The sequence below is a fragment of the Trichechus manatus genome, unplaced genomic scaffold, assembly GCF_000243295.1.
Source record: "Trichechus manatus latirostris isolate Lorelei unplaced genomic scaffold, TriManLat1.0 scaffold00008, whole genome shotgun sequence".
In the NCBI taxonomy this organism is placed as follows: Eukaryota; Metazoa; Chordata; class Mammalia; order Sirenia; family Trichechidae; genus Trichechus; species Trichechus manatus.
The window spans coordinates 32,237,988-32,309,335 of NW_004443944.1; the positions used below are offsets into that span (position 1 = coordinate 32,237,988).

Sequence of the window (71,348 nt, forward strand, 5' to 3'; positions counted from 1 at the left end):
TAGCTTTCCCACCTACTGCTACAATGCACATGCCCAACCGACACCCACCTTACACGAGTTCAAAGACCCTCTCCTGCCTCCCACCACCCCCAAAGTCTTTTTAGATGTAGACAACCCTCCTCCCCCCTCCAACACACACACACACAGTTCAGAACCCTGCATAAGTGCCAGAGACACACAACCACACCCACCTAGAACCTCTCACACCCACTGACAGGGGCGGGGCCCTGCCCAGGGCACAAGTGTGGGAGCTGCTCTGACCCGGCTGCCTGAGAACATGGTGCTGGGAGCTGGGAGTGCCCTGAGGTCAGCCGGCTGCACCCTTGGCCAAGCTTGACCAAGCCCCAGCTGCAAGGCCTGTGTAGGACCCCTGAGGTGGGGCAAGGGAGACTGGGGCAAGAGGCTTCCAGGCAGGGAGCTTCAGTTTCTCCATAGCTGACTAGGAGATGGATGGGAGTTCCAGAGGCCCCCTCTCCCAGAAGCAGCCCTCCCTCACCCTGCAGCACCCAGCCCAGCCTCTTCAGCTTGCCTGACTCACCGCCTCCCACACACCTGGCTACTCCCCTCTGCCCCAGGGGCCTGGAACCCGGGGAACCGGCTGTGGGCTCTTCTTTCAGGGCTCTGCCCAGCTCTCCACCCACCCCTGGAGCCCGGGGCGGTCCCCACCCTCTGCGCTCACCTCAACCTAGAGTATCCTGTCACCAGGGGGCGGCACCTCCAGCTGCGCCCTTACCTCAGGCCGCAGGTGGGTCCACACTCCTCAAATCCTGTGACTCATGAAATTCTCTTCTTAAATCATTTTTTTTTTAAGTATTATTATTTTTTGCTCATGCAAAAGCCGTGGTGATGTGCTAGTTAAAAGGAAGGTTAGATATCCCAGAAACACTTAAGGAAGAAAGAGACTCTTCCTGGAGAGACAGCAGTGAGCACTTGCAGAGAGCCTGAGAGCCCTGGGCTAGCATACTGGCGCCACTGTTCAGCGCTGTGTGAATGTGAGGCACTTCGTTTCCTCATGTCTCAGTTTCCCCATTTGTTATAGCGGGGATGGTAAGAGTCCCCATCTCTATGAAGATTAAACGGGTTAAATCACATAAAGCGCTTCGAATAATGCTAGTTGCTATTATTACTATTCCACCTCTCCTAGAAGTTCCAATTCCAGTTGCCGTTGAGTTGATTGCAACCATGACGACCCCATGTGTGTCAGAGTAAAACTGTGTTCCATAGGGTTCTCAGTGGCTGCTTTTTCAGAAGTCGATCTCTAGGCTTTTCTTCCAAGGCCAGACCTTTTTTCCAAGGCACCTCTGGTTGGACTGGAACCTCGAGGCTTTTGTTAGCAGCTGAGCACATTAACCATTTACACCACCCAGGGACTCCCTCCTAGAGGCTATTGTTGCTGTCAGTTCATTCTGACTCATAGTAACCCTACAGGACAGAGTAGAACTGCCCCATAGGGTTCTCTAGGCTGTAATCTTTATGGGAGCAGATCACCAGGTCTTTTCTCCCATGAAGGCTGGTGATTTTGAACCACTGACCTTTTGGTTAGCAGTGAAGTGCTTAACCATTGTGCCACCAGGGTTCCCTGTTAAATAGTTGAGTGTATGTCCCACCACTGAATTACAGAACTTCAGAATGATTAAATGCTAACCATTCATCCCATAAACAAGTAATGCCCACCTACTTTGTGCTAAGCACAGCAGGGAAAGAACAAGAAGCAGTTTTGGGCTTTCAGGGAGTCTCAGCTGGGGTATAACCAGATGGGAATAAGCACACCAACCATGCAGCTCATGGCCATGTGTCTGCATGCTGGGGACCCAGAGATGCAGGGGCGGATTAGCCAGGAAACAAGGTACCCATGGGCTTAATTGTGTTTACTTACTAATCTATAGTGCACAATTTCACATGGTGAAACACGTGAAATGGTGCACTACAGATTGGTAAGGAGACACAAGTAAGCCCATGCATACCTTGCTTATTGGGTGATCGATCTCTGCAGAGATGCCACCAACATGCAGGCGGCTGCCAGCCCAAGAGGCACTTTGTAGGACTTAGAATTGGAGCCCCTAACTCCGGGTGGATGCAGCCCTTTATGACACTGTATGTAACATTTTTGTGCTCCATACAACCTGTTTGGTGGTCCTGCAAATGTGGTCTGAGTCTGGGCAGCTCAGTCTGGTGGGGGAGACAGACTGAAATCAGGCAGTCACCTCTGAGTACCAGTACTGTGATGGGGGAAGCACAGGAGCTGTGAGAGACATGGCCCTGGGGCGAAACTACAGTCGGCTAAGGGAGATCAGGGAGGTCTTCCCGCAGGAAGAGGCAATATGCCAGCTGAGATGAAAAAAGACAAGGAGGGGCAAGGCAGATGCTCCCTGAGCCCCAGTATTTGCACATCTGATGTACGCAAGAGACAATGCCACTTCAACCTGCAAAAATCTTTAAAGTCTGATAATATAAAATGTTGGTGAGGATGTGGGAAAACAGAAACTCCCATCCACTGCTGATGGGTGTGTAAACTGGTATGATCACTTGGGAGCTCAGTTTGGCAATACTGAGTAAAAGTGAACATTTGAACACCCTATGACCCAGCAATTTACCCCCACGGCCATACCCTGAAAGTCCTGCACACAAGATGTGGAAGACGTGAGTAAGAATGTGGCAGCTTGTGCCTCTTAGCTCAAGTAGATACAAGAGACTAAACGGGCAGCTTCTGTCAGGAGGTGGGATGGGAAGGCAGAGAGGGTTAGGAACTGGTTGCAGGTTGAATGGACATGGGGAATCAGGGGTGGAAAGGAGGAGTGTGCTGTCACAGTAAGGGGTGAGCAATTAGATTCACATAGCAATGTATGCATAAATTTTCATATGGGAAAAAATAAATAAATTTAAAAAAACGTGGCAGCTGTGTCTACAATAGCAACAAATTGAAACTACCTACGTGTCCAACAACAGGAGGACGAGAAATAAAATGACCATGGAACAGTATACAACTGTTAATAGGAATAAACTAAACCTACACATATTCTGCTAGATGCGTGCAAAAATGCAGAATGATGATTAAAAACAGTGTAAATTTTACAACATGCACACAACTGATACTATATATTGTTCATGAATACATTCATTTGTAGTAAAAAACTTGTGGCCGACAAGTTGATTCCGACTCATAGTGACTGTATAGGACAGAGTCCCATAGGGTTTCCAAGGAGTGGCTGGTGGATTTGAACTGCCAACCTTTTGTTTAGCAGCTGAGCTATTAACCGTTTCACCACCAGGGCTCCATTTGTAGTAAAGGTATTAAAAGCAAACAAACAAACAAAAAACATGGCCTGAGAGAAAACATGCCCAAATCGTGATGTTAATAGGGTTGGTGGGTGGTGAATCATTCTGGAGAAAAAGAAATGGGATCTGGTTAAAAGAAAGGCTAGCACTATCCTTAAAGTTTTATTCTTTTTTTTTTTTGTCATTGTTGTAGTAGTTTAAGTGAAAGTTTACAATTCAAGTTAGTCTCTCATACAAAAATTTATACATACATTGTTATGTGACCCTAGTTGCTCTCCCGGATGTTGTGACAGCACACTCCTCCCTTCCACCCCTGATTTCTCCTGTCCATTCAACCAGTTCCTGACCCTCTCTGCCTTCTCACATCATCTCTGGACAGAAGCTGCCCATTTAGTCTCATATATCTACTTGAGCTAAGCGGCACACTCTTCACGAGTATCATTTTATGTCCCATAGTCCAGTCTTAAAGTTTTATTCTTTAAAAAAGGGGTGAGAGAGAGCAAATACAGCAAACCGTCCACAGTTGTTAGCTATGGGTGGCCAGAATATGGTGTTTGTAACACAAATCGCTATATTTCTCTGTAATTTTTTAAGTTTCACGAAGTAAAAAGTTAGGCAAGCGCCAAGGGGCCTTCCAGGCAGAAGGGCCATCACAAAGGTCTGCGGGGTAGAGATGGAGGAGGTGCGCAGGAGAGCCCCCGAAGCGTCCCAAATTGGAGGAAGGGGTGGGAGGTGGTAGGTTCGCAAATTGGTCCTTGGGAGGAGCAGGGTGGGAAGAGCGCCGTGGCCGTCCTTTGCCCCAGCAGCCTCGGGCTGTGACTTTGGGCGGAGCCGGGTGGGAAAGGCCCCGAACCCCGGGCTTTGTTCGGGGTCCTCACTCGCCTGAAAGGCATTCCTGTGCACGGTGCCCCCGCTCCTTGGGGGGACGCCTTCGGCTGGACTCGCCGCGCGGCGCCGCCGCCCGCGGCAGATGGGCCGCCCCTGCTTCTCGCGCTCGACCGGTGGGAACCAAGCCCGGCTGGCGGGGGCGGGGGCGCCGGGAGCCGCGCCGACAGATGGGGCGGGGGCCGGGGGCGGGGGCAGATGGGTGCGAGGCCGGCCTAGGGCCGGTAGACAAAGGCCGCAGGCAGATGTTCGCGGCCAGATGTTCGCGGGAGGGGGGCCTGGGAAAAACCAGCCCTCTTTACCGCCGCCCTCCCCCTGCGGCTGCTCAGGGCTGGCTGTGAGAAAGGTGAGGCTGGTGTGGCCACTAGCAGGGCCAACTAGGAAGGGGGGACCCTGAAGTCAGGGTCTAGGGGCTTCTCTGGTGGGAGCATTTTTCGTCCTGCCGCCCCTCCCCCAACCTCCACCTTCTGCAGTCATCATCATCATCGCAGCAGCAATGCTAGCTGACATTTATTAAGCTTTTACCAAGGCTTTAAATCATTATCTTATTGAATTCTCACAGTCACCTTGTGCAGACGGTGTTCTAAGTTATCACCTCCAACTGCGGGACTGTGAAGGTGGAGGTCCTGAGCCGGAAGTGACCTGCTCAAAGTCACACAGCAAGTATGTATGTGGAGACCTGGCGTCGGAGCCCAGGATTTTCTCAAAGGCTGTAGGTTCCTATACACCATTCCTTCTTTAGCCTCCTGTGTGCTAAATCCTTTACACACCTTCTTCCTTCATTCAGTCAGCAATTACCGAACATCTACTGTGGGCCTGGCTCTGGACCAGCGCTGAGAAATTAGAGTGAACAGAACGGATGGAAGTCCCTGTCCTGCAGTTGCCATCCTGGGGGGCAGGCGGGCACACAATGAACAGGGTAAGTGCAGTATGTGTTATCTCATGTGGTCGTCAATATTATAGAGAAAAATAAGTCATGAATGGGGGTAGAGGAGGCTGGGGTTATGGTTGCAACCATAAATGAAGAGGAGGTCTGAGGAGAAGGTCAGCAGAGGCCTCCCTGAGAGGGTGTTATTTCAGTAAAGAAACTCATTCCCTCACCTCTTTCAGCTGTTGGGGAAGGAACATTCCAGGCAGAAGGCACAGCCTGTGCAAAGGTACTGAGGCAGTGGTGTGGGTGTGCTTGATGTGTTGTTCAGTGAGGCCTGTATGACAGCAGCCAGGTGAGCAAGGATGAGGGGATAGGAAGTGAGGTCAGGGAGATGTTGGGAGGTGGGGGCTGGATTATGTAGGGCTGCGTAGGCCAAGGTGAAGTCCTTGGCTTTTTCTCTGGATGAGACAGGAACCATGGGAAGGTTTTGAGCAGAGGACGGTTGTGACCTGATGTGTCACACTGCATCTTGACAACCCTGACCCAGCTGAGGCAAGGTTATTATCCCTGCTGTGTGTGGGGCACGGCCCTTCCCATCTCAGATCTTGTGTTTCTCCATTTGCACAATGACTGCAGTTGGTTTAGATCATAGTTTCTTAACTGTGAGTCTCCTGGGTGGGTTCCAAAGTTGGGTGAACATGATGCATTTTTCTGGGGAAAGAATCCACATCGTCTAACTGATTGCCAAAGGGATCTGGGAGGGATGTCCAAGGGTGTTCATAGCAGCCGTGTTTGTAAGAGCAAACGATTAGAAACTACCTAAATATCCTCCAACAGGAAAATGGCTAAATAAACTATGAGAAGTACCATGTGGTCCTGGGAAATCATGAGACAGCAATTCCACTTTCAGGAATGTAGCCTAAGGATATACTCTAACACGTGTGAAATGATGTATGTACAGGAACAGCAGCCGATGAGAAGCAACCTGTAAGTCCATCACTAGGGGATTGGTTGGATAAAGGATGTTCTATCCCCACAAGGAAGTACTAAGCAGCTGTAAAAGCTAACAAGGAAGCTACCTGGATCCATATATCAATCACATACCAGTGCTAAGATCTCCAAGGCTTATTGTTAAGTGCAAAAAGAGAAATTGCAGAGTCCTGACTATAGGCTGCTACCACTTATATTTAAAAAAGAAAAAGATGCTGTACACATTTGCTTGTATCTGCCCATTCTCTCTAGGAAACTGGTCACAATGGCTGCTTCTGAGGGGGAAGAAGGGAGATTTTAGTACCTTTTGAATTTTGTACTATGAGCATGTATTATCTATTCAAAAAATGAAATGAAATTAGAATGTAAAGGGGAGAGGTCTGGACCCAGAAGAGCCGACGGGAGAGTGCTATGTCCCTGGGGATTTCTCCCACTCTGAGATTCCGTACTTTGGACACATCTGCAGACAATAAGTGGACGAAACTCACCTGGATGCATGATTGGGGCTGAGAATTGCTCACCTGGAAGTAGGACCGGTGGGCTTCAAGGTCCTGTCACTGGGCTGTGGGGATCAGAGATGGGAGTATTTCTAGAATTTACTTTTTTTTCTTTAATAGTTTATTGAGATATAATTCACCTAACCATTCAGTGTACAATTCAGTGGTTTTTACTATCTTCACAGAGTTGTACAACCATCATCACAAACAACTTTAGAACATTTCCATCACCCCCAGCAGAAACCCCATACCCATCAGCAGACACTCCCCATTTCCCTCCAGTCTCCCCCCACCCAACCCCTGGCAACCACTAATCTACTTTCTGTCTTCTGTAGATTTGCTTGTTCTGGAAATTTCATATAAATGGTATCATACAATACATTGTCTTTTGTGATTGGCTTCTTTCACTTAGCATAATGTTTTCAAGATTCATCTAGAACTTACATTTAAATGCACAGAGACCCCAGCAAGCTGTAGTAGTGAGTAACTCTGGGGTTGGGGTGTGGGATCACATGGGGGAGGCAGACCTTCCTTTTGTTGTTTGACCTTCTGTATCATTTGCCTTTTCATAATATTGTGTTCCTTGTATTAAAGCTGATTAAAATGGTAATGCAAATTCATTATAGATAATTTGGAAATACACATCGGCCCCAAACAAAATAAAAATCATCCTTAATCCCATAATATGCATAGAGGAAAACCCCTGTTTGAATATTTAAATGCAGAAAGTGGGGGGCTGGGTTTGGGCAAGGGTGCAGGGGAAGCAGTGTGTGCACTGGGAGCAGGAGTGGGCGATTCAGTGATTTCCAGGATTCCATTTGGGAGGCAATGATTCCTTGTCATTTTCTGTAATTGGTAAATGTTCCCTCATCCCAGAGGTAGGCTGTGAATGCCCTCCCCTCTCTATCCTCGTAGTATCTGTCACTTATCACAAGGTAAAGGTCATTATTTATGTATTTATTTGGGGAATCATTTAGTTCATGGGCCTATTGGTTCCTGGGGTATATACCAAATAGCAATAACAATTCCAGCATCAGTCAGTTAAGAGCAAGCAATGGGGGAAAATGAAACCAGCCAGGGCACAGTGCCTGACACACAGTAGGTGCTTAACAGAATGCAATAAATAACTAAGCAAACTCCATAACCCAAAGAATAAAGATGTGTGCTTAAAATAATGGGTGCTTCATTCATTAATTCATTCCTAAGTTATTTCATTCATTCAATCCATTATTAAGCAACTACTGTGTGCCAGGCTCTGGCCAAGTCCTGGGGCGACAGAGATGAGTAACATTTTCATCTCTTTCCCTTCCTAGCTTCCTGAGCTAGAATCATTATCAAATTCAATAACTGTAATAATGATGATATAATGTAGTAGTTAAGATTTCAGGCTCTGGGGTGAGGCAAAACTGGATTCAAATCCTGGGTTTGCTGCTTTTGGGGCTGTGGTGGTCTGTGCAGACAGCTGCTCCTTAGGCCTCAGTGTCCTTGTGAGAATGGGATCCTAACAGTGCACCCCGAACAGTTGTGGTAGGGATGCCCTGGACGAGACAACATGCTCCATCCTGCCTGGTCCAGTGTAAGCCAGAATCGGCGGTGTCCCCGAGAGTTTGTTAAGAATTCCACTCTCCGCTTGTCCAGTAGCCCACGGTTCACCGAGCCAGTTGCGACATTCCCATGGGAATCCTCCCAGCCACACTGTGACTCAGGTACCATCACCTCCATTGTGCAGATGAAGAAACTGAGGGTGCAGACTGCCAAGGAGGAACAGGGACTCTGAGGGGGTGGGTGCGATAGCTGTCTCACTCCCAGGACCAGGATGCAAATGGAGTGGGGGGCTGGGAGGAGAGGCTCTTCTTCTCCCCTGGCCCTTCTCTGGGAAAATCCAACAGGTGGTGGGGCCAGAGCGCTAGGGGCCATTGTGCGGGGGCTGGGAGGGTCGGGAGGGCCCAGTGTGTGTGTGGGAGAAGACGGATGCCTTCATTACCATGTGAATCCTGGGAAGCCGGCGCCCGGGCTGGGTGGTGGGTGGGCGTGGGCGGGAGGTTGGGGGCGGTATGTAGGGCTCAGTGTTCTCAGGCCAGGACCACACAGCGGCTGGGAAGGGGGTCCCCATGGAATCCCGAGGGACCCATTTTTTTTTTTTAAACAACAGATAATGGGATTTCCCCTCTTGTTTAATTTTTTTATTTTAGGGCATCTCCATCCTGTGGGGCTTGAAGAGACACAGATTGAAAGCAGTGTTTTTTTTCCCTTCTCAGTTGCAGCTTTCCCACTGATTCTGCTGCAGATTCCGCCTGAACAGTTGAGTCTGGGCTTTTCACAGCACAGCACGAAACTCAGCATCTCGGGGGGTCATTTTTCAGACTCCCAGAATGGCTCTTCCATTCCCATAAAGTATTCCCTAAGTAAATCTAGGGTGATGAGTGAATAAGTAGCTAAGCAAAGCGGGAGAAAAAGGTTTTAGGCTTAAAAAACAAAGGTGCATCAATTTGGCTGGAGCAGAGAGGACTGACAGGTGTTTGGGAAAGCGATCCCACGATAGAGAGAATAATAGTAATCAGAGTAACAACCACCACCACCAGTGAGTATGAGCGCTTCCTGCGTGCCAAGCATTGTTCTACATGTTTTATCTCCCATTGGCCCAGTGAAGTGGGGTGCTGTTATTATCCCATTTTCCAGATGAGGAAACTGAGGCTCCGAATAAGTTGGCTAAGGCCATACAGCAAGACAATGACAGAGTCAGAAGTCCAAATCCTGTTGCCTGTAACTCCAGAGTCTCTTTCTGGAGCTTCTCCATGATGCCAGGGAGGCTAGTGGAGACATCAAGACTCCGGGGAGACCCAGGCAGAGGGCACAAACCACCTAACAAGGCCTGGAACACACAGACACACAGACAGAAAGGTCGACAAGTGATTTAGGAAATAATATTGGAGTTATTATTCCCTTTCCTTGAGCATAGAGAATGTGACCCATCTGGAGCTGGGCTCACAAGGACTCCAAAGGACACATCAACTGAGCCCTGAGGTATAAAGACAGTAGCTAAGATACTCTTGGAAAATATCTTTTAGGGAAACTTTCACATAAAGCCAATCAAACAGAACACAAAAGACTTTCTACTCTTACCTTTTTCTATTAGCATTTAGTGAATAGAAATTTGTTGGACCAGTGAAGACCCTCCTGACTGTCTTTACTGAAACCTGTACCAATGATTGTTAAGAAAGACAATTCAAAATGTAGGATCACAGTTTCTAGCCAATCTGAAAAGGCTAAGCTTTCAATGGTTTTGCCCATTTGTAATGTTAATATATACTGATGACCCTGTAATGGTCTTTGGACAGGGCTGTGGCAGCATGCTTGTCTACTTTCTCATTCTTGCCTATTCTGTAATGTTCTCTGGACTCGGGCAGACATGGCTGTGGCAGCATGCTTGTCCGTTTTCCCACTTTTGTCTGTTCTGTAATATTCTTTGGACTCGGGCAAACATGGCTCTGGCAGCATGGTTGTCCATTTCCCACTTTGCTTTACTAAACTTTGTGATGTTTTTTCCCCTACAACACAAGCAAAGCCTTTGTAAAAACCCTTTGTAAACACAAACACGACCTCTCTGTCTTCCCCACATACGTACACATTCATAATTGCACAGATAGAAACTGCTGAAGAGACACGACAGGAGTTGGGCAGAAAGGAGCTCAGTCCCATCTCCCCTTCTGAACATCACACTTTACAAATGCATGCACTGTGCGCAGAACACACACGTCGTGGGCACACTTCCATACTCACACCTCCAGCAACCCACGATCCTAAACACATCATCACCTCACACCCCAACACACGTGTTCCTTCTCTCTCACATACACCCATTGCAGGCACTCGCTCACAAATGTTCTCACGAACACACACTCTTAAACACACCAAGATAGACACAAATTCATAAGCATGTGTTCACAAACACAACCAGGTGGACACACATCTACAACACTGTCAGACATAAGATTTCAACACCCTCACACCCACATGCTTGTATGAACCCAAACACTTCGAAAGATTCTTACAAGAACACACTCTCTCAAACAATAATCACAATCACACAGAGAACCTGTCAAGCAGAAAGGGTCCAGGTGAGACCAAAAGGGGCTCAGCCCCAGCCCAACTCCACACCTGAGCACCTGGATTCCAGCCTTGGCCCCTGGGTTTTCTCTACCCACCCCACCATCTGGGACGTGTGTGTTCTGTGCCTCTGTCTCCCCTCCCCTGGGCCTGGCAGCAAGGGAGGGCACCTGCCTAAGGTGGACAAGCAGGTGGAGACCTTGAATACCAGAACCTCAGCTGGGTCCCCTCCCCTTGCCACCAGGGCAGGTCCCAGGGACGCCCAGGGACCTCAACCAGCCACTCCACAGCTTTGGGGAGGGCTGGGGGGAGGCGGGGAGGAAGAGCCCATCACAGACCTCATCACAGAGCCTTATCCGCCACAGTGGGGGTCTGCTTTCACATGCAGATGCCTTCTTGTCTCACCTGTTCTGTCTTAAAATGACAAAGAGGTAGGATGCTGTCTGGGTCTTGGATGGGATGATTACTGACCAAAATGGGAAGAAGGTTGTTAACTGTGGCAACGGTTTAAAATAGTACACACGGTAAATCTTATTTGGGTTTAAAAAAGCACATAACATACATATAAAAAATCTGAACATGTGTATGTTAAGGTGTTAACAACAGTAATTCTAGGTAGTGAGAGTATGCTGTGTTAATCACCCATTTTTTTGCATATATTCTATTCTATAAGTGGAAGAGGCTGCATAGGTCTGGCTCACTATTATTACTCCCCACTGCTAACCCCCACATTGTCTCATGATCTTTTTTTCCTCTCCGGTTCCAGTCTCTAAAAAGTTTAAGATTAACCGATGATCCTCCTTGGAGGGTGGAAAAACAAGTGATAATGATCTAGGGATGAAAAACTGAAAAAAGCACCCGTCTTGTGACAAGAAAACCAGGATGGCGCGAGATAACCCTCAAGAATACCAGTAAAAGGTTAACGCATCTGGGACATGACCACCATGACCACCTCAAGGAGGAACTAACATTCTACAAATTTCTAAGACTCATAATCCTGTCCCTATGAAGCCTTCAACCAGTCTCCAGTTCGAGGAGACAGGTTTTTGGTGGCATCTTTTCCCATCTGTCTCGTATATATCGATATATAATAAAACTTTTGCTGCTCACCTCACCCCTGTCTCAGAATTGGCTATCGTGGCAGGCGGCTCCAATCTGCGCTATTGCAGTAACATAAGGTTTCTATGCAGCTTCTGTAATAATAAAAGGTTTTTATAAGTGAACATTTAATGACATGAAAAATGACAAGGGATTTGAATGCTCTTACAAGTTGGCCCCTCCCCACGGGGCACTAGGCTAGGCAGGTGGGTGGGTGGAGAGCGGCCCAGACAGGCTGGGACTGGCGTGGTGGTGCCAGGTGAGCCAGGACTTGGGAAGGCTCTTGATTGCTGTGTGAACTTGGGCAGGTCCCTTCTCTCTGTGTCTTTATTTCCTAGTGTGTACAATGGAGTCTCTCCACATGGGGGTGATGTGAGCATTAAGGATGTGGTGCATGGAAACCTTTAGAATGGTGGTTTGCAAATGCTCAATAATGGTAGCTATTAGAATCGATTTGATGGAGGCAATGGGTTTGGTTTTTTTTTTTTTTTAAATTAGTAGCAGTATTTCATAAAGATTCTTGTCCACACTGTCCAGTGCAGACTGGACACGTCCTGGGTTGGGTGCCTGCAGTGATTGGGACACATGAGTCTGAGGCTGGCACAAGTGCAGGTTCACATGCATACAGGTCTGTGCCTGCACTGGTGGGGGCATCACATGCAGGCTCGGGTACAAGTATGTGAAAACAGGATTCTAGGCCCTTTGTTCTGGAACACCCTGAGGTGGGAAAATGCAGTTTCTACCTCAGTTCTCTATCCCCAGCACCATCATCCCCCTGGTTCCCTTCAGTGCAAAGCTGTTGGGAATTAGGTTTCTTCCTGGGACCGGACCACACCCAGAGGCCTGGAGGTAGCCTTTGGACATTTTTAAGCGTGGGAGTGGTGCATATTGAATGGCCCCCAAGGAAGAGGAGTCCGGTAACTGGAGCCAGGACACCTGGGTTGGTGGCCCTGCTCTGCTGCTGAGGGACATCTGTATGACTCTGGGCCCACCCTCTAGCCCACTTCGAGCCCTCAATCTTTCCTGTTCATCCACCTCCATAGCCCTGCCCCTTCATCACTCAGAGGCCCCTTGCCTGGAGCCTCATCCCTGGCTTCCTGGCCTTCTCTACTGCTAATGCTTAGAAAGGACTATGTCACTCCCCGCTCAGAATCCCCCCTTGGCTCCCCATTGCCTTCAGGATAAAGCCTAACTGAGCTCCTTGGCCTGGCCCAGGAGGCCTTGTAAGATCTGCTCACCTCTTCACATCTCGGTCTCTCTCTCTCTCTCTCCTCGGGGTCCTTTTCCTCAGCTCAGCCTGGCACCCCCTTTTCCTGGAAGAAGTGATGAAGAGCAAGTGAGGGAGGTAACATTCCGTCCTCACCCCTCTTTTAAAGTCCAACAAATTTTCGTTCAGATCTCATCTTTGCCAATCTGGTCTCTGCCACCCTGTGCAGGTTTCAGACCCTCCCTGAGTTTTAGAAAAGAGTTAATATATATTTTATTTCCTAGGGTTGGATTATTTTTAAATTGCATTTGTTTTTGAAACATGTTCCCCTGGCTCAAAACTGAAAAGATATAAAATATAACAAAGATTACATATATAGCAAAAGTTCTTCCCAAGCCACTCAATTCCTTTGTATGTTCCTTGTACCCAAATAGCATCTTTCTTTTTTCCACATTTGGATTGTTTTATAGTTACCGTCTATTGAGGATGCACTATATGTGCTTTCCATGGATTATTTCATTTACTCCTCACAGCTACCTATGAGGTAGATGAGGAAACTGAGGCTCAGAGACTTGACACCACTTTCTTGAAGCCACACAGCTGGTAAGCAGTGGACCTGAGATAACGGAAGCCTTTACGAAGTGCCTGCCCACGATTCTGATTCTGCCCTTTATATTCTTTCATTCAACAAGTACTGAGAACCTCTAGGTTTCAGGCACTGAGCCGGGTGCTCGGGCTATAGCGGTGGGGAGGAAAACAAAGGCTCAGACCTCGCAGAGTTTACATTCCTGTGGGGACACACTGCGGCTAGGGAGGTGCTACTGTTTGCCTCATTTTCCGGGTAAGAAAACCGAGGAACAGAGAGGGAAAGTGACATCTTTGAGGTCATACAGTGACAAGAGCTGAGATAATCAGCTTCATCTTACTAGTAGGGCAACTGAGGCACTGAGACATGAAGCGACTCACCCAAGGAAACTTTGCTAGTAATTGACGGAGCCGGGATTCCAACGCTCTTACAAGTCGGCCCCTCCCCGCGGGGCACTTGGCTGGGCAGTGGCGTGGTCTATCCCTGTGGGCGGGGCTGGGAGACGCCCCTCCCCTCCCGACCGGCGGGGCCCCCCCACCCCCATTGCGTTCGCATTTCTGGCAGCTGCGGAGGTCGTTTCCTGCCTCCGCCGCGCCCATCTGGAGGCCCCCGCGGGGCGGCGCGGGGAGGCGGCCCAGACTTGCTGGAGCCAGGCGCCGGCCCGGGCCCCCAGCGCGCCTGGAGAGCCCAGGTGTGGCCGCGGCGGGGGTGGGGGCGTGGTGCTTTCCTTCCCGACGCACTGGGCAGGATGCAGCCTCCTCCTGCCCCCTCCGCGGCCTCAGGCTCCTTCGAACCGGCCCTGGGATAAGGCTCCGTCTCTGACATCCACTCTTGTGGAAGCCGGGGCAAGTCCCCCACCCCTAATAAAGGAAGGGACTGAGTTTCCGCATTTGTATAAGGACGGCTGACCTCTCTGATCGCCCCGATTTCACAGGCCCCTGCCTTGTCCTTCAAAGATCCCAGACAAGTTTGTGGGAGCCTGGAGGGTCCTTTGCTGTCTTCGTTACGTCATAGCTCTTGACATTACCCATTTATTCAGCCATTTCAAATCCGATTCACTGATCAGAATCTCAGCTTGGGGAGAACCGGCACTTGGCCTCTTGGGTTCCCTTCTGTGACGACTCCGGTGACTTGACCGTGCCCAACTCTTAGGTGGTACTGAGGCTGATAGATGGCCCCCAGGCTCTTCCCAAAGTTGGATGCCCCCTGGAAGAGAGGTTCTTACCCGTTTCACAGTTGGGGAAACAGGACAGAGTGGCCAAGACAAACCCAGGAACATGGGGAACCCCAGCCCTGCTGTCAGACTCTGAGGTTGCCACCAGAGGTGTGTGTAGCAGGGCTGGGGAGCAAATTTAGAGATTGCTCCAGGGCGCTCGTTACCCAACACCCCCCCACCCCAGCCTCTGGTTGTCATCCCCCTCTTCTCCAACGCTGCCCCAAAGAAAGGGACGTGGTGAACATCATGGTCTTGGAAGCCAAGCTAGTGTGTTCAGAATGCCCCCTGGGCACCGTACTTAACGTCTACCTGCGTCAGCCTTCCCATTTGTAAAATCGGTGGTACCGACCTCATAGTATTGTGAGAAATAAGTGAACATTTCTATAATACATACAGCATAATGCTAACACGTCAAAAACAAAATAATGTGTATTGGGACTCAGCAGGGCTGCTTGCACCCCTTGGGGCAGTTAAGGGAGACTGAGGCACTGAGAAGGGCACCTAACAAACCAGGGGAAAAACTTGGGGTTTGGGAACAGCTTCCCAAGAATCCACCCCCACCCTGGGTGAGGCTGTCATCAGGCCCACGCAGGGCCCTGCCCAGCCACCCCCACCTCTCCATCGTGTAGACCCAATCCGTGCCCGGCCTGGTGCCATTTTTCCATGGGACTCTGGTGGTGGTGGTTCACATCTGGAGTCTAGACTCGGAGGCTCTGCGGGCCGGGCCTACCGCCTGGGCTGGGCCACCACTGCCCGCTGTTTGCTCAGCTGAAGCTGGTTAATTGGAATTAGAGTGGCCTCTGCGGTGCCGGCTGGCCGGGTGGGCCCTGGACGGCCGCTGCAGAGGTCTGTGGAACATCTGGCAGGGCTAGGCTGGTCATTAGGTGGCAGGCGCCCGGCACCACCGCCACCTCAGCCTCCGCCGGGGGCCAGGGGTGACTCAATGAAGCCTTTGTGGGCCCAGGGCCGCAGAGCTAACTGTGCTGTGTGCCTGGGCCACCGGCCCCATCTGCCTCCCTCAGAGAGGCCTTGTTCCAGGACCACACGGCCTCCCCTCCAGAGGTGGCTGGAGCCGGCAGAGATCCAAGAAGCCCCTGAAAGGGACCCCCTGGCCAAGGAAGACTTTTGGAGATTTCCTGTTCTTCCTTTCCATACAATCCTGGGCCCAGAGAACTTGGGCGGCTGGCTCAGAAATGCCCCGCACACCAGCCATGATGACTGGGTGCAGGGGTCTGGAGGGGAGTGGCACAGTACCTAGGAGCTTGGAATTTGGATTGCTTGAGGTCAAGCTGATGCCCATGGGCAAGCTGCTTCAATTCCCTCATTTGCACAGTGGGGCCAACCATAGCACCTACAGCTGAAGACTAAGAATGAAACGAAATCCTGTACTGAGGTGCCTGCTCCACGTAACAGTGCAATCAATACCTATCAGCTAGTGAGAGGATGACAATGATACTCTTGATCTCTGCTCATACTTGTCCTGCGGCCACCTCTAAACTGTCTGGAAGCCACTGTTACTCTCAGCTGTTGAACCTAGGCAATGGTGAGCCCCTCTGCCTCAGTTTTCCCAGTGGCCCCACACCAGAAGGTGAATAAAGGCGATGCCCACTCCTCACCTGGCCCACTGGGGGCTCTTCTGTAGGCCAGGGCTGCTGTCCCAGGAAACCCTGGCCTTGGGACCTCTAGCTCTTAGGCCTGGATGGCCTCTCAGAATCATGGAGCCAACCCCTGCCTTCTGCCTGTGGAGAAACAGGCAGTGGCCCGCCTCCCCCTCCCTGCAAGCCTCTCCAGGGGCCTGGCCCTTGTGCTCTGACTGGCCTGGTTGGGAGGAGGGTGGCTCCCACAATCAGGATCCTTCCAGTCCTGTGCAAGTCATTTTGGGAAGAATTCCAGGAGTGGGTGAATGGGAGTGATGGGGCTTTCATCTCCAGGGCAACCCAGAACCCAGGTCCCTCCAGCTGAAGCCACATGGACATTCGAACCAGGTTAGCTGGCTCCTGCCAACCTGGGGATAAAATCCAAACTCTTCCCGGGGGCCCACAGGCCCTGCCCCTTAATCTGCTTTACTGCTACTGGCCCCTTGCTGAGTCATCACCTTTTGGTTTCCCCCCTCCCCAACCAAGTCAAGCGGGGGGGGGGGGCTGCTCACACATGGAGCACCTGCCCAACACCCTTACTGCCCCCAAGTGGTGGAAGGTGGTGAGGAAAAACTTGATGGCTGGGGAGAGAAGAGGGTTCATGGGCCCCCTCTGCTGGCCCAAGAGCATTCCTGTGGTGCTGAGCAGGCACGCTGACGTGGCACTGGGGTGAACACTCAGAATGGAGGGGCCCACAGGTCAGGGCCTCACCCCAGGATGGGGTACCCCACGCTCCCCAGGAAGGGGCTTGCAGAAAAGTTTCTGGGTGGGAGGGTGAGACCTGACAAAGCCAGTGCAAGATGCTGGTTGCTTCTGCAGAGAACCCTCCCAGGAGCGCAGTGCCCGCCCCGGCAATGGGAGGAGTTTTTAATGTGAGACAAAGTCAGTCCACAATACAAAAATCTAAAAATCAGACCCACTTCTCCTCCAACCTGATGACCAGGGTCGGGGTAGGGGGCTGAGGGCTTGCTTTGCCTGCAGGGGATATGGAGGGGCAGAGAAAGGCCAGAGAAGGGGACAGGGAATCAGAGGCCAGAAGCCCCTCCCCTCTCCTAGAACTGCCCTAGGCCTCCTGTGCCCTCTGTCCTGCAGGTCTGTGTCGTTCGTCCGCGGCTTGTCTGGTCTGGTCCTCGGATCAGGCACCAGCAGCATCATTTCTCCTTCTTCTCCATCCCCTTTGATGCCTCTGCTCCTTTTCTGGATTCTGTCACTGCAGCTGGATCCTTAGGATTTGACTCTTCATAGCTGGTCAAAAAACAGAACAATAAAAACAATCCATTTAGACGAGGGTAGAGCAGAATCTTTGTGCCTTGCCCCCACCCTGAGGACAACCCCTGTGCACACGAGGAATGCCAGGCCTGCATCCATGGCCCAGCATCTTCCAGTACTTGACCCCGCCCACCCATGTGCCCTCCTCAGACAGGCAGTTCTGCTTTCTCTGTGCCCAGTGGTGCCAAGAGGCATTAAGGGCAGCGGCAAGTGGGGGAGAGGTTGGGCCTGGGCTTGTGCGGACCAACTTTAAGCTTCTTGAACTTTCTGCTGGAGAGAGTGGAAAGGGGCGGCCAGGCTGAGACTGTGCGAGATGGGCTGCTTCCCAGAGCACATGGCAGGAGTCACATGGCTCAGCCCCAGGGGTGGGGGCAGCGGTGCTGCTCTGCTGGCAAGTAGCCAGGTGCCACTCTTGAAGGCGAGCACCCTGGCTTAACTATTACTATGGGCTTCACTTAGTGAGCTCCTGAGTTCATGCCAAGGACAATACATACACTTCCTCATCAGATCAACCCCGTGAGGCAGGATGTGCCCACTTGTAGATGGAGAAAGAGAAGCTCTGAAAGAGGAAAGTGACTTGCCCAAGCTTATACACGTGTATACACACACAGCGAGTGGTTAAGAGTGACTACCACCGTCAAACAAGGGCCATCTGCATCCACTCGCTCATGTGAGCCCCACATTACTGACGAGGACACTGAGGTTCTGGGTTGCTCTGCTCCCTGCCCCATGGCTGGGTACAGTGACTGCCTGGTGGTTGTGGAGGAGCTGCCTCCTGCCGCCCCCGCCCCAGATCGCTCCCTGCCCTGTACACTGGGGCTGGAGGGTCTGCCCTACCTTGGGACCCGGGGCAGGTGGGGGGAAGCGGGCAGGTGGGCACCCGCCGGGCATTACATGGCGCTGGGATTCTGTGGGCGCCGGCGGCGAGGGCCAGCTAGCTTCTGCTGCATGGAGTCGGCCAGGCTGGCTGGGGAGCCCGAGACTGTGGGGAAGTGGGTGAGCCTTGGGGTATGAGGCAAGATTTCCGCCGAGGACTCGTAGCTGTGTGAGAGACAGAGACAGACAGAAAAAAGAGATGGAGGACTAAGGGGAGGACAGAGTGAGACTTCCTTTCCCAGGTGCAGGGTACAGAGTGCATCTGTTTTTATCGTTCTCTGCACTTTCAGACTTTGTGGGAAGAAGCTGGTGTTAATGTGGAGAAGAAAATGAAAAGACGCACCTATATAAAAGAACAGAGCCCTGGTACGCGTGGTTAAGAGCTGTGGCTGCTAACCAAAAGGTCAGCAGTTCGAATCCACCAGCTGCTCCTTGGAAACCCTATGGGGTAGCTCTGCTCTGTCGTATAGGGTCGCTATGAGTTGGAACTGACTTGACGGCACTTAACCACCACCGCCTAACAGTATAAAAGAGCCCTCAACAGCTGTGAAAACAGGGAGGCTCTGGGTGTGCTTGTGCTGCTGAAGTATCTCTAAGATACACCATTCTGTGAAGAAAACAAGACACGGAATCCTCCGAGAATGCCACCACCTGGGCAAGGACAGAGGGAGGGAATTCTCCCTCTCCTAGCCGAGGAACTGGGAACTACCGTGAACTACTACAGGGGTTACCTATTTTAAAGTAAATAAATGCATGACAAAGGGGAAAAGTAAAACAAAGGATGAGGTGGAAAATCAGGAAAGAGAGATGGACAGAGAGAGAGACCATCTGCTTTGTCACCTCACCCTAAGAAGCCCTTGGCTGGCAGGCAGGCAGGTGGGGCCAGGTGCCCAGTGGCAGAACATTTAGGGAAGGCAAGGGTCAGGCTGGTGAAAGGAGCAGCCTCTGCTCTGGCTGCGTGGGAGGACTGGTTCTCAAAGTGTGACCTGATAAGGACTCAACAGGACTGGGTGGTCACCCCAAGGGGGGGAGGTGGGCTGAGGCTGGATGTGAGCCAGAGGGACGGGGGAGGGGTAGGCACCAGGCTCAGAGGATCAGGTCCCATCCCTGCCCTAAAAGCCCCCCAGGCCTACCCCAAAGTTCACCTCTCCCAACTTGGCCTGACTTGCCTCCAAGGCTACAGGGCTCTGCCAGGCCAGGAGATGAGGTGGGCAGGTTGGGAGCCTGAGGCTTCTAGGCAGGGCAGGGAGGGGAGAGGCAGGAACGGGGGAGGGTGAGTCACAGATTCCCCCTGTGGGCACCCAGGTGCACAGGAGGCCCTGGCTGGTGCTGGAGGGACCACTCAGAGGCCAGGCGGGTGGAGCCGGGTAGAAGGCCCCTGAGTGGGCACTTTCAGTCGCAGCGGGCAGCTATGTCTGGGCCCCCGGCAGGTGGGGTTGGTGGTGCTGGGGAGCAGACACCTGTTGGTGGCACACAGGCCTTGGGATTTGGGCAGGGCTGGGCGTAAGGTACGGCAGGTGTGGCCGTGGACATGGGGCAGGGGCCTGTGTGTGAGTGAGGAAACCAACTAGCTGTGGGTCACAGCCCTAGCGGCAGGCTCTCGTGCACCCTACACCTAGGGAAACAGAGTCTCTGAATGGGGAAGAGGGTACCTGAGGGCCCACAGCTGTGGGGGTGCTGAACAGGGGCTGACACTTCACTCTAATCTGGGGCACTTTCCACCACACAGGGATGCCTTTACCTGTCCTGCCTATTACACCTGAAAGCTGAGGCTCAAGGAGGGATGGGAGGTGCCTGAAGTCACACGGTGACAGGGCTGGGTCAGAAACCCAGGGCCCCTGACAGTGGGGCAGCCCTGAGAGAAATCTACACCAGCCGCCCCTTCTCCAGACGCAGCTGGCATTTGGGCATGGAGGCCACCCAAAGAGCCCTGAGGCCTTGCCCTCCCCTGGCTCCCGGCCCAGTGGGCAAGGTTCCCACTGGTGCCTACAGGCCAGGCACCCACATGCTGCCAGAAAGGGTGAGGGGTGGGGCTGATGGCGGGAACAATGTTCACCTGGAGACATGTACAAACACCCCCCGCAGGTGCCACTAGCTGCCCGCAGGTGCACCTGCGCCTGTGCAAACGTCTGCCCCCACCTGGCCTTACCTGAACATCTCCGTCACTTCTCCCTTGGCCAGCGCTACCAGGACAGGAAAACCGATGCAGGCAGGGACGAGGTACAGGAGGGCAGGCTGTGAGCGGACACAGGCTAGTCAGGCACGGGGGCAGAGCAGTGCCCCCTCACTCCAACACTTTCTTGGGCACAGCTACCACCCTGCTTGACAAAGGGTAACTGGCCCACGTTCACAGAGCGAGCCAGTGGCTGGGCCTAACCCAGTGGATCCTGATCCCCAGACCAGGGCTGCTCCCACTAGTGGGGAATGCAAGAAGCCCAAAGAAACTCAAGCTTACAGAGTTTCAACTAGCAGCCCTGGTTTCAAAGGGTCTGGCTGGCAGCACCTGAATCATCAGGGACAACAGGCTAAAACGTGCAACTTCCTGGGCTCTCTGCCCAGAGACCCTGCTTCCCTAGGTCTGGGGTACCAAAAATCTGCATTTTAAGCAGCACTCCAGGAGATGCTGCTGTCAGATGACAAGGATGACACAGCTGATCTGCACGTGTACTTGCTGGGGCCTGTGGTAAGGTCATCCAGCTGGTCACTGGCTCTGCTGGGCCAAATGGTCTGGCCCCGGGGCTGTGCTGACTCTTGGTGCAGCACGGTTGGAGGAAAGGACAGTCACACTAACAGCTCCTGTCTGTGGAGCAGTGACTGCTGCGCCCCAGCTCAGCACTCTCAGGAGCATTTCACTCCATCTCCATGCTCCCTGTGAACCTCCTCCTTCTGTAGAGGAGGAGGGCTGACAGTTCAGGAGGAGGGGACAGCCCAGGCCTGCTGGACTCTACAGCCATCCTCTTTCTGCAGCATCGGAAAGATGGACGTCACTCCACTGCTCAACTGTCCACGCCCCCAATGCTGCCAGTCTCCTAAAGGCCACATCAGATCTGACCCCTGCCTCCTTCTCTGACCTCACCTGACATGCCCTCCTCTGGGCAGCCTGGCCTTTTGGTCCTGTCACCTCCAGCCGCAGGATCTCTGCACAGGCAGATTCTGCCACCTGCACTGTTCTTCCTTTCCACCTTTGCTTAGTTTCCTCCTCGTTAGGGCTATAAGTACACCACTTTATAGATATTATCCTTGAATATGAATAACGCTCTAAGTATTAGGATCTAGGCTTTACAGATGATGTCACTGAGGTGCAGAGAGCGGAAATGACTTGCCCACAGTCACAAAGGGCACTGTAACTGGCTGAGCTGGGATTGAACCTGGACAGCTGTGCTTTTTCCACTGTGTCAGGCGTGCACTATAAGCTAGGCTTTGGGTCAAGAGTAATACAAATCGCAGTGACAAAGGTCCAAACCCAAGCCAGGAGTGGGAAGCAGTCAAAGTAGTACTCAGAAGAAAATTTACAACCTTAAGTATTGTCAGGATTGAATTGTATTCCCCCAAAATATCTGTCAACTTGGCTAGGCCATGATTCCCAGTATTGTGTGATTATCCTCCATTTTGTGATGTGTTGTAAATCCTAACCTCTGCCTGTAGTTAATGAGGCAGGATTAGGTTATGTTAAAGAGGATTAGGTTATGTTTGTTACGTTAATGAGGCAAGGTTAGAGTGGGATACATCACCCTTACTTCAGTCACTACCCTTATCAGGTCACAGACCTGATCCAATGTAAGGGGAGTTTCCCTGGGGTGTGGCCTGCATCACCTTTTATTTTACAAAAGATAAAAGGAGACAGAAGTGAGTAGAAAAGAGAGGGACCTCTTACCACCAAGAAATAAGAGACAGGAGTGGAGGTGTCCTTTGGACCCAGGGTCCCTGTGCTGAGAGACTCCTAGGCCCAGGGAAAGATTGATGACAAGGACCCTCCCCCCTCACCCACAGCCAACAGAGAGAGTAATCCTTCCCCTAGAGGTAGCGTCCTGAATTTGGACTTCTAGTCTCCTGAACTTTGAGAATAAATCTCTGTTTCTCAAAGCTTCTCACTTGTGGTATTTCTGTTAAAGCAGCGCTAGATAGCTAAAACAAGTGTATTTATTAGAAAGCAGGAAAGACTTGAAACAAATAATCTAAACTTTCAAATCAAGAAGCTACGAAAAGAACAAAATATAGAAAAAAAAATGAAAGAAAAAGCAGAAACTAATAACACAGCAAATAAAAGGAACTTATTAAAATTTAATTTCTGGAAAGATCTCCTTACATCCATTTTATAGATGAGGAAACTGGGGATCAGAGTAGAGAAAAAAACTGGCCTAAGTTGCATGGTTGTCTGGATTTGGATCCAGGTTCTTTTGTCTCTAAACCCAGGATATCTTCTTTACCAAGGTTAGGTTGGGCAAAATGGAGAGCCTTCCCTGGGGGTGGGTGGGTAGAAGCTTAGGCTCTCCATCAAAACCTGCTTAACTCAAGGGCAGGCAGCCACTGAGGGGCTCCAGGGGCCAGTGGGACGGGTTCCTTTGGAAATAGTGAGTTCCCTGTTATCAGAGGGATATAAGCCTATATTCTCTCTTTTCTCAACGCCCCAGGTGACTTTTCCAAAGAAAGTCAGGGCTGACAGAGTCTGGGATGTACAGCTTGGTGCAGTGAGCTGGGGGTTAGGACTCCCGGCTTCCTGTCCTGTCTCAGTCTTTCTGTGTGACCATGGTAAATTGCTTCCTTCTCTGGGCTCGCCTCTTCTGTGTACAATGATGGGCCATACCTGATCATCTCTAAGGGCCTTTCTGGGGGCTGCTAGCCCCCTGGCTTGGCGGGGGGCTATAGCCCCCCAGAAAGTTTTTTTAGTTTTTATTTTTGGTGCAAATATATATAACAAAATACACACCAATTCAACAATTTCTACGTGTATAATTTAGTGACTCTGGTTACATTCTTCAAGTTGTGCCAGCTTTCTCAATAGTTATTTTTCAAATTATTTCACCATCATTAACACAAACTCACTGCCCTCCTAAGCTTCTCATCTATCCTTTCAAGTTGCTGTTGTCAATTTGATCACGTATAAATAATTCTTTAAAAGAGTATAATGCTTATTGTATTTGTTTCTAAATAAGCTAAATGATTATTTTGTTCAAAGCAGGAGATATTTTCGGTTCAATGTTTAAAAATGTCTTCAGGGTAGTAGTTCCGGAGGGATCATCTGGCCTTACTGGCTCCAGAAAGTCTGTATTCCATAATTGGGGTAGGTTTTTGATGTGGCAACATGGGTTGAAGGTCACACCGACAGAGGTGGCACTTACCTAAGATAAATACTGGCGTTGGGACTGTCTGTGTCTTGGAGAGGGAGGAGGACCCATGGCGCAGATTCTCTCAGGCCCCCAGTCGCCTTCCCAAGAAGGGTTTTCAGGGAGATGCCCATGCATGACTGGGGGATGGGTCAGGCTGCTGCTAAGGAGCAGCACAGGCCTGGGGCTCCGCATCAGGAGTCCAGCATCCAGCACCGCCAAGCCTGACTTGCTGTGTGACTCATGGAAGTCTTCTTTTCTCTATGGCCTGCAGTTTCCCCATGAGGAGAAGACTCAGCCCCCACTCTCAGTGTATGTGAGAGCGTGGAAAAGGATCCTCCTCTGAGTCCAGCCTGGGCTGAAGGCAAGCCCGCCGCCTGCTGGCCGCCAGGGGAATGGCTCTGGGCTTGCACTCTAACATGTGGCTCAGAGCACAGGTCCAGGCCCAATCACACTCTGGGATCCCCTTGGCAAGTCATGTCATCCGCTGCATGTACTGCCCCTGAGACTAGAGCTCATTATTCACTGAGGTCTCACTTATTGGCTGGGGGACCTTGGGCCAGTTACCTAATCTTGCTGTTGACTCTCTCACTCTTTTGTACAAAAAGCATACTACATAAGGAACCCTGGTGGTGCAACAGGTAAGTTCTCAGCTGCTAACCGAAGGGTTGGTGGTTCGAACCCACCTAGTGGCTTGTGGGGGTAAAGACTTGGTGATCTGCTCCTGTAAAGACTACAGCCTAGAAAACCTATTGGGGCAGTTCTATTCTGTCACATATGGTTACTATGAGTCAAAGATCAACTCAATGGCACCTAACAATACAACAATAGGACCTACATCATAGTGGTGTTGTGAGAGCTAAATGAGTTAATGAGCAAAGGGTATATAGCTGGAGTGCCTGGCACACAGTTTGGGGGGGAGAGGAAGGAAGAGAAGGGGTAACAACAACAATAATGACACTAATATTAATTGGGCCAGGCATGGTTCTAAGTATTTCACTTATATTAACTCATTACATCCTCGGACAACCCCAAAGCTATTATTATTTATCCCTGTTTCCTGTTTTCACTCATCACTGAAGAAACCAAGCATAAGGTCAGCAACCTGCTCAGAGTCACACAGCTTTTGACCAGGTGGTATCTGCATTCACCCCCGGGGCTCCAGCTCTGGCCTATTTGAGCCTCCGGGCCACACTGCCTCTCCCACTGCCTGCGGTTCACAGCTCAGGCAGGTTTTCATGCAGACACTGGTTTGAATCCTGGCTCCACCATGTACTTGCCACGTGGCACCTGAGCTCCAGTTTCCTCATCTGTTCACAAGGATCCTCACAAAGTACAAACCAGAGAGCCTGGCACTGGGACGTGCTTAATCAATAGGTGTTAGCTGTCTTGGAGATCCCCCCCCCCCGGCTCCAACTCACGGTGACCCCATACACAACAGAACTAAACACTGCCTGGTCCTTTGCCATCCCCATGATCGGTTGTGGATCAGAACATTGTGATCTACAGACTTTTCATTGGCTGATTTTTGGAAATAGATTGCCAGGCCTTTCTTTTCAGTCTGTCTTAGACTGCAAGCTCCACTGAAACATGTTCAGCATCATAGCAACATGGAAGCCTCCACTGACAGATGGGTGGTGACTGCGTATGAGGTGCACTGACCGGGAACTGAACCTAGGTCTCCCGGAAGGAGAGAACTCTACCACTGAACGCCCACTGCCCCTAACCAACAGCAGCTCTTATTACTTCCAGCATAGTGTAATTCTGCCCACCTGCTTCCTTGCCCCTCCTCGTCTTCCCCTCTCCAGGACGCACTGATGGCTCCCAGGCCACCATCCTTCCACCGCCCAATTCCGTCTGTAGCCACTCAGCACCTACCTTAGTGAACCCCATCACTCAATCACTCACCTGGTAGGGCAGACACTGAGCAAAAACAGCTAACACCCACACCTAGCTCCCTTCTTCTTTGCCTGCCCCTACTACCCAGGCTGAAAAGCCAAATTCTAGACTCTCTGGCAGCTAGGGTGGCCATGTGACACTGATCTGGCTCATGACACAAGGGCAAAAATCTGCTGAGGTTGTTTTGGCAAAGTTTTTGCCTTTCTGATGAAGGCGATGGGCATAGCTGGTACTGCTTCTTCCTTCTTGCCATGAAATGTGGATGTGCTGCCCGGCAGTGGCAGCCACCTCGCAGCAACCAAGAGAATTGCAAACAGGCTTGCTCTGACCCCAAAGAGCAGCGGCCTACCTCTGGACTGCTTGCATGAGTGACAAACCCTGAGGGAGTCCCTGGTACTCGCAGTAAAAGCACTGCTGATGTACCAAGTACAGTTCTGCTCACCTGGGCGTGCTTGAAGATGTGCATGATGAAGATGGTAAGGCCCAAGCCAAAGATGTAGGCTGCAAAGCTGGTGTAGAAGTAGGTGTGGGTGTTCTTTTTCAAGCTGCAGGGAAGGTGTGGGGAGAAAGAGGGTTAGATGTGGGGACTGGAGGAGCACCATCCCTTCTGAGAGTGTTGAGGCTGCATAGGGTGACTGAGCACCCTGGGCTGGGGGCCGGGAGGTGGGTGTGCACTTTGATACTGCCCTCAGCTATGTGTCTTTGGACAAGTCACTCTCTTTCTCTCAGTCTCAGTTCGCCCATCTGCAAAGTGGGCGAACTATGAGCTCACATCCCTGATGGTTGTGAATATCAAACAACATAACCTGGGACAGCGGCTCTAAGACATTAGCCAGCATAAAAATCACCTGGAAGCTTTGAGATTCTGATTTACTAGGTCTAGGGTAAGGCCAGGAATCTGCATTTTGAAAAACTCACAGTGAATCAGGTTGAGTTATGTTCTGAGAAACAGTAATGCTGAAACCGCAAAGGCCAAGTTCCTTCTTTTAAGTGTAGCAGATGTGAGAGTTCAGTACCTGTTGTGGGTACTAAGCAGATGCTCACTGATGGATAAAACGCCAGTGGCCTCCTGGAGGTGACTCTAACTAGCATCCATCCAAGATCAGCTTCAGAACAGAGGAATCACGTGTACCCTAGCATCACCATTAGGACTTTCCCTGTAGAATGCCGGTGCTACGACCCCCACATACCCTCAGCACCTGGAACAATGCCCGGAAAGTGGTATGGATTCACTTAATGCTGTGGACTGGCTGAGAATGTCTGACCCCTTAGCTCCTTGCCCTGGCTGCTTCTGAACCCTGAGCTGCAAGCACACTGAGGGCTATTCTGATGTGAAGGCTGGGGTACAACTGACTGCCTTTGGGAATGCTGCAGATTCTGGAACCAGCTCTGAAGGAAGGGCTTGCTTGCCATGCAAACCTGGGCTGTGCGGGAGATCCTGCTTCTGAGGATGCTGGCAGCTGAGCCCGTGTCTCCAACAAGTGGCCCTACTGGGGGTCTGCTCTTGTGGGTTTATCTTTGTATCATTTCATAACAGCCTGGAGTAGAGCTGGCTGGCACAGACATGCCTCTACTTACAAACAGGTCAGTCCCTTTCAAAGGTAAGCCCATGTATCCAGAAGGCCCAAAGTGACACTGGAACTAACCCAGATGTATGCAAGTATGCAAAGGTTAAGTTTCATGTGTAAACTTGATTTTGAGAACGTTGGTAGGTTTTCGTGACTGGTTTTGGAATTATCAAGCACGAGAAAATTAAGAAATGTTCATAAACCACCTCAAAATTAGGCACACACAGCAAGCCCTTCACTGCACCGGCTGAGGATAAAATGGTGGTATGCAGTTGCTGGCGCCACCTACTGGCAGCAGGCTCACTGCCCCCTTCCCTCTCCTTCGTGCTTATTTTCTAGAAAAGACTGAAAAAAGTCCCAGTAAGGAGAGGGTGGGGAACAGCCAGGGCACAGATGGTGGGACACGGTGACCTGACCCAGGCTGATAAAAACCAGTAATGATGATGATGACATCAACTGAGTTTCCCAGAAAAGCTTCTGAGGTGAGCCTGTGCTTGGTGCTCTCTCCCCAGATTTTCAAGGTAGTCCTGAGGTGGGAACTCTTGTTTACTGTTAGTTCAAGGATGAGAAGCCTGAGGCTCAGAAAGGCCAGGCCACTTGCCAAGGTCACACAGCAAGGAAGCACTATGGGTGCCCCTAGGTCCTTCTGGGGTTCAAGCTCTTGGCCTGTGATTCTTAACTTGTTTTTGGGCCCCAGGTTCTCTCTTCAAATGGGTGAACACTTAGAACTTCAAAACGTAAAATACAAATAAAGCAGCATTGCTCAGGCTGCTGCAGGGGTGGGGGCCTGGCTTCCTGGGGTACCTCCTTCTGGGCTCCAGACAGGCGGATGGAGAATCCCTGCTCAGGGTGAGCCCCCACTGGCTGGGGCTATGGGTGAAGGTCCCAGTTCCAGGCAGCTTACCTGATGTCAAAACGCAGCAGCAAGGCGATGAAGATCCCTGCAGAGGGAAAGCTGCGGTTAGAAGATGCAGGGAAGGCAGTGCCTCAGGAAGGCTTGGAGGTGGAGTTTTCCATCTGGGCCAGGAGGAGCGGGATAGTGAACACAGAGTTGGCCAGGCCCTGGTCCTCAACCTGGTGCCCCCAATCATGGGGCAGTCATGGCGGGGAAAGGGTGTGGCCTACACTGCCAACTGGCTAGCAGAAACCCTGTGTATCTACCATCAACGAGAAGGTCCCGAGATTTTGCTCTGGGCTGGGACCACACTGATCTGGCATCTCATAGCAGGATACTGGGTCATCCTGGGTCCGTCCACCAAACGTTTAGTGAGCGCCTACTAAGTACCAGGCACTATGGGCAATACAGGAGCGAGCAAATTCATTGCTCTCACAGAGCTCAGCAGGGGACAGAGACACAATCGAATAGTAACAGGAATAAACGCAAGGTTATAACTATGAAAGGGTGCTTCCTGTGTCATGGGAAAGTGTCTTAGCGGATGGGACCCAGGAGGGCTTCTTTGAGGAAGTGACACTTCTAGGGAGAGACCAGCATGTGTAAGGGTCCTGAGGGAAGAGGGCTCAGGGGGTGTGGCAGAGACTGAGGCGGCCAGTAAGGCTGCAGCCCAGAGCTGGAGATGCAGGGGCTGCACCAGCCATGCCGGGCCCTAGAGTAGGGGGACACACCAGAAGAGCTCTCAGCAGGAGAACAACTTAAATATATCGTGAAAAAGACCCCTGTGGTGGCTGCACAGAAGATGGGTGGGAGCAAGAAAGAACAGAGTGAGGAGACAGGAGGCTCTGCCTGCAGGGGCTCAGGAGAGAGGATGGTTAACTGTCCACCCAGTGCACTCCTATTTGTACTTCAAAACTCAGCTCCGACACCCTAGAAGCCGAAGCATCTTCCAGTCAGCCAGTCTGGTCTCTGTATGTTGCACACATACCCTGTCTGTCTGTCTCCCTCACTGGTCTTTGGGCTTGGCCGGGAAGGGGCCCAGTCTCATTCAGCTGCAGTAGGCGCTCAAGAACTGAAACGGTCGTGTTGATGAGAAGTACTGACCAGCAACATATGATTACTTTTAAAGAGGGAAAGGATTTTGTCCTCAGTGAAGACTGTGAGGGGGTATGTGGGAGGCAGAAGGCGCAGACACATGCTGCCTTTCTGGAAACAGAGCAGGAATTCGGTGCCCCCCTGGTGGCTGAATTCTACAACTGTTCTCCACCTAGCCCAGGGGTCAAAGCTCTGCCCAGCGCTTTCACTCCTGACACCTCATCTGCTCCTCAAACAATGCCTGGCAACCCATTCTTTTTGAAGACCACCACCGAGGTTCTTTGTTCTTCGAGGCTCAATCCAGTTACATTTACCATGACTGCTGAAAGACCTGGCTATCGATCAACTGATCTGCACTGAGATTGTTACAGACACGTCTCGTGCATGCCTCAAGGCCAGCACACAGGGGAGTGTTTGTTGGGCACCTGTGACAGGCCCGCCCCTGCAGAGTGAGCCAAATGATTTCCTGGAACCACTTTCTTCTGCCTGATGGGACTGCCTCCTGGGGAGCCAGTCTCCTTGCCTCAGGGCAGTGTAGGACAAGGAAATGCCTGGGTTCAAGGACATACACCAACACCCCAAGGCCTTAGGCAAGTCGAATCACCTCTTTGAACATCAGTGTCCTCATCTGTAAAACGGAAATGCCCTCTGTCTCATGGGCTGCTAAAAGTAGTAAAGACAATGTATAAAAAGCACTACGCACAATGCCTGGCACACAATAGGTGTTTGACAGATGACAGCTGTTGTGATTATTATTACTGCTATCACTGTTATAAAAGCAGCTCTGGTAGGCCAGTTTAACTTCTTTGCAGTCAGATCCAGTCTAAGTCCCAGCCCTGTTGCTTACTAATGTGGGAATTGTAAGTTCTTTCACTTCTCTGAGTCTCAGTTTCCTCATTGGTAAAACAGAGAAAGTCCCTGCTTCACCTACATACTTAACACAAAATGAAAGTACCACAAACAGAAGGGCCTGCATAATCCCAGGTTATCCATAGAACTGCTATTACTTCCTACACTGGAGGAGACCTGGTGGCGCCAGTGGTTAAGCGTTTCACTGCTAACCAAAAGGCTGGCAGTTCGAATCCACCAGCCGCTTCTTGGAAACCCCATGGGGCAGTTCTATTCTGTCCTGTAGGGTCACTATGAGTCGAAATCTGCTCGATGGCAATGGGTCCTACACTGGAAAGTAAGGTGGCCTTTAATTTGCTTCACACTTTCTTCTTTTAAGCAAGCACTTAATGCTCTCAGACTCTGGGTCCAGGGAACACATATGGCGCTAAATTCTCAGCCACTTGAGCGGCCCCCAGAGGGGCAGCTCGGTTTGCCCTTAGTCTCTTGACTGGTGGTTTGGGTTGCTGGTGCCCCTGGCGATGTACGCCCAGAGCTGCAGGTACACTGATGAGTACCACATGCAGACACGTTTGCCCGAACGCCAGCTCCTGCACACAAGCAGGTGTATGCACACAGGAGCCCACATATGCTGTCCGCGTGTCCATACACAGGGAGGGGAGCACTGGGGGATTCTGGCAGTTCTAGCACATTCGAAATACTCGGTGAAAACTGGGAAGGAGTGTGTGATGTGCAAGTGGGGTCAGGTTCCTATATGATGGTCACGGAATATGCCTCTTCACAGAGTGTATCTCAGTCTGGTCTGTTATTACACACTAATCTTGACTGTCTCACCAGAAGTTCTGCGGGGACAGCCTTGCTCACTGCTGTCTACCCAGTGCCCAGCTCAGGGCCCAGCACAGGACTAGAGCTCTGCAAATGTGTGTGGAGGTTGAATCTTTCACCAAACCCTGGGCTGACCCAGTGTTGCTGCTTTGGAATTGCCCAGCCTAACCCCCTTTCCCTTTCCCAATGGATAAGACTGTCAGTTTTGAAATATTTCCTCCCCCTTGCTCCAGGGAAACCCTTTTCCACCCCTTGTGCCACAGCTCCCCCCATGGCAGGGTCACCTGGAATGACGATATCTCCAAGTCCCAGCATGGCAAAGTTGTCCGCTTCGAGGCCCTTCTCCAGCAGATCCTGGGGGAACACCACTGCAAGGGGAGGGAGGGGCGTGAGGAGTCTGGTGGAGCCCAGCCTACTTCCACTCTTAGCCCCCGCTGTGTGGTCTGAAACTCCCACACTTGTAGATCTGGCGGGGCATGGGGAGGCCAGAGGATGATGACAGGCTGAAGGGCAATGTTTCCATGGGGAATCACAGCTGGGTGGAGTGGGGAGGAATCTGTGATCATCTAGGCCATAGGTTTTGATGCCTTGAGATATGACTCACATACCATCCACTTTTCATAGGTATGGGACCCTTTGGTTAAATGGCACTGATCTTAAAGCCCATCATATGAAACATAAGGGAGCCCCATGTGGTGCTGGTATCTAATAGGGTTTCCTTCTCTCTACAACAGGGAATGGACAGATGGTGGCCCTTGCTCTGAAGCAAGGAAAGCCTGGGCTACAGGCTTCTTTCTATATTTGCAGAGGGGGAAACGGCCACACACCTGCAAAGTCCTCACATAAAGCCCCTTATTCAGAAATCCTGCTGGCCAGCTTGTTTGGATAAGTACAAATCAGAGAGACATGCCACCCTCTGTGTCCAGTTATGTAAAAGGCAGCTGTAACTGGATTTCATCCACAGCACCTTGCCAGCAGGAGAGCACAGCAGTTACGAGCGGGCTTCAGAGTTAGATTGCTTAGGCCTGAACCCTGGCTCTGCCTGTGACTTAGCGCTGGTTATTTACTACATGCTCTTGATCTGACTTTTCTCACCTGCGAAGGGGTTCTAACAGAACTGATCCCACAGGGCTGTGGTAAGGATTAGATGATTGGCACACACTGTTAACTGCTACCCATTCCTTCTTTATCAATCCAGTCCTGATTTTGTTTGAGGCAGCCTTCCTGCCCCGGTGATGGATCAAGCCTGGTCTAAGGCTAAGCCAATCAGGACAATCCTGTTCCCTGAATTCCTGGCTTTCCTTGCAGCTAGTTCTGGCCAATGGGGTATAAGTGGAAGTATACTAGGGATTATGGGAAAGCTTTTGCTTCCCTCATAAATATACAGACGCTCCTGTCCTGCCTCCTTCTTCCTTCCTTGAACACACAGGGCACAATGACTTACAGATTTCCTCATTCTCTCCTCTCAATTCTGGTACCGTTCAATTCTGACTGACAGAGTATGGTCTCCACTTTACAGATGTGGAAATCAAGGCCCAAGGAGGTTAAGTCTCCTCTTCAAGGCCACACAGCTAGCAAGCGGCAGAGCTGGGATTCAAGCCCAGGCAGCCTGACTCCTGCATACATGCACTTAACCACTCTGCTATACTGCCATGAGCTCTACAGTTAGCAGTAAAAGGCAATGGGCCTTCTCCCCAACCCACAAAACAAGATTCCAAGCACCGGAGGCCGAATATGAGTGTCACTTCCCTACTCAGAGCCCTCCAGTGGCTCACCACTGCCTACTGGGCTGCATCCAAGCTCCTTTTCCCCAAATCTGCCCTCTGTCCACCTCTACTTCTAGCCCTCTTCCCCGCTGCTCCCCCAAACTCAGCTACAACCCCCGACTGGTTCTCTGCTCTCAGGACCCTTCGTGCATTTTCCTGCCTCCAGCCCTTGGCTGAAGCTGTACCCTCCTATTCAAATACCCATGGTGTATTTACCACCCCTGCATGGTGGTAAATGCTTATTCATCCTTTATGATCCATTAGCTGGGTGCTCTGGGATCCCAGATGCCCTGGGCTCACCCATCAGAGCACGTGGGGAATAGCTGTGGCTCTGGCTTGCCCAGCACCCCATTCCTTTGCACTTTGTTTGGTGGCTGCTAATTCACATAGTCTGCTCCCAGACAATGGCGAGGGCAGTGACCCAGGCCTGTTCATCGTAACTCTATCTCCACGGTCGGAGGATTGGCTTATTACCCAGCCGGGCCCTTTGATTTATTCAAGCTGAAGATGGGAGAAAATTGCTTTCTTCTGGGGTTGCTGAGCTGGGACCGTAGAATTTTGGAGCAGTTTGTGGCCACGAGCCCCTCTCGGCTCACGGAGATACCTGTCTGTGGGGGTGGAGGAGGAGACTGTGGGAAAGAAGTGATTTCTGGACTCTGTGAGGCCCACTTCACCCTGACTGCCCACTGCCCAGAGCCAACGCGCCCCTGGCTCTCACTGCTGACTGCCTCCCAGCAGCATCCTTCCCTCCTCCCTTGCTACTGTGCCCGACTGAGTCTGTCTCCCTCTCCGAGCCTTGGGATCCCAGGAGATGATTCCTGACTAGTCTAAAGCTTAGACTCTAAGCTAATCATGGTTTTCCCACCTGCCCTGCTGATGACTTGGGCCTGTGACCCAATTCTGGCCAGTAAGATGTAAGGGGGGGCTGCAGGGGGCTTTGGGGAAGAACATTCCTACCCTTTCTGCCTCTGGACACAGCTATGTGGAGAGTCAATGCTAGGAACTGTGGCAGCCATCTTGGGACCGTGAGGGGATGAGCTTAAGGGACATGCAAACAGACTGAGAATGGTGGAGTGCGAAACTGAGGTGACCCTGGTACTTGGTGATTCCATCGAGGAACTAATTAACTCACCTCTAAGCCACTCTACCACTGAGCTTGCTATCATGCAAGATGACAAAATTTCCCCTTGTGTAAAGACTCTTGTAGTTAGATTTTCTAACACTTATAACCAATGGGTACAACTGAAGAACAAAACCAAGGCCGTGGGAGAGGTGTGAGACAGTGCCCGGCACTTAGGTACTGTAGGGATCCAGTGAGGAGAGCTTCAGGTCTCAGAGAGGACGCCGTGTCCCTCATCACAAGCTGGGTTGGTTAGACAGCCACTCTCTGTCTGCTCCCACTCCAGTTCCTCTCACAGCACACTGCACTGTGACCAAGGGGCCCGAGATCAGGGCCTGAGCAGAGGGGTGGCTGCTGGTGGACAGAGCCAGCAGAACCACTGACGAGAAGACGACCAGGATGGAGAGGCACAGGAGAGCTTGGAGGAGGAAGAGGCATGTGGAGGAGACAGAGAGGTACTGACCAAAACAGGGGCCATGAGGGGATGAGCCAGTTGGGAGGAGGGGGGCATCACTTACATTTTATCGGTGCCTCAAAGGACTTGGCCACTGTCACCATCACATTTGTGCCAAATACCTATAAGGAGAAGAGAGGAGTCTGAAGGGTGGTGGGGGGCCAGGTGGGAAAGCATGCTTGTGTCTGGTGACAACTTGAGACCCATCGGGAGTGGGGTGGGGAGGTGGGAGGGGCTCCAGGCAGATCTGAAGCCGAGGTTAGGTGGCCACTGACCTTGGTCATATGGACACCTCACGTGGGCTCCCAGTTCTGGGAAACAAAGAAAGGCCTTTTGAGGAAGTCTGGAAAGGGTCTCTAAGCGGCCCAAGCCTGGTAGCCTATGTTTGTTCAGGGTTCTACCCTTCTCAAGAGATGAAATCCTTCATCACCACCCACTTAAGGGGAGAAGAGGCTGTCTGGGGACAGGAAAAGCACCTGAGTCAGACTGATCTCTGTTCTGCTCACGCAGCGAGCCCCAGGCAGTGTGCAGCTCTTGTGGGGCCTACATTTATTAGCATTCTACCACCCTGCTGGAACCTCTCTCACAACTCCCTCTATGGGGAGACACGGGAGTAAGTAGAGCCACCGTGAGGATGACATGAGCACCACTGAAGGCACTGACACACAGAAGGCTCTCAGTGGATGGTGGAATCTGCTCTCAGGCCCCATTTCACAGACAAGGGCAACTGGGCCCAGAGAGGACCTGCTACAGGGTTCCACTTCTAGAAAGCTGACTCCATCAGACTGCTGTCTCTTGGGGGCAGGAGGGTGCAGGGTGCCCCTGCCTGACTCACCCAGAAGACGTCGTAGATGAAGAGTCCACCCAGCAGGATGCAGCCAGTGCTGACGTTGTTCAGGTGCAGGAGCTCCACCCCGTTGAGGGAAAAGGCCAGGCCAAAGAGGTTGTTGGCAATCCAGTGCTACGGAAAGGTGGGGGTGAGGCCAGCCCACCTCCCCGCCCCCCCCATCCTGGCTCTGCCCCCCTCGACCAAGGCCTGGGCTACTCACCTTCCTCAGCAGGTACCAGACGCCGACGATGCTGCTCAGGCCCAGGCACACCAGGTCCTTGGTGTCAAACTCATAATTGATGATCTCTGGGCAGAGAGGCCGGGTCAGTCCACTCCCCGGGGTGGGGCTGCCTCCCACCCCCCATCAGCAGAGGAGGGCACAGCTGTGGGCACTGTCAGAGGCCTGCAGGCTGGGGGGCTCAGCCTTGGCTGACCCAGATGGGTGGGAGTTTCAGGATGGTGAGAGCTCACTGGAGCCACCTCAGCCTCCAACTTCCTAGAGGAGGGAACGGAGGCCCAGAGAGGAGACGGGCCTGGCACAGGTCAGTGGGAGGTGGTCCGTGGTACTGGGAGCACAGGCTCTGGGGACAGACAGACCTGATTTGAATCTGGGCTCTGCCACTTGTAGCTGGGTAACCCTGGGGGAGGCAGTTCCCTCTCTGAGCTTCCATTTCCTCATCTGTAAAAAGGGGATAACAGCACCCACCTTATAGGGCTGCTGTGGGGAGTAATGGGATGGTTCTTACAAAGCGCTCAGCACAGGGCCTGGCACACAGCGGAGGCCCAATCAGTGCCAGCTGCCACTGCTGCCACCGAGCGCAGGCCTTTAGCAAGGGCCCAGTTCATTCTGGAATCTTTCTACTTTACCATCAAAGGAATCAAAAAGGGTGCTGGCAGCCCTATTCCATTGGAAGAAGAGGAAGAGGATGGTGCAAGATGGAGGCCAGAGGCCTGGAGAAAAGGCAGGGGGAAGTCCCTGAGGCTGCTCTTGAGGGAAGCCCTGAGGGAGACATCCTGATGTTAGACCCACTCTCGACAGACTGCCAATTTCCAAATAAGGAGGCCTGGAAGGTGGCAGAGGTTGCCCAGGGGCACATGGTGAAGTCACCTCTTTCAGATTCCAGTGTGTCGCAGACTGTGGCTTGTCCCCAATTTCTCTTCCCTCCCACCTCTGTGGAAACAGAACCCTGATGGTTTCTAACTGGATGAGAGGCCAACTAGCTAACAGCCACGTCTGCCAGCTTCCCCTGCAGCTAAACGGGTGCGTCTCTCCTTCCCCTCTGGCTGGAACGCGGAGTGATAGTATGTCAACTTGGGCCCCCATGAGCATGGCTGAGCATGAGACGGCTGGAGTTTGGGACCCTGAAGATTGTGGTGTCGAGTCACCTTAGCAAGTTTCGACTTTTGACCTTTAAAATTCAAGAAACACTGACTGCGCACAGGTGCGCTAGAGATGCAAAAAGGAAACACACCACGTCAGTGCTTTCCAGGGACGAGGCCAAATGCGACAGGCACCGGTAAGAAGAGCCATCCATTTGCAAGGTTAGACTTTCACAGGAGAGAGAAATGCCTTCCATTTGGTCAAGCCACTGACACTTCCAACTAATCCACAAAGGCCAGGCTTTCCCCAGTTCCCTAGGGTTTTCATTTTTTTTTAAAGCCGTGGAAGCCTTTTTTTCAAATCTTATGTGGGACAGTAGTCACACTAAAGACATTCATGATCCAGTCACGAGGGTGCATGTTTCCTGGGTGCTGACTGTGAGCCAGGCCCTGTGCTACTCGCTTTCCACACATCCATTACTCACCAGTCTAGGAGCATCCCTACCAGGGAGGTATGAGATTATCAATTCTATTTTACAGATGAAACAACAACAACAGCAACAAAAATCCTTGCAGCTCAGAGACAGCTACAGTTTCTCGGCAGTGGCAGAACTGGGACAGGAACCCAGAAATGAGATTCTGGAGCCCACCTTTCCCATCACCTGCTCTACTGGAGAGCTCCAATGTGGGAGAGGCCAGGAAGCGGAGGGGAAGACACCCAAGGCCCAGCCCAGGGGAAGTGGGCAACACTAACCTTCTTTGTTCTCCCCAGAGCCCTGCGTGAAGAGCAACTGGTACTGTCGATTTGGGAAGTTGGCTGGAAAAAACTTATTCATGAAGGGGCTGAAAGGAAAGACAAACAGGCTGGCAAATAGAGCCCTCGTGGGCCATCGCATCCCCAACACCCCACCCAGGCCCCATTTGCAGTGATTCTCTCCAGGCACCCTAGCAGGCACCCTAGCAGCTGCCCCAATAGGTAGGCATTACTGTTCCCATTTTACAGGTGTAGAAATGAAGGCCCTCAGAGAGTAAGTGATTTGCCCAGGATCATACCGGGAGCCAATATCTGAGCTGAAACTTGAACTCTGGTCTCTGGACCCCTAGTAAAGAACCCTCAGTCTTGACTCTTGTTACCAGAGAAACACAAAGCAGACACAGACAGACTTCCATGTACAATGCAGCTTTTAGAAGAGCAATGGATTCCAACACCTGGCCCATGAATTCCTTGTATGATCCTCTGGAGACCACAGGTCCATTTGGAAGAGGATGGCTGGCCCACCCTGCTTAAGCTCTCCCATCCCCCTCACTTTTGCCAAACCTGGACAGAACACTGGCCTTGGAGTCCAACAGACAGGCTCAGAACCTCACTCTGCCCATACTAGCTGTCAATCTGGTGGTAATAGAGCCCTCTGGGCAAGCTGCAATGTCCCTGTTTTGAACACTGGACCTTGGTATCCCTTATGCTGCCTGTCAAGAATGCATATTCCCAGACCCCCTTCCAGACTGCCTGAGCCTGGCCTGATGATCACTCCCGACCCCATAACCTACTACACACTCAAATTTGAGACTGCTGCTCTCCAGCAACAGGTCAGGCTCAGCTGGGCTCGACCGCCAGACGAGGACACCTTCATGTTCACTCAGGACCAGCCTGGCTTCACCTTTGGAAGCATTCTGATTACCCAGTACACTCCTCTTCCTGGCCAGGTAAGGAAGATAGACTTTCTTTTCTGGGCCCTTCTTCAGATCACAATGAGCAACAGGGCCTCTTGGCTCAGCCTGGTCCCAGGGGTGGGTGTATTGTGGAGTGGCTATGAACCTGGGCAGCCCAGCCCTGAACCCTGCTCTGCCATGCACCAGTTGCGTGGCCCTGGGTGAACCACTTCCCCTCCTTGAGCCTCAGTTTCCTCACCTATATGCAGGGATAAAAATACCACCTGCCTTGAAGGGTTGCTGTGAAGATATGAGAGAAGGCAGGTAAGATGCCTGGCCCAGCACTGGACCCAAAGCAGGTACGTAGGAACTGTGAGCTTCTGTCACCAAGACACTCTCTCATTCACAGCCTGAGCTTGAAAGTATTATTACATCGGATCACATTAATAATGACTAATGAGGCAGGCAGAGCCCTGGTGGTGCAGTGGTTAAGAACTATGGCTGCAAACCAAAAAGGCTGGCAGTTCGAATCCACTAGCCGCTCCTTGGAAATCCTACGGAGCAGTTCTACTCTGTCCTATAGGTTCACTGTAATTTAGAAATCGACTCCGCAGCAACGGGTTTGGTTTTTGGTTAATGAGGCAGGCAAATCCAGGAATGGTCCTCCCAACTGGGACAGGCAAACTGAGGCAAGCCAGGGAGGTAGCCAGGTGACAGCAGTAAGGGTAAGGAAATGGAGCTCTCCTTCTAAGAACCCAGGGCTTGCAGAAAAAAGATGTGGATTCAAGAAGCATCTCTGGGTCCCCATTTCCCCATGTGTCAACGAGCCGATCCCTCTGCCTTGCAGAGCTGGGGTGTGAATAGATAGCAGGCTTTCTAAACACTGATGTAGGAGTCACAGGAGGGCATTGGTAGCGGCTTCCGGAGCAGGGTTCTGAGGAGGCAGGAGGCAGAAGATAGGATGGATGAGGCTGGATGCTACTTTCAGCTCAAGCCAAGCTACGTGGGGGTGTCTGAAGCCAGGGAGTGTGTGCAGATATGGGTGGAGGCACAGAGAAGGCCTGAGGAGCTCAGCCCTTCACCCTAGCCTGGCCTCTTCCTTAGGAGCTTGGTGCTTAGCTCCCCTGCCAGCAGAGGGCAGTGGTTAAGAGCACAGACCCTGGAATCAGACCTCCTGGGTTCAAATCCCAGCTCTGCCACTTATCAGCTGTGTGACCCTGGGAAAGTTGCTTAACTTCTGTGTGCAACTATTACCTCATCTGGAAAACCATAGAACTTTTCTCACAGTGTTATCAAGAGGATCAAATGAGTGCCTGCACACTGTAAGCTAAATAAGGTTTCTTTAACTGCAGCTTCAACTTCAAGTAGGAAGTTTTAGACTGACGTCTTTGTTACCCCGAGAGAGGAGGGACTGCTGGGTAACACAAGGAAAGACTCAAGTGACCCAGCTAGTGTGCCTGTGAGCTTGAGGGCAGAGCCCTGCATCACCTCCACAGCCCTATGCCAGGCCTGGTGCCTGGGAGGCTTCTGGTAAATGCTTGCCGAACGACTGAATGCCAACTTTTGTGGTAGGAAGAGTCTCTGGCCCTCGATGGCTCACATCAAACCTAAAGGTTACTGCTTCCTGCTGAGAAACTATGTCCTGGTGCCCTTCTCCCCTGGGGGTGGGGGTCAGTGTAACTGGTGACATGGCCTCCTTCTCCTGGGGCAGCAAATTTTGGCATTCTGGGCCTTTTTCCCTCTAAAGGTCAGCTGGGTGGGGCATGAGCTCAGAGGTGGCAAAAATAAGCCGAGGTTCCCTTGGCAGGGAGGAATCAGGATTGCGGCTTGGGCTCGTTTGAGCCTTGGTGACTGAACAAGGTAAAAGCAGGCTGTGCCTTCCCCTAACACCCCAACTGTGGTGTTTTACCAAAGAGGCCTGAGGTGGGCTGGGGCACAGTGGTGGAGGTGGATGGGATCCTGAGACAGCCTTGGCCTGGGGCTGACACGGCTTGGTGCTCAGCTCTTTCCAGGGTTCAGCACGCCTCTGCTCTGCAGATTCTCAGGAGACTACAGGTCTGTTTGGGAGAGAGTGGCCGGCCCACCCTCCTTAAGCCCCCTCGTCCACCTCATTTTTGCCAAACCTAGACAGAACACTGGAGTGAGACAGATAGGCTCAGAACCTCACTCTGCTCTTAAGAAAAAAAAAAAAAAAAACAAAAAAAAAACAACCCAAACTCTTTGCCATGGAGCTGATTCCAACTCAAATCGACCCTACTGGACAGAATAGAACTGCCCCATAGGGTTTCCCAGGCTGTAATTTTTACGGAAGCAGACTGACACGTCTTTCTCCTGCAGAGTGGCTGGTGGGTTCAAACTGCCAACCTTCCAGTTAGCTGCCAAGAGCTTAACCACTGCACCACCAGGGCTCCTTCCACTCTGCCCTTACCAGCTGTGAATCCTGGTGGTAACACAGCCCTCTGAACCACAATGTCCCTGTTTTGAACCTTTGGACCTTGTTGTTTGCATCCTGAGGAAGGTCTGCCCCTAAGTTTGTGGATATAAACAGCTCATCTAAATTCTAGCAACACTGTGGAATTTTTTCCATTGAGAAACTATTTAAGACAACTCAATTTACTTCTTGGATTGACCTTCTAAACAGTATGATTAAATGATGCCCTCCTTCCTCTTTTTAAACTAAAATTCTTTTCATAGGAGTCAGCTTCTTTCCATGTAAATTTTACAATAAAGATTTCATTCATCCAACAGTTTTGGGTCTCTGATTTTTTTCTGAGGACAGCTTTGAGCACAGGGAGTAGCCCTCTGCCCACTACCATCCACTAGTTTTACAAGGTCCAATTTTTGTTTTTTAAAATTGTCCTCTCATGCCTTTAATAGTTGGCCCTATACTTGCGATGCCCCTCCTAAACTGAGAGGAGACTGCTGTGCATCCTGCCACACACACCCTGTCAGAGCTAAGCACAGGGGTCCAGGGAAAGCATGGGCCAGGATAACCTGAGGTCCCATTTTCCCAGGCCCAATTTTCTGCCCTAAATTTTGTCAAGAAAATGATTCTTCCTGTCAATTTTTTAATCACTAATAAATTTCTACCACGTGAAGTTTTAGGTTCTGTTGGTTTTATTTTCTGTTGATAATTTCTATCAGTAAAAATTATGAATTGGCTAAATGACATACAACAGTTTCTCAGCTAACCCATGAGAAATTTGGGACAAAGTCCCTTCGCTATTATTCTAAAAGGAAAAAAAGTCTGGTGTTACCATGACAGGTTCAAAATGCTTTGCTCGGGTGCTGGATAGAGGGCAGCCCTCTCCTGCAGGGCTGCTGGGGAGATATAATGAAATAATTCCTCAGCATACTGCCTGCCAGTGGCTTTCAAAATATACTGGGTTCTCTCACTCTGAGGTTGTGGTTGGGCTATGAGGAGAACTGAGGGGTCTCTGGCCCCTCACAGACGCTGGGGCAGGATGGGTTGGAGTTGGGAGGAGGATCCTGATTAGCATGGAGAAAGGAGGGGACCCAGTGTCTGGAAGTGACTGTCCTTCCCCACCCCACCCCTCCTTGTGACAGGAAAGCCCTTTCGTGCGAGGAAGGGTGCCTGGGACTACCGTGATCTTCTTGCCAGCTGCAAGTCACTTAGGTTCTCTAGGCTTTCTAGCTCACCTGATCCTTACTAACCCATATGAGCAAGGACTCTTTAGTATCTCCATTTTATAGGTGAGGAAACTGATGCTCAGAGAGCTTAAGTAACTCACAGAATTACAGAGCTAACAGCGCCAGATCCTCAGCCCAGGGTCTTGACTACCACATCATCCTGCCACCATGCCTGCAGGAAAGAAGCCAAACCCACCCTGGCTTTCAACACCTCTTGTGAGCAGATTCTTCTCTTCACAGGCTCTGGGAAGATCCTGACTATGCCTTCACTGTGCACAGCCCTTCCGGTGGCTGGCCTGGCCTCTCCCTCCTTGCACCTCTTCCAGGTTTCCCACCCTACAACGCTGAGTTCAAGTGGCGTTCTCTCCTCCTGGCCTTCCCTGGTCTGCTGGCCTCCTCATGGCCTATGAGTGGTTCTCAGCCCGAGGCTATACCACCGAGGGGTCAGATGGAAACATGCTGGGACCTTTTTGGAGTTGTAAGCTAGGGGTGGAGGTGGGGGCACAACTGCCATTTGGTGAGCAGGGCTAGAGATACCAAATATCTTATATGGGACAATCCTGTACAATGGAGAATTGACGTGTCCAAAATGCCAGCAGCAGGCCCCCCGATGAACACTGGTCTAGACAGCTCATCCCCACTGAGCCAACTGGGTTTCTTCGTGACTGTGCGGCAGTGGGAAGAGCATGGGTTTGGGGCCTCAGAGTCCTGAGTTTGAATCCTGGCTCTGCTGCTTATTGGCTGTATGATCCTAGCAAATTTCTTAACCTCTCTGAGATTCAGTTTCCCTGACTGTACTATAGGATTAAAAGCAAAACCTGACCTTATGGGGATATCTGGCAGGTTAACACAAATAATAATATTTATAATAACAATGATAGCTAAGCTACTGAACACATATTAAATGCCAGATACTGTGCTATGAGCTTTCCATACGACCCTATGAGGAAGGTACTATTATTATTTTCCTCTACACTCGGGTGAGGAAATTCAGGCCAGAGAGATTAAGTAACTTGCCCCTGGTTACAGGGCTGTTAAGCGGCAGAGCCTGGATTCAGAGCCAGGTAGTCAAATTCCAGAGCCTGCACTCTTAACTTCTCATCATCCTGCCTCTCTCTCGTTCTTCAGGGAGACCATGTGTAAAGAGCCCAGCTAGGGCTTGGCGCTCAGCAGGCAACGGTAACTGGTAGGTGGCTCACCTCAGTGCTGTAACAGCTAACATGGCCCTTCCTGTTTCCAAATAACTTCCCTAACAACCGTGGTGGTGGGAAACACCCACCACATACTCTCATCATTCCCTGTCAGGAAATTGTGGCCCAGAGAGGTTACAGTTCTTGTCCTAAGTCACCCACATGTGACATAGGAGAAAAGATTCCCTTGGGTTTTACAGCCAGGATTCAAACCTGGCTCTGTATGACGCCAAAGGTCATGTTCTCATCCAAGACCCTGTACTGGCTCCTGAGAAAGATGCTTCAAATGCTGCAGAGAGGTGCCTTCTGACCTGATGGTGTGGGACAGGGCCAGGATCCCCAGCACGAAGAAATACATGGACAGCAAGAGGTTGATGTACTCCTGGGAGAATATCTGAGGCAGAAATACAAAGAGAAACAGGAAGTCAGGGTTGACAGTGGCTATGAAGAAAGCAGAGTCCCACTTCTCTTCTGGAGGTGGTCATAACCCTCTGGAGTTGGGTGACAGTCTCAGAAAGAATCTCAGACAGTACTGGGGGCCTTCCTAGCTTCTGTGGCTGTGGGAAAAAAGGAGGAAGTCTCAAGCCCTCAGACGCACCTCTCAAAAGAGTGTGTAGGGTCACGCCTGTGGCTCCATATGTGGAGACAGGCAACTATGTCTGTGCCTGTAAGACACGCAAACCACTGGGGTGTGGGTCTCTCCCAAGAGAATCATCTGAACCTCAGAAAACTCACTCATCCAAGTTTCCTTCTCCTTGCTCAAAAAATCCAGTGAGCGTCCCTCCAGAGTGGTCACCAAGGCCCTGAGCATGCTAGTTATAAGTGACCTATGTGCCCTACTCCACTCTCACATCGTGCTCTTCTGGGCGGCTGCTCCCACAGTGAGGGGGGACGCTGGACAGTAGGCCCTGACAGTTGCCTCCTGATCTTCAATTACTGTTAGGAAAAACTGAGAAATGTTCTTTCACAATGCTCCAAGGAAACTGTCGCATGTTAGTTCTGGACTCTGCGGGTGCCGCATTGCCCCTGAATTTGTTACTGTGACACCGAGAGGGAATAACATGCTGCTGGGCAGGGTATAGGGACACCAGCCACCCTGAATTGGGCTTTGATGGAACCCGTTAAAGGCCTGTCTGATCGCATTGCTCCCTTGCTCAAAGCCTCGACAGCTTCCCTCTGCTCTTCTGAATGGAGGGTCCATGTCCTCGCCTCAGCCTCTCAGGCCCTCATGATGGCCTCTGCTGCCCTTCTCAGCCTCGGCTCACACCACATTTGCTCTTGTTCTCCAGAACGCAGCCACACAGGCCTTCCCGCAGGGCCTTGTTTGTGCCACATTCCCTCATGGGCAGCTTGGGCACGTGCTCTTCCACTGCCTATGATGTTCTCCTCTCTTCACCTGGACCACCCTACTCATCCTCCAGTTCTCAGCTCAGAGAAACGGCCCTTGACATGACCCTTCCTCATTAATTCAGCACATAGTCACTGACTGCCTGCTAGGTGCCAGGCACTGCACTTAACACCAGGGATACAGCAGGGACTAAGGCAGACAAGGGCCTGCCCTCATGTGCTTCATGTGCCAGCGAGGGGACAGACTCCCAGAAGAAACAAACATATACTGCCAGGTGATGATGGATGCTAAGGAGAAAACCAAGGCAGGGCAAAGAGACAGGGTGAAGGGGGAGTGTGGCAAGTTTAGACAGACGGTCAGGGAAAGCCTCCTGATGAGAGGACACTGGAACAGAACGCTAAGTTAAGTAAGGGAATAGGCCATGTGGGTATTCAGGGGAAGACCATCTGAGGCAGAGGGACAACCAAGTGCAAAGGTCCTGAGGTGGGCATGAGTTTGTGTGTTCAGGGAATAGTGAGGCTTGTGGGCCTGGAGCTGGGAGAGTGCCAAGAGATGAGGCTGGGGAGGTAAGAGGGAGCCAGACCCTGCAGGGTTTGTTTTTATCTGGGTGAAAGGCCCGTGTTGGAGGGTTGAGGGCAGGGCTGTGGGGGGATCTGATGGCCTGAGAAGATCCCTCTGCTGTTGTGTAGAAGAAAGCCTCTAGCAGGGCAGAGTGGAAACAGAGAGCCTGGTGAAGAGGGTACGGCAGAGGGAGGAAGTGGCCTGGACTGGAAGGAGGTAGGGGAAGCAATGAGCAGTGGTCATTGGGATTCTATGTCTGTTCTGGACTTGGAGTTGCAGGATGTACTGAGGGGCTGGATGTGAGGGCTGAGAGAAACAGCAAGGAGGATGACTTGTGAGTTTATGGCTGAGTAGCCAGGTGGATGGAGTGCTGTTGTCTGAGATGGGTGACTCGAGTAGGAATAGGATTCACCCTTGGGTGGTTCTTCTAATGAGTTTTTCTGGAGCTTCGGACCTCGACTTCACGGCACTTCTTAGACCTGTAACTTTCCACTTATCTAGGTGATTATTTGGTACCTGTCTCCACCATTTAATAAGACGCTCGAAGAGGGCGGGATGAGCCATCTGTTTTTCTCACTACGGTGTCCCCAGGGCCCGGCACATAGCAGATACTCACTAAATATTTGCAGAATAACTGAATGAACACGTCAGCAGTCTGTATTGTGACTACTACAAGAAAAGGACCCATGGACATATTTCACAGGCATATGGATTGTTTTGTGGTGTACCTCTCACACATGTTCTCTCTGTGTGAGTCTTTGGGACTAATTTCTTTCTGGTTTTGACTGTGTGGACTAATTTCTCTCTGGTTTTGACTGTGTGGACTATGAGAACCCTGCACCAAGCCTCACCTTCCTTTTTGCTTTGGCTGCTGGCAAGTCAGAGCCACGCCTATGGCCACCATTGGCAAGAGTACAACTTTTCAGAGCACGGGGTCTGGATACTGTCCTTACCCAAGGCTTCATTTTTTATCCTATCTTAATTTTCTTCTTCACCTCAATTTCTTCTTCTATTTGTTTTTCTTATGCTGTTGGATTTAATTTTTATAAGCTGCCTCAAACTGAGCAGTTTTAAATGAGGTGGGATAAAGCAAATGCTACGATTTTGAGGAATGTCACGAACTCCAGTGCCCCAACTAGCAGGAGGAGAGGAAAGGGGCTGGGAGTGAGCCACTGTGGTGAGCCCTTCTTCTATTAAACTGACCAACCAGCTGTCAGTCTGGGGTTCGGGAGGAGCCTGGTGGCTGCGTTGTTTAGGCAGCTGTCTTTCAGAAACCTCAACATGGACGCTCTTGCAGCACAGGGAGGAGGCACACCCTGCCCTTCTGGCACAGGGTATGCCAGGGCCTGGGATTTCTTTGCTCAAAAGAGCTGGGGCTTAGCTGTCTGGAGAGGACAGGCTGGGCAACAGATGTCTAACGCCTTAAATAAAAACACTCACACCTTCTGTGTCAGAAATTCTTTTTTGGGGACTCTAGCCTAAGGAAAGAATCCTAAGCACATTTTTATGGTAGAAGGTCTTGAGTCAAGGGACTGGGTGTGTATTCCTGGCACTTAGCACACTGGAGACTTGAGAAATAGCTGCCAAAAGCCGAGTGGGGGCAATGGACTAGATGTACACAGAGCAACTCAGACATCTCAAAAGTCCCTGGGAGGGGAAAAGAAATAAGGAAATGCACAGCACAGTTCTATTTATGGAAACCAGACTCTCCCTCACACACACAGATGCACTAACACCATATATTTTATAAGGAGACATACATATCCAAGAACATAAATCAAACGTATGAGAGCAGGTGCCTCTGGCAGAGGTAAATGGAAGTGGGGATTCAGGGTGCAGGGGAAGAAAAAACTGAGGAAGGGGGCCTGGCATGGACTGATGGTGGTATGCTATGAACAAAGGTATGTGATAAATTCAATTCTGCACTCCAGGTCCAGGAAAACAAAAGACAAAAAATCTGCTTTAAAAAAAAAAAAAAAAATCAATGAACACCCAAGGTTTTTTGATGCACTCTTATTTATAAGAGTAAAAATCAGAACACTTCCTGTTTAACATGCGTGTGACACTGTAAGCAAAACTGCGTGTATCTGCTCGTTAATTCTGAAGCCATTAAAAAGGGTATTTCTGACCTAGCAACGAGGGAGCAATGCAACAGGAAACAGACATTAAAAATTATGTTTTGACTCACTTGCACACTGGTTAAAAACAAAAAATTCTGATGACACCCAGTGCAGGTGAGAGTATGGGGAATCTAGCACCCTCCTAACTGTTAGCAGGAGTGTAAACTGGTACGATCTTTCTGGAGGGCAATTTGGCATTATCTATCCATATTATAGGGAGTCTCTAGGCGGTATAAACAGTTATCATGCTTGGCTATTAACCAAAAGGCTGGAAGTTCAAGTCCACCCAGAGGTGCCTCTGAAGAAAGGCCCGGTGATTTACTTCTGAAAAATCGGCTATTGAAAACCCCATGGAGCACAGTTCTACTCTGACCTATGTGGGGTTGCCATGAGTTGGAGTCCACTTGACAGCAACTGGTTTTTTAAATCCAAATCGCAAATGGAGATGTTGTTTGAGCTGGTAATCCCACTGAAGAGGCACTTGAAAATGTGCCAAGATACGTACATGATGTTCACGGCAGCAATGCTGTGACACCCAACACTGGACACCTAAACATCCCTCAGCGGTACATCTGTAAACCAGAGCCACGAGCAGTGCTTAAAAAGATCTGACTGGGTTGACATAGAAATGTCTCTGTGGTAAGAATCATGTCTGATACATATATTTGTTTTTATATTTTATCATAAATGGGGTATATGGGTAACAGAATGATTCACAAGAAACTGTGTTGGGGAGAGGATTAAGGCTCATTTGCACCTTTCCTTAAGGTTAAAAAAAAATTTAAAAAAAAAAAAAAAAAAAAATCATGTATTTTTAAAATGTAAACTAAAAGTTGTCCTTGAGAACTTTCAGTGACCAGGAGAAAGGTACTTATGATGTACTATCCAAAAAAAAAAGATGTAACATTACAGCTATAATATGACCATTATTGTGCAAAAAATATGTTTATTAAAAGCCTGATAGGAACTATCCAAAAATATCAATCTTGAGTATCTGTGTTATTTATTTTTCCTCTTTTGATATGCTTTTCTTTAGATTTTCTGCATGTATTACTTTTACGATCAGAAAGTAGTATAAGTTATATTTAAAAGAAAATGTTTGAGGAGAGTTTACAGAAACATGAGGAAATGCTTATGATGTTATTAATGTGATGTGGCAAAAGCAGCTACGAAACTGAATACACCACAGGGTCACAGCCGTGGAGAAACCATGCATGGGAAGAAGAGTGGAATGACACACCTCCAGAGGGAAACTGTGACTGTCTCTGGTAGAGGGGTTTTGGATGACTGCTGTTTTTCCCTTTTTACTTTTCTGTGTTTTCCAGGGTTTCAACACTGAGCCTGTGTAACTTTTATTGGGAAAATAAACCTCGATAAATTAAAAACAAAACAAAAAAAGCAATTAGTATGATAGACGTGTGTCTGAGACACAAGCTGTACCCCATCCCAACATACATACTATGGTGAAACCCAAACTGATACCACAAAAACAGAATAAAAAGCTACACGGAGGGGAAAAAAATAAAGATTGGTGGGAAAGTGTCCCCAACATGAACAGTGGTTGTCTCCGGGTCGTGGGTCAATGATTCATTTTTTCCCTGCTCTTTATTTTCTATAAATGAACATGCATGGCTCCTGTGATGGGAAAAATAAAATAAACTTACTTAAACCAAACAACATAACAGGTAGCAAAGGACTTACTTTGAAAAAGAGGTAGAGCCCCAAGAGCGTGCAGCTGGCGATGATGGGGAAGCGGGCGGCATCCCGGCTGGTGATCGTCTCGGGCATGTCTGAAGGGTTCTAGAGAGAGAAGAGAGAAGAGGTATTCTAGAGGAGAAGAAGGGTGCCGACTGAGCAGGGGCAGCAGGTCAGGCTTGCATGGGCAGGATACTGGTGAGCATTTGACGCTCCAATAGCTCATTCATCTGAAGAGGGGAGGTTCCATTAGGCGTCTCAGATTCCCACAGTTGCCTGCCTCTGGGGCTTTTGCTGTTCCGTCTGCCAGAGGGAGCAAGATGCTCTGCGCCTGCCTGCCAATCTGTCACTGAGGAGCTCTGGACCTCAACGGGGACAGCCCAGGGAAGACCCAGAGCCCGTGTGATCTAGCTGGGGAGAAGAGCTATCACACAGGTAGCTGCGATATGTAATAATGGAAAGAAAAACTGGAAACTGGTGACAACAGAGCAATCCTAGACCTCATGAGAACTACTTCCAATTTTCTTATGGCTTAGTAAGATAAACTGATCAATTTTTTATCCAGTAGGTAACGAATATTATGAACAGAAATAAACCAACATAAAACAAAACTGACAATCCTGAAACTGCATATGGGAAGATCACCAACGGACAGGGGAAGCAAATCTTGACAAAACTTAAGAAAATTTGACCGGTAAAACTGAATATGGTAAAAATAAAAGCCATGATTAAATTTACAACGGCCGATGCTGCAGTTGGCAAGAATACAATGTGGGCAAAGAGCTGACAGAGGGTAAACATTTACATGAAAAAGAACTGAATGCAATCGAGATAATTTCCATATTATAAAAATGGAAAAAACTGGAAATGGAGTACAATGCAACATAGGAATTAAACTGGCTTCATGGCATTCATGCCAAAAAATACTTTCTTAATGAAAATTCATCAATGGTAGTCTATTTCTGGTTAAAATTTGTATTCAGAAACACAGAGTCAAAGTTTTCAGGATCACAATGTTCTTCTACGTGCACCCTGCCCGCAGCTAGGCAAAATCCGCAAGGGCTGGGCTCAAATATCACTGGCATGAAGCCCTTCCAGATTTCCCCACGGGACAAACCTACTCCCCAAATACATTTTCCATTGGTTTATATATTTTAAATTCTATTTCATGTCATAGCTACCAAAAGTCCTTGCAATACCACATCAGCCTTCTGCTCCTGCCCACAACAGCCACAGGCTCACCCCAGGCCTGAGATGCCACCACCGCCACACCTTTGGATCAATTAAGGCATCAGTAACCCTGGGAGACAACATCATTCATCTGTGGAGTCTGAGTAGATTCGGGCTCACAGCTGGCTCTTAAAAACCAACAGGAAAAAATATGTAAGGGGGAAGCTGTCTGGTTAGGGTAGATGTGGGCCAGTTAGCAGTGGAGAGGCTGATGGCGGGGAGCCTGAAGGCTGAGAAAGGTGCACAGCCAAGAAGGGCCCATGCACAGCCAAGAGAAGGGCCTGCCACTGGCCAGCAGGGCTGAAAAGGCCAGAAAGCTGTCCTGGTTGGAAGCTGTCTTGATTTATGAAGTTGATCCTGTCACTTCCCTAATAAACTACATAACTGTGAATATGGTCTGTGAGCCATTGCAACAAATTATTGAAGCCAGCAGAGAAGTAGAGTGCTGTATGGGGGATGGCTAGTGTCAGAAATGGTGAAGAAGTTGGGGAGTGGAGGTATGTCTGACCTCCACCTCATAGGAACCACCTTTGTGCTGATCCTGATTTTTATCCCTCAGGAACTTAGGTGAGATGAGACGTTAGATTACAGTGCCCTAGGGTGGAAGGTTGCAAAAGGGGACTAAGATGGGAGCGTAGGGCAGCCAAGGTCATGAAATTACCACTAAGAGGAGGTGTGAGGAACTGGATGCCCACACACCCTGGGCTTCAGTACAAACTGGCTGTGAGGTATGGAACCCCTTTTGCAGTGGACAATATGGGGGACAATTAAGGGCTGACCAGACTAAGAGGCATCACCTGGAGCCAGATGTTGACTAAGCCTCAGGTGGCCCGTGGTGAGGCCTGGGAAGATAAGGCTCACTGGAGATTCCAGGGTTGGAGAGTGCTGACATTCTGCTCTTGGAGGAGGGTTGGGGACAGAGAAGTTCTGTTCTGAAGAACACCCCCCACCCCCCTCCAATCCTTGTCCCAGCTAAGAGGAGCCACAAAGAGAGAGAGGAGGGAAAGGGAACCTGGCAACATAAGAGTCAACACTGATTTCTCACCAAGATACTGTTATTTAAAAGTGAACACTGGTTTCTATTTATTGTTTGTTATTCACAGTTTGCTCCATCATGAAACTGCTATTTACTGTTTGTTATCTACTTTAAAAATTAAAATGGCTTTCACTATTGCCAGTGCTCGACTCAATCGGATGAGACAGATGCAGCATCCAAGGAGGGAGTACTGCTACTCGGTAGGGTCCTGTACACATGCAGCAGCGCGCTGGCCCAGCCTCTTGGGTAGGGCAATTCGGCAGGATGCATCAAACCGTAAGGAGTCCCTCTGTGGTACAAAGAGTTAACACACTTGGCTGCTAACCAGAAGGCTGGTGGTTCAAGTTCACACAGAGGTGCCTCAGAAGAAAAGCCTGGTGATTTATTCTGAAAAATCAGCCACTGAAAATCCTATGCAGCACAATTCTACTGACACACACGGGGTCACCATGAGTTGGAGTTGATTCTACAGCAACTTTTTTTTTTTTTTTAACATCAAATTGTAATTTGCACATGCCCAAGGATACAAACAGAAGATTCACAGAACAGGAACTACAAATGGCTCTTAACCAAAGGGAAAATGGGAATGGCAAAAACTCACACACTTGATAACATACTAGATTGGTGCAGCTGTGGGGAGGGGTACTCTCCCACACTGCTGACAGGAGAGCAAATGGGTCTTCCCGTGGAAAGCAATATATGTCAAAAACACAAATGCACATACTCTGACAGAGCAATTCCATTTCCGGGAGTCTTTTCTACAGATATCATTCATATGTGTGCAAAACGATTACTGTGAAGTATACTCAAGGTTAAGGAGGCCTCGGTGGCACAGCAGTTAAGCGCTTGGCTGCCACCCGAAAGGTTGGTGGTTAGAACCCACCCAGTGGCTCTGCAGGAGAAAGACCTGGTGATCTGCTCCCTAAAGATTACATCCTAGAAAACCCTATGGGGCAGTTCTACTCTGTCACATGGGGCTGCTATGAGTTGGAATTGACTCGATGGCACCTAACGACAGTATATTCAAGGTTATTCACTGCTCTGTTGATGGCTTGAGGGGTGACTGAGGTAAGACATTTGCTGAGCTTCAGTTTACTCATTTACAAACCAGAATGACACTTTCTAGCCTTACTCACCTCTAAGAGTCAACAGGCTCAAACCAAATGAGGCACAGGATGTGACGAAGCCTGGCAAACTGTAAAGTGCTGTTACCTTCAAGGGACTGTGATTATCAGGGAGAGGTGAGTGGGGAGGCCCTGAACCAAACCCCAATCCATACGGCTGAGGTGGCCCAGGCCCAGGGCTGGAAGGCAGCCCCCTTGCCCCCATCACCACTGGCAACTCTGTGTGAGTCACTCTCTGGCAGCTTTGCGGAGCGATAGAGGCAGGTGGGTGAGCAATACTGACACTGAGAGGTGGGGTTTCCTTCCTTCCCTCTTCTCTCCCAGGTCTTGGTTTCTGCTTTTGGCAGCCATGTGCTGTGGGACTCAGACAAGTTCCTCACCCACTCTGTGCACATCCAAAAATTCAACTTGTATCCTGTGTAGCAGTACTGAGTACAAAAGTGAATTAGTTCACAGGCAGGGAGGCAAGGACTTTTACATGTGAACAGACTGTTGTAGTACAGTGACGTGATAAAACAGACACGCATACTAATGTGATACACAGTATGAGCCCCAAATGGCAGCTGATGTCAAAAAGCCCAGTCTCACTCTGACTTCTACTTCTTCCCAGCTGTGAGGCCTGGGGAAGGTTATTTTCTCTTAGAGCCTCGATTTCCTCAGTTGTAAATGGGTTGTGAGGATTCTGAGATTCTGGCCCAGAAAGTACTTAGCACTGTGCCTGGCACACAGTAACCTCTCAAGCTGTATAAACTGTTCCTGTATTATTATGTACAAAGGACTCATGTGAAAGAAGACAAGACATTACAGGTAGTATCTACTTAGGAGGGGGTTCTGTTTCAAAGACTCCACTGTAAGTCGGTTCTGATGTAAGTCGAATGCCTCATTATTTTCAGTTTCTATTATTTTTTTTATTGTACTTTAAATGAAGGTTTACAGAGCAAATTAGTTTCTCATTAAACAATTAATACACATACTGTTTTGTGACATTGGTTGCCAACTCCACATGTCAACACTCTCCCCTTCTTGACTTTGAGTTCGCTGTTACCAGCTTTCCTGTCTTCTCTGGGCTGGTGTGCCCATTTAGTCATTTTATGGGCCTGTCTAATCTTTGGCTGAAGGGTGAACCTCAGGAGTGACTTCAGTACTGAGTTAAAAGAGTGTCTGGGGGCCATACTCTCGGCATTTCTCCAGTTTCTGTCAGACCAGTAAGTCTGGTCTTTTTTGAGTTAGAATTTTTTCCTACATTTTTCTCCAGCTTTGTCTGGGACCCTCTATTATGATCCCTGCCAGAGTAGTTGGTGTACTTTCCATTATGACTGCCTTTTATGATCAGTGTCTTTATAAATCATAACGCTGAACATCTGCAGGCGAACATCTGAGAATAACGTCAGCAATCACGCACTGCAACAATGTATGTAGTACATATTACCAATTATAAGATATACAACAAACAAAACACAGATGGTCATAAGCGCGGTTCATCGTAACTCGAATACTTGGGAAGTGGGCGAGTGTGAGATGTGCCACCTAAGCAAGGCCTTGAAGGTCGAGGACAGAGTCTGGGAGTGCACCAGAGTAAGAGCCAGACAAGTGCAGGCTGAGTTGAGGATCCGCTCTAGGTACTAGGAACGGAGGCGCATACCAGGCAGAGGAGCACGCCCAGAGGCACCAGGCTGTTAAAGCACACGCTGGACGCTGTGGTTTCCCGACAAACCAGTGTTAGTTAGGGCTCATTTCCACATACTCCTCTCAATCCAGCCCAGTGCCCTAGGCAGGAAGAAACACTGTCCTTAGATACCAATCCAAGGCTGGTCAGATGCTCCACCATACAGAGTACTCTGGTTGCCTCTGTGGGTTACTGTTATAAATAACCCATGCTGCAACGTTGAGAGTCAGAATGGGAGACTTTTGAAATCTGACCGACAATAAATAATAGTAAAAATGAAAACATTTAGTGAGAGTTTTCTATGTGCCAGGCACCATTCTAGGTGCTTTACATGATTCTATCCTCACAAAAACCCCATGAAGTAGGCACTTTTAATAGCTCCATTTTACAGATGAGGAAATAGAGGCTCAGAGAGGTAAAATAACTTACCTGAAGTCACAGAGCTGGTGAGCAGCAGAACCAGGATTCCAAACTGAGGCAGTCTGGTTCCAGAGCACAGACTCCTGGCTACTATTCTCTAAACTACCTATACTTTGTGTTCTATTGAATGTGCAAAGTGAGTTAGTATTCTCTACCAATTCAATTCAGCTGTCTCCTCCAGGAGCATATCAGCATTCAATCTAGTTGGCCGATCACTCGTCTGTTTCTCCTTGGTGACTGTGAGCTCTGGGCGGGCCGGACTTGGCCTTCTTTGTCCCTGCACCCCTGGTAGCCAGCCCAGCCCAGCCCAGGCACAGAGCAGGCATCCAAACCCGTTGGCCAAGGGACTCTATACCAATCTGATGGGCAGCTACTGTTCGGGCAGGGATTCACTCCCTTTGGGGAGAATGAACAAGATAGTGCTTCCTCTATTCTCCCGGTGATGTTGAGAGACATAGGTCTCTGGCAGGAAAGGCACCACTCTAATGCTGTTCCTCCCAGACGCCCTAACACAAATGCAACAAACAAACAAAACACGTTGCCATCGAGTTGATCCCGACTCATAGCAACCCTACAGGACAGAGTAGAACTGCCTCAAATGCAATAGCTACTAAAACACAAAACATAATTGGGGGGGGGAGGGGGGCGGGACTGACACAAACAGAAGAGATAAATTTAGCTTCCAAAGACATTCTGGATGTTCAGTTACCAGGTGGAAGCAAAAGCAATAAGGGAAGACAGATGCCGAGCTTCTAGTCATTGGCTCAGCTGAGCTTCTAGTCATTGGCTCAGCTTGAGCTCTGGGAGTCCTGCTTCCAGGCCATGCCCTAGAAACGATGTGGAATTCACAAATCCTTCTGTTGCTCTGTCCCAGCTGAAGATCTCAGGGTCTTCTCCCCTCACTTCCATATTCACTTACTCAACTCTCCATAATTCTGCTCCCTAAACTTCTCAAGCCCCCCTCCCCAGGTCCTTTGGCCCCCACTGCTGTCTTCACCCCGATCTGACGCCTGCACCAGCCTGCCTGCTGTTCTCTTACCTGCCTATCACCTACCCTTCAGGGAGCCCTTCTAAAGCCTACACCCGATCACATCCCATGCCTGCTTAAATACGTCCGGAGAACGGACTACTGTGCGGCTTGTACACAAGAACCGAGGTCATTTCTGGTGACAGTGTAAACGGATATAACCTCTATGGTGGGCAGTTTTGGTAAAACATATCAAAATCCAAAATGCACATAGCCTTTCACCAAGCAAATCAAGTTCAAGGAATTTACCCTACAGACAAGCGTGAAATGACAAACGTGTAAGGACATTAGTTTCTGCATAGTCTGTGCTAGCAAAAGATTGAAACAGCCTAAATGACCAGTGGAGGACTCTAAAACAGGGGTTCTTAAACTCGAACACACACCTTGGGGCCTCGTTAAAACGCACATTGCTGGGCCCACCCCCAGAGTTTGATTCAGAATTTGCATTTCTAACGAGTTCCCACGTGATGTTGCTGCTGCTCATCTGCGGACTTATGAGAACCACTGCTCTAAACAAAGGGTGGGATAGCACACAGCTGTTAAAAGGGAACTTGAATACTATGTACTGCATGATTTGATCTCCAACACTTAAGTGAAAAAGAAAGATGCAAAAAAGGATGTACACATAACAAAACAAACAGTTCTAAACAAAAATGGAGGAAAGCATAGGCTTAATTATTTGGGTGGTACAAACAGTTAACATGCTTGGCTGCTAACTGAAAGGCTGGATGTCCAAGTCCACCCAGAGGTGACTCGGAAGAAAGGCCTAGTGATCTACTTTAGAAAAAGTAGCCATTGACAAGCAGTTCTACTCTGACACACATGGGGTCGCCATGAGTCAAGAGTTGACTTGACGGCAACTGGGATTTATTTGTAAAACAGGCAGAGATCTCTCTAGATGGAGATCTGAGAAACAGGTAACACGGGCTGCCTCTAGGGAGAGAAAGTAGGCAGCTAGGGTGGGTGGGAGACTTCCACTGTGCACCTCTTTGTACCTTCTGAATTCTGTACCACAGGCATGCGTTGCCTACCGTCCCTGCCAGAGAAGAATGAGGCAGATCTATAGGTACTGACGTAGAAAAACGACCAAGATTTATTGTTAAATGGGGGAAAAAAAATCAAGCTGCGGAGCCATATGTACTACATAACCTCATGTGTATAAACAGATATATTTTTACAAGAGTAGAACGTGCATGTGTATATACATATATACTCTTACAAAAATAAAAATATATATGTATACATAAACAGGCACATACATAAAGTTTGTCTACAGAAAAAACTGTGGAAGGTTACACACCAAATAGCAAATTGGGTTACTTCCAGTGAGTAGTGCCTTGTTCAATTTTTTTTTTTTTTGCCTTGTTCAATTTTTTACAAGTGTGTAGTATTTTTGTAACTACAAAGATTAACTGTTACCTTGCCTTCAGGATTCTGTTCCTCAGAAAGGCCCTAAGCTTCTAAGGGTCTCCTTGTCTCCCACATCCAAGCCCTGCACTGGCTCATGTCACGCTACTCACTACCTCCCTAAGCCCTTGGGGTCCCATGCCTCCTCCTCTTCCTGTTCTGCCTGCTGAACTCTCACCCATCCCTGCAGAGGTAACGGCTGTCTCCTCCAGGAGCATATCAGCATTCAATCTAGTTGGCCGATCACTCGTCTGTTTCTCCTTGGTGACTGTGAGCTCTGGGCGGGCCGGACTTGGCCTTCTTTGTCCCTGCACCCCTGGTAGCCAGCCCAGCCCAGCCCAGGCACAGAGCAGGCATCCAAACCCGTTGGCCAAGGGACTCTATACCAATCTGATGGGCAGCTACTGTTCGGGCAGGGATTCACTCCCTTTGGGGAGAATGAACAAGATAGTGCTTCCTCTATTCTCCCGGTGATGTTGAGAGACATAGGTCTCTGGCAGGAAAGGCACCACTCTAATGCTGTTCCTCCCAAGGCTATGTCTTCCCAACATACTCCTGGATGTTCCACCTTCTTCTCCTCACGATTTCACAATTCCCCCACCCCGCCTGTTATGGACGCCTACCGAGTGTGGCTCCTTGGTCCCAGGAAGAATTCTGCCCCCACACGCTCCTTTTCAGTTGGCTTTGGGGTCTAACAATGGTGGAAAATCTCCTGAACCCCACAATAATTTTTCCTTTTCCTTGCCAAATGACCAAGGAAACTTGACTGAGGGCAGAAAATGAGTCATTTGGCCTGGTCCTTTCCCTAGGCCAAAATGCCACCATGTGGGTCTTTAGAGGTATCTGGTATTAAGGAGACAGCCTTGGATAGGTACCCCTAACTGGCTGAGTGATCTTGGGAAGTTATTTCTTCGACTCTGTTTCTTTTGCTATACAATGGGGACAATAAAACTGGCTCTGCCTACCACACTCAGTGGTATGAGAATCAAAGAATGGTAAAGTGCTTTGAAGATTAAAGTGAGCATCATGGTTATTGGTGGTGGAAGCTATTAAGACTATGCAACTTCGCATGCAGCCTTCCAACCCCATCAGAGATGTGTGGGCAAGTATTTCAGTGCTACAGTGGATCTAAGCTCTTGTCTCTCCATACTCTCTGCTCCAGCCACACCAGGCCTTCCACTTGCTCCTGAGTTGCCTTGCATCTTCTTGCCTCCACACCTCTGCTTACGGGTTTCCTCTACTTCAGGCTCAAGCCCACCTCCAATACAAAGCCTCCCCGCTCTGCCCCAGATGTGCTCAATTCTGCTCCCTCAACTCTAAGCACTACTTGTATACTACTTGTATTATCACAGATCTGGTTATTCCTCCCTCATCCAGACCCCTAAATTCCTAGGTGACCGGGCACTGGCACATTCATCTTCACAGAAGCATCCCCCCTAGCCAAGACAACAGTGGGTGTTTAGGGAATTCTGTTTTCTAGAAGGTGTTTTCTGAAGCGATTACTAATCCATGTGCAGAAGGTGCCAAGGAGAATTGGTCAGTTGAGAGCCGCTCAGATCAAGCTGCCCTGCCTTATACCATGCTGCCCATCACCTCCTCTGTCCTAGTGTATTTCAGAACTTCTCCCTGAGGTAAGTGTCTGCCCAAGAGGCATGGCAGGGAGGCTTAAGGACACTTGAACCCTACTTAGAAGAGGCATAACAGTAAGGAGAAAGGGGTCAGCTCTGAGCCTAAGCCTGCCTAACTACTCTGACTACTGAGCAAGTCAGCAGCAAGTCGTCTGCTCTTGGAGAAGGATAGAGGCAGGCCTCAGTCATTACTCAAACTAAGCAGTTTTGAGAACCCAGGCTTTCAAAAGTGGCAGCTGTTTTGTGGGCCTGCCCTCTTTGGGTGAGACAGCTTCCGCTTGGGTCTGCAGGTCTGGGTGGGGGAGGAGCAGTGGGGGGGAGGGCAGAAGGTCCCAGGAAGTGAGAAGCCATCAGTGCAATGGGCTACAGAGGCCTTCATATAGGGCAGAAGCAGAGGAGGCAAAAGATGGAGGTGCAGGTGTCCTCTTAGGTGTCCAATGGGACAGATGACAAGGAAGGCCAAAGATAGGGTCTGGCCCAGTCTCGCAAGAGAGGTCAACAGGAGCTAGGCCCAATTTCGCAGAAGGATTGTCTTAGGTAGGATGGGTAGAAAGATCATCCTGAGGCAGTCAGGGGCTGGGGTAGTAACACCGTTTGGGCTCAGGCAGGGACAAGATGCAGGTCCAAGATTGTGTAGTAACTGGAAAGAGGAACCAGCAGAATACGGGGTCCATGCCTGGTTAAAAAGAGGCACAGAGGTGCCGGGTTCTGAGAGGCTGGCTGACCGGACTGGTTCCACAAAAGTGTTGTGAAAACCTGGGGGACAACTGGGGCTATACGCCTGGGTTAATTTTTTTTTGAGGCAGAGGTAAGGGACTGATCTGGGGGTTCTGGGACAGCACACGCCGGGTCAAAGATTGAAGCTAGACAGGAGTCAGAGTCTCAGCTGGGTCTGGATGTCAGAGCTGGAGCCGGGGTGGGGCGAGGCGGGGTTCCTAACTGAGGGATGACAAGGGATTGTACCATTCAGAAGCTCTACGAGACCAGTACCCCATCAGTTACAGATCTGGGACCCAGAGCCCGGGATGGGGCAGGTCTGGCTGGGTCCAGGAGGTTCAGAATCCCGAATCCCAGTGTGAGGGTCAGCCGACACTGATACCAGCGCAGGCATGAAGCACGGAGGGATGGGTGTGTCTGGGTCCGGGTAGGAAGGTGTCAGTACTCGGTGTCAGTTCGGGGGTTGATGCCAGATGCTGGGGATCAAAAGTCAGCCCGGGATGCGGACCCGGGAGGGTGAGCCAGTGGTGATCAATGCTGGGAAGGGCCAGTGTCCGGGGAAGGGTGGTGTCTGTCCCGTCTACAGTGGGCAGAGGGAGGGTCCATGTCAGCCTGGGATGATGAACGGGAAGCCCCCGGTTTTGCCGCTGATCCTACCTTGCCGTGCGCGCAGCGCACTGAGCGCAGGGCGCCGAAAAAGATGGGCAGCAGCGCCATGAGCAAGAGGCTGCCGTAGGCCAGCGCGATGCCCTCGGGCGTGGACGGCGGCCGCGTCGTGCCGTTGGTCGGGCTGCCTGCCTCGGCGCTGCCGTTATGCGGGTCGGGGAGGGCTGAATCCATGGCGAGGCTGCGCTCGGGGTACGACTCCAGCTACAGGCTCTGCAGCACACACGCAGACAGCGAAATAAGCACTGCAGGGAAAGCCACGTTCCCCTAAAGAAACAGGAAGTGACGTACCACGCGCCGGCCCATGCTGCGCAGGCGTCCACCCACTCACGCGCGCGCACGCGCGCCCACGTTACCTCCGCCCGCTCGCCCTCTAGTGGTGGCGGAGAGGTGGGAGTGCGGCCGGTTGCTAAGCAACCAGCTAAAAACAAAACCAAAACCAAAACCAAAACCAAAAACTATTGTGGTGAAGTCGTTCTGACGCGTGGCGACCCCAGATGTTGCGGAGTAGAACTGCGCGCCATGGGAGCAGATCGCCAGGCTTTCTTCCGAGGTACTTCTAGGTGGGTTCAAACTGCCAACCTTTTGGTGAGTAGTCAGTGCTTAACTATTTGTACCACCCAGGGACTCCTAAACAGCCTGCAGGTGGTGGAGAAAGGAACAGTGGAACAGTGTTGTGGGTATCTGTCTGGAGGGAGACCTGAGGGCCCAATCCTCTGGTCCCAGTCAATCTCCTCAATCCCAGGCTGCCATCCTTGCTTCTAAGGAGCATTCTGGCTGTATTTCTTCCAAGACAGATTCCTTCATTCTTCTGGCAGACCATGGTATATTCAATATTCTTCGTCAATATCAAAATTAAAAGGCGTTCATTCTTCTCCGGTATTCCTTATTCATTGTCCAGCTTTCCATGCATATGAGGTGATTGAAAATATCATGGAAGAGATCCATGTTTGTGCCCATTCCAAAGAAAGATGATCCAACTCAATGTGGAAATTATCGAACAATATCATTAATATCACACGCAAGTAAAATTTTGCTGGAGGTCATTCAAAAGCGGTTGCAGCAGTACATCAACAGAGAACCGCCAACAGAGAACTAAGGTCAGGCGCACCTTGGCCCTCAAAGTGACATCTTTGCTTTTGAACACTTTAAAGAGGTCTTTTGCAGCAGATTTGCCCAGTGCAACGCGTCCTTTGATTTCTTGACTGCTGCTTCCATGGGTGTTGATTGTGGATCCAAGTAAAATGAAATCCTTGACAACTTCAGTCGTTGCTCTGTTTATCATGATGTTGCTTATTGGTCCAGTTGTGAGGATTTTGGTTTTCTTTATGTTGAAGTGTAATCCATATTGAAGGCTGTGGCCTTTGATTTTCATCAGTAAGTGCTTCAAGTCCTCTTCACTTTCAGCAAGCTAAGTTGTGTCATCTGCTTATTGCAGGTTGTTAATGAGTCTTCCTCCAATCTTAATGCCCTGTTCTTCTTCATATAGTCCAGTTTCTCAGATTATTTGCTCAGCATACAGATTGAATAGGTATGGGGAAAGGATACAACCCTGATGCACACCTGTCCTGACTTTAAAACATGCAGTATCACCTTGTTCTGATTGAGCAACTGCCTCTTGATCTATGTACAGGTTCCTCATGAGCACAATTAAGTGTTCTGGAATTCCCATTCTTTGCAATGTTATCTATAATTTGTTGTGATCCACACAGTTGAATGCCTTTGCATAGTCAATAAACCACAGGTAAACATCTTTCTAATATTTTCTGCTTCCAGCCAAGATCTATCTGACATCAGCAACAACATTCCTCGTTCTGAACTTCTGGCAGTTCTCTGTTGATGTACTACTGCAACCGCTTTTGAATGATCTCCAGCAAAATTTTACTTGTGTGTGATATTAATGATATTGTTCAATAATTTCTGCATTCAGTTGGATCACCTTTCTTTGGAATGGACACAAATATGGATCTCTTCCAGTCAATTGGCCAGGTAGCTGTCTTCCAAATTCCTTGGCATAGACGAGTGAGCACTTCAGTGCTCATTTGGTATTCTGTCAACTCCTGGAGCCTTGTTTTTTGTCAATGCCTTCAGTGCAGCTTGGATTTCTTCCTTCAATACCATCGGTTCTTGATCTATGCTACCTTCTGAAATGGTTGAATATCGACTAATTCTTTTTGGTACAGTGACTGTGTATTCCTTCCATCTGCTTTTGATGCTTCCTGTGTCATTCAATATTTTGTCTGTAGAATCCTTCAAAATTGCAACTCCAGGCTTGAATTTTTTCTTCAGCTTTTTCAGCTTGAGAAATACTGAGCATATTCTTTCCTTTTGTTTTACTAACTCCAGGTCTTTGCACGTTTCATCATAATACTTTGCTTTGTTTTCTCAAGCCGCCCTTTGAAATCTTCTGTTCATCTCTTTTACTTCATCGTTTCTTTCTTTCGTTTTAGCTACTCTGTGTTCAAGAGCAAGTTTCAGAGTCTCTTCTGACATCCAGATAGGTCTTTTCTTTCTTTCCTGTCTTTTTTAATGACATCTTGCTTTTTTCATGTATGTTGTCCTTAATGCCATTCCAGAACTCTTTGGTCTTCGTCATTAGTATTCAGTGTGTCAGATCTATTCTTGAGATGGTGTCTTAGTCATCTAGTGCTGCTCCAACAGAAATACCGCAAGTGGATGGTTTTAACAAAGAGAAATTTATTCTCTCACAGTCCAGTAGGCTACAAGTCCAAATTCAGGGCATCAGCTCCAGGGGAACACTTTCTCTGTCAGCTCTGGAGGAAAGTCCATGTCATCAGTCTTCCTTTGGTCTGGGAGCTTCTCTGTGCAGGAACCTCAGGTCCAAAGGGCACGCTCTGCTCCCAGCACTGCTTTCTTGGTGGTGTGAGGTTCCCATGTGTCACTGCTCGCTTCTCTCTTTTATATCTCAAAAGAGATTGCATTAAGACAGTAATCTTGTCAACCTCATCAGTATAACCTCATCACAGTGACAGAATTTACAACACATGAGGAGATCACATATAATCTCATCATAGTGGTAGAGTTTACAACACATTAGGAAATCACATCAGATAACACAATCATACAATACTGGGAATTGTGACCTAGCCAAGTTCCTACACAGATTTTTTGGGGGACACAATTCAATCCATGACAGATGGTCTTTAAATTCAGGTGGGATATACTCAAGGAAATACTTTGGTGCTCCTGGACTTGTTCTAATTTTCTTCAACTTCACCTTCAACTTGCTATGAGGAATTGATAATCTGTTCTGCAGTCAGCCCCTGGCTTTGTTCTGACTGATGATATTGAGATTTCCATCATCTCTTTCCACAGATGTAGTCAATTTGATTCCTTGGTTTTCCATCCGGTGAGGTCCATGTGTATAGTTACCATTTATGTTGTTGAAAAAAGGTATTTACAATGAATAAGTCATTGGTCTTGCAAAATTCTATCATGTGATCTCCAGTGTCATTTCTATCACTAAGGCCATATTTTCCAGCTACCAATCCTTCTTTTTCATTTTCAACTTTCGCATTCCAATCACCGGTAATTATCAGTGCATCTTGATTGCGTGTTTGATCAGTTTTAGACTGCAGAAGTTGGTAAAAATCTTCAATTTCCTTATTTTTGGCGTTAGTGGTTGGTGTGTAAATTTGAATAATAGTTGTATTAACTGTCCTTCCTTGTAGGTGTATGGATATTATCCTATCACTGACAGCGTTGTATTTCAGGTTAGATCTTGAAGTGTTCTTTTTAATGATAAACTTGATGCCACTGCTCTTCAATTTGTCATTCCCGGCATAGTAGACCATTACAACGGTCAATACCAGTCCCTTTCAGCTCACTAATGCCTAGGATATCAATCTTTATGCATTCCATTTCGTTTTTGATGACTTCCAATTTTCCTAGATTCATGCTTAATACATTTCATGTTCTGATTATTAACGGATGTTTGCAGCTGTTTCTTTTCATTTTGAGTTGTGCCACATCAGCAGAAGGAAGTCCCGAAAGCTTGACTCCATCCACGTCATTAAGGCTGACTCTACTTTAAGGAGGCAGCTCTTCCCCAATTGTCTTTTGAGCGCCTTCCAACCTGAGAGGCTTATCTTCTGGCACTGTATCAGACAATTTTCTGGTGCATTCATAAGGTTTTCACTGGCCAATTTTTTCAGAAGTAGACTTCCAGGTCCTTCTTCCTAGTCTATCTTAGTCTGGAAGCTCCACTGAAACCTGTCTACCAGATGTGCCCCTGCTGGTATTTGAAGTACCAGTGGCAAAGCTTCCGGTATCACAACAACATGCAAGCTACCACCGTATGACAAACTAACAGATGTGTGTCTAAATAATGGTTTAGTCTAATTGGAAAAGAATGTCTGTGTTAAGCATTATACTCTTAAAAAACTCTCTAAATGTGATCAAATTGACAACAGCAACTTGAAAGGTTAGATGAGAACCTTAGGGGGGCAGTGATTTTGTGTTAAAGATGGTGAAATAGTTTGGAAAAGATTGTCGAGAAAGGTGACACAACTTGAAGAATGTAACCAATGTCATTGAATTGTACATGTAGAAATTGTCGAAGTGGTATATGTTTTGTTGTGTATATTTTCACCAAAAAAAAAAAAAAAAAGAATTCCAGGTAGAATGATGAGCTAGAGGAACCAAAAGATGATCAGTGTGCCTGGAGGGGGCTGATAACACAAAATGAGTTCAGATTGGCTGGCGATATTAATTCTGCCTGCTACAGGGGAGAGAGAATCAGAAAAGGTTACTATCATGGATTGAATTGTGTCCCCCCAAAATATGTGTCAACTTGGCTAGGCCGTGATTCCCAGTGTTGTGTGATTGCCCACCATTTTGTCATCTGATGTGATTTTCCTATGTTTTGTAACTCCTACCCGTATGATGTTAATGAGGCAGGATTAGAGGCAGTTATGTTAATGAGGGAGAACTCAATCTACAGGATTCGGTTATGTTTTTAGTCAATCTCTTTTGAGATATAAAAGAGAGAAGTGAGCAGAAAGACATGGGGTACCTCATTACCACCAAGCAAGAAGAGCCAGGAGCACATGTCCTTTGGACCTGGGGTCCCTGCACTGAAAAGTTCCTAGACCAGAGGAAGATTGATGACAAGGACCTTACCCAAGAGCCGACAAAAAGAGAAAGCCTTCCCCTGGAGCTGGCACCCTGAATTCGGACTTCTAGCCACCTAGACGATGAGAGAATAAAGTGCTGTTTATTAAAGCCATCCACTTGAAGTATTTCTGTTGTAGCAGCGCTAGATAACTAAGACAGGAAGAGGAAGAGTCATTTTGAGATGGGCCTTAAAGGATGTGTAGGATATTTTTTAAAAATGGGGAAGAGTGTTCTTATAGAAGAATAGCATGAGCAATGGAATGATGGTGTATCAGTCTGGGTCCAATCAAGAGACAGGAACCACAAAGTAATTTGAACAGGGAAGTTTAATATCAAGAATTATTAAGCTATAATAGGAGAGTAACTATAAAGTTGGAAAGAGAACTCTAAAGGATACCCTGGGGCTAAGGGAGAGTACCCAAGAAAGGATAAACGTAGAAGGAGGGCACCCTCCCCAAGGCTGAGGTTCAGACCTCAGTGGAGAAGTGTGATTGCAGCCCATTGAATGGCAAAGAAGTTTGCTAAGTTGCCCAGGTTAGAGGTGGTCCACAGTTGCCAAGAAAGTAGGTAAACTAAGGCCTTCTACTGAAACGGTCTAACCCTGTGTCAGCTGGCAAAGGAGAAACATTTACAAGCACCAGCTCCATTATCAAAAAGCAGGCAAAAGGAGTGAATTTGGAGCTGAGAGGCAATGAATTGACAAATGGCACCGAAACTAAAAACCAAACCCGTTGCCGTTGAGTCAATTCTGATTCATGGTGACCCCATGTGTTACAGAGTAGAACTGCTCCATAGAGTTTTCTTGGCTATAATCTTTATGGATAGTTCTTTGGGACAGTTCTACTCTACCACATGGGGTTGCTATGAGTCGAAATCAACTCTATGGCGCTTAACAACAATAATCTTTACAGAAATAGATTGCTAGGACTTTTTTCTGTGGTACTGCTGGGGTGGGTTCAAACTGCCAACCTTTAGGTTAGTAGACAAGTGCAAACCGTTTGTGCTACCCAGATGGTGTAAAATCACATGGTCAGGTCCAAGCTTGGCAGATGGTGAGGTGTAGTTGCAGCATAGGATTCATGATGGAGAAGAGACCCAGGCAAGGAGTCAGACTGTGAAAGTTTGAGAAATAGAGTTGATTGCCTATTACTTTCCAGCCATTGGACTAGTAACTTTACACATATTTTTCTTTAATCTCAGTAATGCCAGTAAGAAACGATTGTTCCCATTTTACGGATGAGAAAACTGAGGCTCACACAGGGAAGGTAGCCAGCCTAGGTCACACAGCAGTGGAGGAGCGGGGATTTGAACTCAGGTCTGTAGGACTCTAATGCTTCCACTTTTTTCAACATTCCAACTACACAGAAAGCTAAAGAATTTAGATCAGAGAGAGTAACTTAGCTCTGGGCCAGATAGTATGCAGTTTCAGGCTCTGTTTTTTGACAACCTGGACATGGCCTGAGTGGAGGGGTGAAGGCAGTGTGCCTTATGAGTTCATCTATCAATAATTCAGGCACAGGGTCTGCCCAGTAACCAGGCTTCATAGCAATAAGCATCCTCATCCGAGGTGTAGGATTGGAAATCAGAGACACTACTGCTTCCTGCTGGGCTGAGCGCTTGATTTAGTTTGTACCCAGGGCAGATCCGGTCATCTCCCCTTACACTCCAGAGCAGGAGTTTGTGAACATGACCCAGGGAACTGAGGGACTGACCCAAGTTCAGAAAGCTCCTGCCAAGGCTTCTGTCACCAGTGTCAGATTTCTGGCGTGGAGCTGGCCTGTCTTGATATTCCCTGGAGACAGGGCTGAGTTACTCCGAGGGTGGGTGCCCTGAGCCTTTATCTGTTGAAGCATCCTGTGTGGGGTTACCATCCCAGAGGAGATCTGAGCTGAGGTCAAGAATGGAGCATGTTTACCATCTAAGATACTCCACTGGTCTCACCCCATCTGGAGCAAGGGAGAATGAAGAAAACCAAAGACACAAGGGAAAGATTAGTCCAAAGGACTAGTGGACCACAACTACCACAGCCTCCACCAGACTGAGTCCAGCATAACTAGATGGTGCCCGGCTACCACCACTGACTGCTCTGACAGGGATCACAATAGAGGGTCCTGGACAGAGCTGGAGAAAAATGTAGAACAAAATTCTAACTCACAAAAAAAAGAAAAAAAACAAAACAAATAAACAGAAAACAAACAAACAAACAAAAACAAAACAACACCAGACATACTGATCTGACAGAGACTGGAGAAACCCTGACAGTATGGCCTCCGGACACCCTGATAGCTCACTAATGAAGGAGGTTCACCCTTCAGCCAAAGATTAGACAGGCCAATAAAACAAAACAAGACTAAATGGGCACACCAGCCCAGGGGCAAGGACGAGAAGGCAGGAGGGGACAGGAAAGCTGGTAATGGGGAACCAAAGGCCGAGAAAGGGAGAGTGTTGACATGTTGTGGGGTTGTTAACCAATGTCACAAAACGATATGTGTATTAATTGTTTAATGAGAAACTAGTTTGCTCTGTAAACCTTCATCTAAAGTACAATAAAAAAAAATAAAAAAAGAATAGAGCCTGTTTAGAACCTGTTGTTGTTCCTCTTAGGTACCATCAGGTTGATTTTTGACTCATAGCGACCCCATGTAACAGAGTAAAACTGCCCCGTAGGGTTTTCTATGCTGTAGTCTTTATGGGAGCATATCACCTTTCTCCCATGGAGCTGCTGGATGGGGTTGAACCACCAACCTTTAGGTTAGCAGCCAAATGCTTAACTGTTGTGCCACCAGGGGTTTAGAGCCTGGGAGAGTTAAATTGCTACACATTTGTTCCAAAGAAAGGTGCAGCACTCTCCCTCTCCTCCTTTCTTTCACTTATTACTGTGTTCAGTCACTGTGAATAGATTTCAGACTTTCCAAATTTTTCTCATATGTGCTCACACACACACATATACACTAGAACACACTATTAAGGGTTTAAATAGCTCCTGAAATAACAAGCAAGGATTGTGAATGGATGCTAAAACCATTGGGAAAAAGGTTGTTGAGGAACGGTATTCTTATAGTCTTAAAGTATTAACCCACAAATAATTTACTAATTACAAGGTGAAAAAGGTTCCTTTACAGAGGAATATAAGGAAATGGACACTCCCTTAACCAAGCTAGCCCCACCAATAAAGGGACAACGGTTGACGATTCCTTTAAAGCTAAGATGAGAAGATAAAGGGGCAGAACAATCAATACTCAGAACGCAATTAAAGAGAGTGTCGACACATTGTGAAATATGTAACTATTGTCACTGTACAATTCATGTAGAAATTGTCAAAATGGGAACCTAATTTGCTGTGTAAACTTTCACCGAAAACACAATAAAATATTATTAAAAAAATAAGGGGACAAAATGACAAGATGCAGTGCAACGTGGGGGACACACCACATGTGTGATCTTCTTGCCAAACATGTTTACCTGCATCTGCTCATGAAGAAACATTAGACAAATCTCTCTCTCACACACACACACACACACACACACACACACACACACACACACGCCATGGGAATTATTCTAGATGAAAGGGAACTGAAGAGAAGTGAAAATCCACCAAATGTAACGTGTCATCCTTGATTGGATCCTGGATCAGATTTTTTTAAAAAAGACTCTAAAAAAATTTTCAGACAAGTGGGGAAAATTTGAATATGGATTTTTATTAGATAATAATATTGAATCAGTGTAGAATGTCTTGGGTGTGATAATGATATTGTGTTCTGTAGGACCTTGCTTTTCAAAGTGTGGTCCCCAGACTAGCAGCATCAGCATCACCTGGGAGCCTGTAAGAAATCCAGAATGTCAGGCTTTACCCCAATCAGTATCTACATTTTAACAGGGTCTCCAGGTGATTCATACCCTGGTGTCCCAGTAGTTACGTCTGCATGTGGGAGTCACCAGTAGATCAGTTATTAGGAGCCCATGTGACCTCATGTTCTTGATCCCAGTGAGAGAATGGGCGGGAAGGAGTACAACTCTGTATAAATGTTTATTGTTCTTATTATCTGCTGGAGTCACAGCGCCTTTGAATATAGGAGCTCTACAAATATTTGTATAAGAATAAACAAATATATTGTGCCATCCACCTAACCTCCTTTTCCTCACTCCACAACCCTAGTTAACCTCTACTCATCCCTCAGAACTCAAGTCAAATGTCATTTCCTCAGGGAAGGAATGAATGAATCCAAAAGAACCTCAGGTAACTCCTTCAGGTTTAGCAAGGTGGATCTGGCCATAAGGGGTTTTACTAAAATCAAAAAACCATGGAGAAACACTTTCTATGCCCCCCTACCTCCTTGCATCAGTGCTAGAATCCTCATTTGGGTAAATCTTTTTGGAGGCCGAAACTTCTCATAGAGAGATGTGCTTTGAACCCTGCCTAATTGTTTTCAACTCCAGGATCCCAGTGAAATTCTTACACAGGCCCATCAGGGGACATGTCCAAGGATTTTCCTGCGGGTTTTTTTTTTTTTGGCAATAGCTGGAAGTTAGAGCAAACCTAGTTTTGTGTTTCTCGGGAACAGATAGAAAAAATGTGCTGAATGTACACTATGGGATTCTAGGCAGCAACCAGAAGCAATAACCCAGATGCCTGCTTAGTTAGGTTGACACTGCATCCTGGTTTGGGCAGGACCGTCATGGTTTATGCCTTTTATCCTAGCTTAATTCCTAAATAAAAAGGAGCCCTGGTGGCACAGTGGTTAAAGTGTTTGGCTGCTAAGTGAAAGTCAGCTGTTTGAACCCAGCCACTTCGAGAGAGAAAGATGTGGCGGTTTGCTTCTGTAGAGATTTACAGCCTTGGAAACCCTATGCAGTATTCTTCTCCAACACCACAGTTCAAAGGCGTCAGTTCTTCAGTCTTCCTTATTCGTTGTCCAGCTTTTGCATGCGTATAAGGCGATTAAAAATACCATGGCTTGGGTCAGGCTCACCTTAGTCCTTAAAGTGATGTCTTTGCTTTTTAACACTTTAAAGAGGTCTTTTACAGCCGATTTGCCCAAATGTAATACATGGTCTGATTTCTTGACTGTTGCTTCCATGGGTGTTAAATGTGGATCCAAGTAAAATGAAATCCTTGACAACTTCAGTCTTTTCTCCATTTATCACTTGTTGGTCCAGTTGTGAGGATTTTTGTTTTATTTGTTTATTTATTTATTTTTATTGTGCTTTAAGTGAAAGTTTACAAGTTAGTTTCTCATACAAAAATTTATACACACATTGTTATGTGACCCTAGTTGCTCTCTCTATACTGTGACAGCACACTCTTCCTTTCCACCCGGATTTCCTGTGTCCACTCAACCAGCTCGTGACCCTCTCTGCCTTCCCATCTCACCTCCGGACAGGAGCTGCCCATTTAGTCTCATGTATCTACTTGAGCTAAGAAGCACACTCTTCATGAGTATCATTTTATGTCCCATAGTCCAGTCTAATCTTTGTCTGAAGAGTTGGCCTCAGGATTGGTTTTAGTTTTGGGCTAACAGAGTCCGGGGGCCATGTCTTCCGAGGTCGCCCCAGTCTCAGTCAGACCATTAATTCTGGTCTTTTTACTAGAATTTGAAAAGTCTACACCCCACTTTTCTCCTGCTCCATCAGGGACTCTCTGTTGTGTTCCCTGTCAGGGCGGTCATTGGTGGTAGCTGGGCACCATCTAGTTTTTCTGGTCTCAGGCTGATGAAGTCTCTGGTTTATGTGGCCCTTTCTGTCTCTTGGGCTAATATTTTCCATGTGTTTTTGGTGTTCTTCATTCTCCTTTTTTGTTCCAGGTAGGTTGGGACCAATTAATTGATGCATTTTAGATGGCTGCTCGCTAGCTTTTAAGACCCCAGATGCTACTCACCAAAGTGGATTTTTATTTTCTTTATGCTGAGGTGTAATCCATGCTGAAGGCTGTGGTCTTTGATCTTCATCAGTAAGTGCTTCAAGTCCTCTTCACTTTCAGTAAGCAGAGTTGTGTCATCTGCATAATAAAGGTTGTTAATGAGTCTTCCTCCAATCCTGATGCCCCCTTCTTTTTCATATAGTCCAGTTTCTCGGATTATTTGCTCAGCATACAGATTAAATAAATACAACCCGACACACACATTTTTTTTAATTGTGCGTTAGATGAAGGTTTACAGAACAACCTAGCTTCTCATTAAACAATTCGTACACATATTGTTTTGTGATATTGGTTGCCAACCCCACGACATGTCAACACTCTCCCCTTCTCAACCTTGGGTTCCCCATTATCGGCTTTCCTGTCCCCTTCTGCCTTCTCATCCTTGCCCCTGTGCTGGTGTGCCCATTTAGTCTCGTTTTGTTTTATGGGCCTGTCTAATCTTTGGCTGAAGTGACCCACACTTTTTTTTATTTTAAACTACGCAATATTCCCTTGTTCTGTTTGAACAACTGTCTCTTGGTCTATGTACAAGTTCTGCATGAGCACGATTAAGTGTTCTGGAATTCTAGAACACTTCCATAAAGATTCCAGCCCTATGGGGGCAGTTCTCCTCTGTCATATGGGGTTGCTATGAGTCAAAATCGACTTAATGGCACCTAACAACAACAATATATTGATTACAAGTTGAAATGATAATATT

General features: G+C 48.9%; 1 protein-coding gene and 1 non-coding gene across 2 annotated transcripts; both read right to left on the minus strand.

The window, feature by feature from the left end:
* Window positions 1-17,191: 17,191 nt before the first annotated feature.
* HM13 (histocompatibility minor 13) lies at window positions 17,192-59,906 on the minus strand. The gene is made up of 12 exons (XM_004370478.3): window positions 59,584-59,906; window positions 48,678-48,776; window positions 43,259-43,341; window positions 37,211-37,299; window positions 35,357-35,442; window positions 35,143-35,268; window positions 34,372-34,429; window positions 31,252-31,335; window positions 28,211-28,247; window positions 26,181-26,283; window positions 20,665-20,750; window positions 17,192-17,615 (listed from the first exon to the last, which is right to left on the minus strand). The coding sequence occupies exons 1-12, from the start codon at window positions 59,764-59,766 to the stop codon at window positions 17,522-17,524; spliced, it is 1,128 nt and encodes a 375-aa protein (XP_004370535.1). The 5' UTR covers window positions 59,767-59,906; the 3' UTR covers window positions 17,192-17,521.
* Window positions 40,960-41,099, minus strand: LOC111819268 (small Cajal body-specific RNA 11). The gene has a single exon (XR_002823001.1). It is a non-coding gene; the product is annotated as a small Cajal body-specific RNA 11 (non-coding RNA).
* Window positions 59,907-71,348: the final 11,442 nt, after the last annotated feature.

Bases quoted from the DNA above. Each gene is read 5' to 3' on its own strand.
- HM13 (XM_004370478.3), bottom strand. From the start codon at position 59,766: ATGGATTCAGCCCTCCCCGACCCGCATAACGGCAGCGCCGAGGCAGGC. The intron at 26,284-28,210 runs GTAAGCTGCCTG...CCTTCCCTGCAG, and splicing joins CTGCTGCGTTTTGACATCAG to CTTGAAAAAGAACACCCACA. The intron at 17,616-20,664 runs GTAAGGCCAGGT...TTTTTTGACCAG, and splicing joins GAAGTGACGGAGATGTTCAG to CTATGAAGAGTCAAATCCTA.